Source organism: Mizuhopecten yessoensis, unplaced genomic scaffold (assembly GCF_002113885.1).
Source record: "Mizuhopecten yessoensis strain PY_sf001 unplaced genomic scaffold, ASM211388v2 scaffold716207, whole genome shotgun sequence".
NCBI classification, from domain to species: Eukaryota; Metazoa; Mollusca; class Bivalvia; order Pectinida; family Pectinidae; genus Mizuhopecten; species Mizuhopecten yessoensis.
The window spans coordinates 91,195-163,283 of NW_018480001.1; the positions used below are offsets into that span (position 1 = coordinate 91,195).

Below are 72,089 nucleotides of genomic sequence, written 5' to 3' on the forward strand. Positions count from 1 at the left end.
GAATTACACAGAGGCCCTAAATCATGATAGTTGTCAGGTGGCATACTAGGACACAGCACTATATCGATTTTAATAAAAAAAAATAAACGACTCTGACCTACTTTCATGTGTCAAATGTGTTGAGCCATTTTATCAACTTCTGAATAACAAGAGACCCAAGGTTACACTATTTGGGCTAAAGAATGTTGGGATCAACTGTTGTCAATGTTGTCAGTTTGAATGACCTTGGCCTACTCTCGGAGTCATAGGGATACAATCATGTCAAATATTTGAATCACATATGAGAAATAAACCATATGACTTGGAACTTGTTATTTTGTTTGCAAGGTTGAGAAGGGTCAACAATTTTGTTGAAACTTGTGACGTAAACTTTTATTTTATACGTAAGGAGTCAATAGTGCGTAGAACTTTATAAACGACGAACACACTAGAGGCATATGGTAATATTTGACCTGTAGCATGCTGGTGCAGAGTGCAAATTAACAAACTCGAAATGATACAACGTCGAGCCGCGAGATACGTCACAAACCGAAGGCGAAACACCTCAAGTGTAACAGACATGCTCCAAAAGCTAGGTTGGTAATCATTACAAAAGAGAAGGAAGGAAGCCAGGCTGGTAACGATGTACAAGATTGATCGAGAACTGGTAGCCATCAGGAAAGATATGTTATTACTACCAAGGAGGATAGGTCGAACAACACACAGCCGATCGTTCCAACTGATCGCCAGTCGCATTGACACAAGAAAGGCATCCGAGTGAATTAGTTTGAGTTACTTTGAAGGTTGCACGAATGAAATTATTCTTCAAACAGAGATCTTTAAGGTTGATTGATTGATTGATTGATAGGTTTTAAGTCCGCTTCACTACCGAGTAGTTCGGTTATCCAGCAGACGAATGTGTAAAGTAATGGTATTTATCCGGTTGAAATAAATGTGACCTTGACTCAGTTTCAAGGTCAGGGATTTGAAATGAGTTGGTCAAAAGCGTTGAAGAACATACGAACAATACAGGGCCATTTGGCAGAATGTTTCTTTAAATAACTTCTTAACTTAAATGAAGGTGTAGTGTTTTAAAATGAAGAATATTATTTACTTTGGGTCACTGTGAAGGTGAAAGGTGGCAGATGCTTAACACATTGTAAACGACGCCTGAAGGACCAAAGTGTCTAGGTCATGACACACGACAGTGCTGGAATACTCGGTGAGAAACACAATGTTGAAATGCTTAAGTGAAAATCAAAATGTTAAAGTTCTTTGGTAAGAAATAAATTTTAAACACTTCGGTGAGAACACGATGATGTTACGAACAGACAATTAATTACAATTAATGTTGGATACTTTTGTGAGAAATACATTACTATGAAAATTTGGTGAGACAAGCGATGTTGGAATAATTTGGTGGGACAAGCGATGTTGGAATTATTTGGTGAGATAAGAGACGTTGGAATAATTCGGTGAGACAAGCGACGTTGGAATAATTTGGCGAGATAAGCTACATTGGAATAATTCGGTAAGACAAGCAACATTGGAATATTTGGTGAGACAAGCGACGTTGTAATGTTTGGCGAAACAAGCGACGTTGGAATAATTTGGCGAGACAAGCGTCATTGGACTAATTTTGCGAGACAAGCAATATTGGAATTTATAGATGAGATAAGCGACATTGGAAAAATTTGGTGAGACAAGCGACGTTGGAATAATTTGGTGAGACAAGCGACGTTGGAATAATTTGGCGAGACAAGCGACGTTAGAATACTTTGGCGAGACAGGCAACATTTGAATTAGTTGGTGAGATAAATGACGTTGGAATATTTTGGCGAGACAAGCGACATTGGAATAATTCGGTGAGACAAGCGACGTTGGAATAATGCGATGAGACAAGCGACGTTGGAATAATTCGAGGAGACAAGCGACGTTGGTATAATTCGGTGAGACAAGCGACGTTGGGATGCTTTGGTGAGATAAGCGACGTTGGAATAATTCGATGAGACAAGCGACGTTGGAATAAGTCAATGAGACAAGCGACGTTGGAATAATTCGATGAGACAAGCGACGTTGGAATAATTCGATGAGACAAGCGACGTTGGTATAATTCGGTGAGACAAGCGACGTTGGAATAACTCGTTGAGACAAGCGACGTCTTACTACTGTAATGAAATCTGCCAGGTTTGAATACCTCTGTGAGACAAGCGTTGTTGGTATAATTCGATGAGACAAGCGTTGTTGGAATACTCTGGTGATAAAAGCGATGGTAGACCAGTTCTAGATACTTGAGCGTATGTTGCAACACTTGATGTAAGTGAGAAATGTTACACAGACTAAAGTCACATACAAACAGACACCTGTACTGGTGTAGTCACACCTGAAGGATATAGATTATTATAAATTCTAAACATGTTCTCACATCCTGATTCTGTGCCTACCTTTCTGAATTTGTTCAATTTGTGTGTGAAATGAAAGAAATAGAATAAAGCGTCCACTATTGACATGTATTGATCTATCGACTGGATATATCACCGTATGTTTGTATATATATATATGATCGATAACCGTCCCCGGCTCGGCCTGTAGGTATCAATACCCGCGTCTCTCCGTTGTTTACAGGCCAATAGACGTTAGTGACCAATGTCTTTATTGAAATAGATAAGCAAGATTTATATCTAATCTACGTGTAACGTATCCGTCACGTATAGGTATTAAATGTTGGTCCTGCGCGTGACCCGTTAGACAATTGAAAATGCACGTGCGAACGATTTGTTTAAATAGCCAGCATGTATGCTTCGATATGACATTTAAATGTATATGTGGATTTATTATTTTGGTGTATAATTTAAAACTGAGATGTAAATGAAGTGTTTAGTATTTAGTGTTCTGTTAAGAACCATTTAAGTTACATGTATAAATAACTCCCTAATTCTCGTCAATATTCCTATCACATACAATACATATCAAATTTCAAGTTTCATGTCTTTATTTCATTCAATCGGGAACACTTTCCGTAAACGAGAAAACACTTTTGTGTATCTGACCGTCTATGAGTTTGAACAGCAACATTGTTGTCACGCGTATAAAATCTCATAGAGTTTCGTGTAACATTAACAAGAAAACTTAAAATTTAAATGTAAAATGTAGGTGCGCATCGACGATTACAAAAACATGCGGATTTCTTCAGATCTGCTGGAATCTGGACGCACAGATTAAGTATAGCAACGTCATGTATGCATATTAGTATGTAAAATATGGACGCACAGAATAAATATATCAACGTCATGTATACATATCAGTATGTAAAATCTGGACGCACAGACAGAGTAATTCTGTAGCAGGTTATCAGCTCCGTGTATATCAATATGTTAATCCCCCGATATAAGCACTAGATACATACTGATACACCACTCTTGGTCAATAACACCAATATTCATTTTCCGGTCGAATGCCTGAATCAAATTAAGCGAAGATTGGCAGTCGTTTTGTGCACGAGCCATACGTATATAGCTGTTTGGTTCGGTGGATGTGTTTTCAGGTCCTTCCATTGTGTCCGGTGCTGTTAAAGATACATGTGTCCTGTTGTTTTTTATTTTATATTTTTTTGTAGGATCGCAGCGATTCTAGAATTATACTTTAAGACGACAAACTAAGAGCGATATATGTTTATGATATAGTATTTACATTTCCACTTCAAGTTCCTCTATAAGCATTACAATAAAGAATTGCGTTCACAGGGCTATGAACGCAATTTGATCAGCGTCATTTTGAAGTTTCACCTCCCGCCTCGATTAACATGAAACAACCGTTAAAAACAAACATTTTGGTGATGTTAGGCTGTTCCTTCATGGAACATGTATGTTACCGATTCGCGTTCTTACCAGCATGGACATGCTAAAATGTCGTTCAATCCTTATTTTAATTCTAGTAATGTATACATGAAATGATATACAGGAAGGACAAACCAATGTATCACACAATTAAAACAAAAGTATGTGTGTCTCAGCCAAACACGTTCTAAAGTTTTCGATCTTATAACACCAAATAAAACACAATAAACAAAAAGTGAATTATGGAATCTAAAATGTTTGAAAAAGTGATTTTGACAAATATTTTTTTCACTTTTCAATTGTACATATAAGAACAAGATACTTCTGTAAGATTTGGAAATATGTTATCACGTGATCATGCAAGGTGTTTTTTTTTTTTTCTTTTTTAGCGATCATCCTGGCTATAGATCAGCAAGTCTGGACAATGATGAATATATATATAAAAATATTCACATTCCAAATTGCACTTTTCGGAACTGCTCCAGGTTAAGTTTATTCATCTTATTTTGTTCTTGGAATACGTTTTGTGGCCACTGACCATAAACCCCGAAATCACGTTCGGTGATCATCATATGATCAAAGGAATACGACAGCATCACAGCGCTGTCCGTTTGTAAAATAAGCAAGCATGTTCATCACTAGCTTATCACTGATAGATTTTACCGCTTCGAAGATTGAGCCGATATTTGAATGACTTTAATTGTATTTGAAATATGATAAAAGGTATTGTTTTTAATTATTTGTTTATGATTAATATTTCTATTTCAATTATTCCGTCTTTTCGTATTGCAGAGTGATCTGCTCTTGTGAGCAGGTATTGATTGTTACGTCATTGGTTTGTGTGAGAAAATTACGACGTTTTCTCAAAAAAATATGACGTTACTCTCACAAACAAATGACGTAACAAGCAATACCTGCTCACCCAGAGCAGATAACTCTGCAATACGAAAAGACGGAATAATGCTTTAATAAGAACGTCTAAGACATGCCCCGTAGACCAGGGCCCGTATGCATGAAACCGTTCTCATGCTCAAGCACTCGGGATTCTGTGCTGAAACCAGCTTTCTTGTTACTCACTTAAATGATGCTCAAACTATCAAAAAGTTTGTTGTAAAATTTGAAAATAGTATTCGGCTTTAAGTCATTGGTTGTTTTTTTAATCATTAAATATATATATATATATATATATTAAATAATTTGAGCACAAAAACCATGCTTGAGCATGATTACGGTTTCATGAATACGGGCCGAGATCTTATGTGTTAGCGCTCGCTGATGCAACATAGCGACATGTGTATGAAAAGGTGTAAGACAATTTTCCTTAGAAATGCCAACAGATTTGCCTCACCCGACTGTAAACGCTGAAGTACCCTTAAACCTGTTTTATAAGTATCACGCCGTTAGCACTAACGGGTGTGCACATATCAACACTCTCACACGACAGGTTCAATTTGTTTATACAAGACACCGACATTCAATTGATAATGATTTTTTTTACAACCGGAGTCTTTCATCAATGCATTCAGAGAGGCGAACTTATCTGTATTTGCTCGCGATGAAAGCATGCGGCTAAGACACCTAATTATACACAAGCCTATCAGAGGTTTCAAACCGAGGCGGTCGATTAAGTATTGAAAGTTATCATATACACAGACTGAACAAAGCATACCTTTGTCAACTTGTTACGTTAAATTCTTAAGCCATCACTACAAGATAAGAACCATCGCCATTTAAGGTTTCCTTACACGATCGTTATTTGCCAACATATATTAACTTAAATACAGTTTTATTCAGTAAATATTCAGCATACTACAATTATAAAAGTTATGATAATATTTTTAATGATGAAGCATTTCGTAAACAAGATTGCGTCATTTTTCTGATAAATTGTTTTAATTCGATATTTCCCCCATCTAGTGTTAAGATTGAACTATGTCAACGATAGCTATGTTCAATGTATTGCATGTTTACTATTTTTGTTCAAAGTATTTGAAATACGTACTAGCTTCGTTTTAATACCAAATATTATAGCAGGCCGAACAATAAAATGTATGGTGGTTCTTACATCTTACTAATTATCCCCATGGATTTTATATACTGCAATGAATGCTTTATTGGAATATCTATAATGTTGGTTTAAGTATCAAATATTACAGAAGTCGAAAAAACAATTTGATGGTGGTTCTTGACATTTATTTTAGATTAGGTCCACTGATTGGTCGATTACATTCCCACAACTGGGCACGTTCGATTCGATCGTTGTTCACTTTTCCTGGCTCAAATAACGTTATCTGAAACCAGAGTAAGCCGTTCTGCGGTCGCTGAGCAGGGCTGGCATTTTTCATCTTTAAAAGGCGTCGTGCTTTGTGAGGTCAACTGAACAGTAAAACAGGATTTTTCTTTAATCTTACTGGCTTATTAGACTAATTCCGCCTAACTGCTCTAGTTATGTTCTGATAAGTCAATAAATTTCGTCCTGATATCTGATAGGCCTAGTCATAGAAGAAACGTGTTCTGTTAAATCTCGTTTGGAGTAAACGTTTATGTGATGTGGTGTAGTGTTAGCACACAGATATTGAAGCAATTGAAACTGATCCAATCAGTCAGACATTCACGGTTAACTCCGATACAACCTTTCGGAATGGTCCGTGAACATGGAAATTGACGCTGTGTGGAAGTGTTATCAGAGTTGTCAGCAAACCGTTTCTGTCGCGTGAAAAGTAATGCATTGTTTACCTGTCAACATGATAACAGGTAATGTGTGTTGTGTGGAATATCGATACTGTGCGATCTAAAAGCTCGTCGGAGTAAAAGTGGCTTTAAAACAATTAAAAAAATAGACCGAGCGGAGCTTCCTGTAGCATTATTGAAATTGGCATTGTACGCGCACTGTGTCAGCAATTGCGTATTGGATTTTATGAAATTCGATAAAAAAAATTATCCTACATGTCATGGGTTTTAATAGAACACATTAGCGTGTACCGAGTTGGTACTGCGCGCAGGGTATTACGTGGCTGTGGAATTATACAACGTAACATCACCTCTCTTACTGAATTACACGTGTTAATGGGTAATTACTGCCTTAAGAAAACAGAAGTGTTGGAGATCGAAGCGGATATAAACGGGATATAGAGTAATCATTCTGTGATCACAATCCATCACCGGGTCAATCTAATTTACTATGCGTCGAGAAGTGGAGAAGCTGCTATGGAATTGAGCCTCATTACTGTTCCGGGCAGTGGATGACATGGTATGGATAATCTCTACGGAATACAATCGGGTACTGGATAATGTAGGATTCAAGAAAAAACGGTGAACGGTGGAAACTAATTACTTATTGACAGGTTGGAAGGGTCAATAGGTATATATATACCACACAAAAATACGAGTAGCCGAGAGAAAAGGAATCGTTATTTATTTAATTTGGGCTAATTACCCAATAGATACGAGTCTGCAGCGATGCGGGGAAACCTCCGGTCGAATTAAGTCAAAGAAAAAGATTAGATATTGAGATTTCATTAGTCTTTTATGTCGTGGAAATTTTCAATATTGAAACAACAAAATAAAGGAACTGTCCTACTGGGATACATATATATATTTTATCTGTGATATTATTTCGGGATACAGTACGACATGACTAACACGGACGTAGCGGGGCTTCCGCTTGGTGCGCCACCTATCAACAACGCATGTCTGCCGACACTCTTCAACAAACTTGACGCAAATGTTAGAGAACGGAATCGCGTCAGAAACTCGTTTCTCGACCACAGTCTTCGATTTCAGCAGAAAATAATCGACAAATATCATATGCAGGCGATGCGTTTTTATGTCCGAGAAAAAAACAATCTTGGAAAGGACATCAAAAGGATTATTAAGAAAACTCCTAACCTAGAAGATATCCCGTATTTGGAGGCAAATGCTCTAAAAGGAAATTTCCAAAGGAAGGAAGACATCAGTGTGCCATATAAGGGATACTGTACGGAGCCGAAAGAATTTAATACAATTCAAACTGCCACAGAATCAAAACCATTTTGTGTCCGATATTTTTGCCACCATTTCCCGAAGAAACCGAAATTTATGCGTAACCGGAAGTTGCCACCATTAAAATCGGTCGATGACAGCTTCCGACAAACGACTTCAAAAGGACTGTTATTATCACAACGATTTAGTGCGAGTGACCACTTCCTGGCTTCCGGTAACACGAGGCACAGTCAGCTGAACTCTGATTCATCGCTGGGGTCACAGAGGTCAATATTGAGTGTCGAGGACGATGCTATGACTATATAGATATTCAATGTATAGGATCCGGGAAATATTGCTTGAAAGCATGAAACGAAGGAACTTTATATATCACGTATAATTTATGTTATCAATTATTCGTGACGATTTTTATCGGTGAAAAGATTTAGTTTTTTTAGCTGAATTAGGAAGACGTTACCATTTTTTGTATTATTTTACAACAATACTTAAATACGTGTTTCCAACTTATATTGATCACTTTGGTTAACTTGTATGGTAGCGCGCAGATTGTCAATAATAGTTAACAGAGGGAGTAACTGATATACTACACTATAATTAAGTATTTTGACATGTACTCTCCGTGATAAAAAAAAAATACAACCGGAGCTGAACTCGACTGTATACTGTATATACTGATACTAAACCAGTTTCAAGTCCATGCTATGCATATAGTTAACAAATTGTATGGTTCGTGAAATGACATGCATTATATCGCAGGGACCAGACACAACCTTGTAAAAACACTTCTTGCAAATATAACATGACGTGTCTGGTCCCTGTGCTTTGTAAAGCTCCAGACATATAGTCAAGCGAATGTCCTGATTTTTTTAATTATGAAGCAATTCGAAGGTTGAAAAAGCACATATACTGTGAATGTATACCTCCAGTCCAATCATATCCCTAACTCATACTTAACCTTTCTCCTTAGCGCTGAGGATTTTTTTTATGAAAAAACTACAGTGTGTACACATTTATGATTCTCAGGTTTCAGTATTTTAAATCTGTTGTGCATGAGGTACGTTTGTTGTTAGCTTTCTTGTTCATGGAACGACAGAGAAGGAAATTTATTCATTCTCAATTACAAGGCAATCAGCATAGACTCTGATATCCAGGTATATTTTTCATGCGATCAGTTGCCATTTCAAGTTAATAGTCAGACATTCTTTTTTTCTTTCTCAAATGTCATCTCAAATCGACGCTCTTTGTGAATAATAACAACAAATTCACCTCAACACTACTACCTGAGTAATCGCATGTGCATTATTTATTTTCACTGTTTTGAATGTAAAATAGATCGTGTAATTTTTTTATCTAGAATCGGACATGAGCAAGGCAGCTCTTACAACAATAGTACGTATATTCAAGTCAATATATGTTTTGCTGTCCGGTATTTTTTCTAGAAGGACGGGACCGTAAATTGAAGCACTGTGATGCACGCAGACAAATATACTCCCGAATTTATGTTACGTTACTTTACCAAAGCCTCGTTGCCATTGACATGATTTTCAATTCTACTTTTACTGCATCCCGTTATTTTAACAATAAATCGGTGATAAAAACAGTCGATCTCAGGGAAATGACTTACGATTATAATTATGACGGCATAAAGGCAATGACGTCAAAACCAAAAGCACGCAATCCACTTACTATTATATTAATATCTTAAATGAGTCGCAGTCAACCGAAAATGTAACGATTTTCTTCAGAAAAAAGCACGTGATTTTATACGCCATTATGTATGAGACGCTCGGCTGTCCACTTTAAATATCACTGTGGATAGCTTTTGAATCAATCGCTCAAGTGACCATGTTTTTCAGATTGCTGTTCCGCCGATATCGATTATTAACGATTTACGAACAAAACACAAGGAACATGCTTAGGGATTGACGTGCTGAATGGTTCATCTGTATACGCGCCGCGGCAGTTTATATCGGTATATTTACATTTGCATGGCATTGTCACTATATAGCCTCTTTGAAAGCTGTGTCGTTGATGGGACTTTAATTACCATGCCGCACGAGACACAATTCTTAGCGTATTAATTACAACACTGACCGGAACTACAATATCCAATGTAAATAAACATGACGGCTGTTGAAATATCGCTGGGCATTGTGAGATTTGATAATGTCATTGTAAATTTATGTGCAAAATACAAAATAAAATAAAAAACACTTTTATGTCAACGAAAACAAGACCAAGGTCTGCAATATCGTACAAAATGCACATCGGTTGAAATCACCAATGCCGGCAATGGAAACACTTTTAACGCTCATGCAATTTGTCAGAAATATCGTCTGTTACACTGCATTGATCAACAGGGGTTCGTTATAAATGTCTGAAATACACATATTCTATAGATCTACTGACACATATGTTACAGACCTACTGATATGAGTCACAGCACACATAAACATTCGTCATTTCAGACATTTGTAACGAACCTGTGCTCCGTCGCAAGATCACTCACTTCAAACGCTATCAGTTTCACGCGTCTCGGATCCACGGTTCCTCAGTTTCAGACGACATGTCAAATAACGATGCTGTTATAGAATCTACCGACTGTTGTCGGGTTCCCATACAATCAACAAATACATTCACGCCTGGATTCTTCACAAAATGAGCAAAGAGAAAAGTTCGAATTAACTTCCAAAAATAACTCCCTCGTGGAGGTCAAGGTCCCATTCACGGTGTTCACTGTATTTATCCATGCGCGAAATTTGTTCCGGGGGAAAATCGAAACAATTTCAAATCTAACTTTCAGCTCAGATTTCTATTGAAAAACTGGAATCACCCTATAGACATATCATACGCAATTGTATTGATACTAAATTGTGGAATAAATTTGAAGTGTTTGTTAAAATGTCAAAGTACTACTTTGTTTGCCAATCAGCACGCGACAATACGCTGTTCAAACTATTGAACGAAATTGTGTGGACTGTCGATAAGGCGGGCATTTTTAATTTTAATTATAAATTATAAGTTAAAAAAGAACATAAGAGGCAGAGAAAACGTAAATATAAGTAAACGTAATCATAATGCGCTAGCGCGCATTATGTTGTTTGCTTGCAAAGCTGTGTCATTCAAATAGATCATAAATACCATACAAAAACAGTTCAATGCTTAAGAAAATACTTCTTAATTTCCACAGTAAGATGATGTATAATTATATCCATGAGGGATTTCAACTTTAGAACTTAGCGCATTTCATTGACATTTTGATGTTATTAATTTGTGTCTGTGTATTTCTTTTGAACCAATCTATAATTTTACAACTCTCGTTATAATTCCGCAATTTATCACGTGACATTTTGGCATAATAGATGGGTGTTGTAATGCTTAGAGACATATAAAGGATCATTTTACGAGAAAGGGGAAAGCGTTCGTGAAAAATGTGGGCAGTACGCGAGTTGGTCAATAAAACAAGGGACGTTATCTCGAGATTTTACATAGTAGTACATGCCCCTCTCGGGATCAATTGTATCGCAACGAAATAAATGCAAACAATAAATTTGAAATTGCAATATGCCTATTTCTTCATAAAATACATACATTCAATATCTTGAATTAATAATGTTTTAAGGTCAAAATTGAATTCTGCTAAAAACGGTTATTCAAAAGTTATGCACATCCAGTAATTCTTGTTCCGTGTTGTGCATTACTCTACTAAGAAAGTCTTTACATTTGGGAGTGCATAAATCGTCTTATCATAGATCCGCCATTTTACAGTGTCCTCGGCTTTGAATGTTACTACCGATTGATTTTTGTTTCTAGTCGATTCATTTATTACTACCGCACAATTTCATCATACTTGAAGTCGGTACGCTGTGTAAAATCTCCAATATAGTTAAAAGTAACCTTTATCGTGTCAACATTGTGACGTCACATGGAAAAAGGCGATGACGTCATAATTTACGACAAAGGAAACATAATGTGATATTTACCGCTTGCATTTGCTGATCAGCTATTGATGAAAGGTTTCTTTTCCTATAATTTTGTGACGTTAGTGATAAAAGAATGTCAATCTCGTTCTAATTTCAAATGTGACGATGAAACTCGGCGAAACTCTTTTCATAAAAGTAATATGTAAAGGGAAGGCACTGTGCATCCTTTTTGTGTGTAGTTACCTACTTTTATTTATCGTTGTTTCTCTGTAATTGTCTTCGTCAATAATAGCATAATATTTATTATGCATTATTTCTAAGCGTGAGTGTCCCATGCGATAATAGTATAGTCTTGTTATGTGATTCATCGACTATGCCATATTCACGCACTGTATAGTACTTTTCCATTTGTCATTTTTACGCTTTAATTGAAAGCTAATGCAGCCTGTGTTTAAAAACAAACACTGACATGACTCGGATTGTTTTCTTAGGGATCCACATACTCGGGAACCGTCGGCACATTCCGTTCTCGTTTGCGGAAAGTGCCGACTGTTCTCGATTGGGATCCACAACGTCGCGGTATGGCAGGGGAAGTGTTTATGAACAGACAGACAGGTCGAGATTCAATCAGGATGAAACATAACAGATGTAAAATACAACACTCGCATGCACGTGATACAGTTCTAAAGATTGTTTGTTACCGATAACTATTAGGTAGAACTTGTCAGACTAACCAAGGGTATACGGTATTTGTGACGATGTAAGTCCTCTATTTGTTTGTAAACTACACTGTTATTGATTATTCCATTAAAACAGCTTGTATATTTTGTCACACTGTTTGTTTGTTTCATTTGAAATTGTCAAACGTATTTGTGAGATGTTTAATTGTGAACCGTATTTGTGATATATATATATATATTTAAATATCTGTAACTTTAAATCAACATTTACTAGATAATATAATACTTCTGGAAAACTCAAAATAGATCGTACTGTCTGGGGTCACGGTCCGTTTAACATTACAACGGCTTTCCCATTCAACAAGTTACACGTGAATAACCAACGACACACGTGGGCTTGTGTATAAGCAATTGAAATATGAAAAGTATAAAAGAATATACCCAAATATTCTGTTTGTGGAATACCGGACATAAAGCCGTTGCTCAGAAATTTCAGGTAAATAGGAGTTAGAAAGACACTGTCCTCACCCTGCATGCATGAACGAAAATCGAGTAAACAATTATAATTTTTACAATTTAATTGTATACTTTTACGTATTTCAGTTGTCTTTCTTTTGGAACTCTTTTATTTGGAGGATAGATAAAATGTTCTGGAAAGAAGACAAGATGATTTTGTCAGATTATTCTTTTACTGCAAACAATTTTAAAAGGGACTACTGTTACCAGACGGAACCTGTATAACAGTTCCTAACCACTTGTATGTTTCAAACAAAATGTTAGTAGATTTATTGTTATTTTGTTCTACTACGGACAATGCATGATGACTAAACCTCCATTTTGGAATTTAACCATGACTGTATCCGTATGTGATCGTCAGTTTGACAGCGCTGGTGGATACACTTAAGGAATGAAATTCATTTTTCAACATTCATGAGTGGTCATAACAACATTGGCTTTCTGGACATATTCCATGAATCGCGTTAGAATCCTTATATTTACATTTTTAAGTGCTTTGGATTTTCTGATGCAAGCATAAATAAAAACAATGCTGGTATTTTTGTTCTATTCATACATGGAGGCAATGCAGAAGAGAGAACAGTGTGTTTCCGCGGGAAGATGTTAAACTGGGGGTCCCAGCAACAGCGAAACAACAAAACAAACAAAATATAGTTCCATTTTCAAAATTTAGTTTGTCGTAAAATATTATCATATATCAAACTTTACTTTAGCTGTAAAATCAAGCCAATAATGTTTAATATCAATTCATATTAGCATAACAAAATTACATTGAGGACTGTTTCACGGCGGACGTCTACCAAGTACGCCCTGCATACATAATGTAATATAGCGCTATAAAGCCCCCCCCNCGTTCCTCAGGACGTTGTTAACAAGTCGGTTTGTTCTTGTACAGCCATACGGTCAGGTCATACACCATCGATCTCACTAAAGTCCCTGTCACATGTTTTCATTTTTTGTTTGTTTGAAAGTCCAACTATTTAATATTTTAACTTTTACAACAATTGCGAAACAAGTTCTATCAACTTAAATTAATCACTCTTGTCAGCCCGGATGATATTTGGGGTAAATATAACGGCTTTTCTCATTAACTTCACATAACTTTCTACAGCTCATAACGACTGCACGTGCCGATTCAACGAAAATTGACACGACCTTGTACTGTCGTCGTAACATGTTACGTACATGAGGTACTGGTCATGGCCTGTCTGGTCATACTGGTCTTAGGGCAGATAACTCTTAAACCGGATAGTATGAAGATGGACAAATTGAGCGTCGAAAGTTCGTTTGATTATTTAATGCAAGCGAGTACCCGACACTCACACGACACCGGTACAGACTAGTTCGAGATTTAGTATGATAATGTACGAACAAACAAGCGTCCGTCACGACCTAAGACAACAGAACTATTGAAGCATTGAACTGTTTTCAGTTGGCATTCATAGGCAATATGAATGCCAACTGGACAAAGGCAAATTCAATGAAGCGCGCTAGTGTTTCATGTTGGATTTGCCTTTGTCCTGTTGGAATTCATATTGCCTATTAATGCCACCTGAAAGCTGTTCAATACTTATATTTACCATTTTTGGAATATATTAATCTCATAAAAAATCAATTACACTTACTATAATTCAGCTTTTAGTGTAAACAATGTATGTATCGTGTCAGCTTGTTCAATGAATAGAACAACCATCGCCCGGGGAGATCAGTGGTATCCAACATAACAATTATGACGTCATAATAAGGATGACGTCAACAATCGCTTTATGGCATTCATAGCCTATATGAATGCCAACTGAATTTGGCAGGGTTATATAGTGGCAATGCCATACGATGGTAAATATTGGATTATGCCAGCTCTTAAACGATATACGTCAAGAATCATCAAGATAAATCACGAAACAGTAAGGCTCTCCCAGCAGATATCTACAATTGTTCAAGACTTGCATTTTGTAGATCACGCCAAGTATATCATAGAGATCAGAGTCAACGGATATTACCAAATGGACATATCTACCGCACTGCGTCAGCTGAAACATCCATACTCCATACTTAGAAAAGTAACGTGTAGCAAACTGGGTGGTACCGGTATAATTTCTTTCATAAAATTGCTTTCCGTATACTGCATTACGATTTGGAATTCCATCTAAGGATACAAGGGGATATGGCGGTACTTTTTCCGGCTACACATTCAAGATGGTGGACCTGCAATTCAACTTTCAGTCTATTGGGTAACGCCCCTTTCAAGAGAGCGACACCAGTTCTTATGTTTAAACCCAACTCAGAGATGGCCACCATACCTTTGCTAAAAAGGACGGCCATGTTTGCGGCATCCTCTTGTTGGGGCTACACCTCAATGTTGGCCATCGGGTTACAAACCCCTCCAAAATGGCGGCACTTATTTATCCCTGTTATTCCGGCGTCCAGTTTTCGGATTGTGCCCCTTCAAAATGGCGGCGCTTAGTTATTTGGGTTGCAACTCCTCAAATATGGCGGCGTCCAATTTTGGCGTTATGGCGAAACTAGTGGCGGTCTACACTTTCTGTTCTTCTGTTTGTGACGATATTGGGTAATATATTTACCGTTTGATGGTGAGAAAGAAGTGACGTTCGCTAATTATTGCGTGTGAATTACTTCTTATTCAAATTAACTCTAATGTGTACCATCACAACTAATAAGATTCACTAATAGAAAAAAAACCTCTTTTTTTCCTTTTTCATGAATTGGGTTGCTCCTGCTAGAGTAAATCATATCAACCAAATATGTGAAAACATGAAAAAATGTATTTAATACTTACTATTCAAAACAACTCTAATGTGAACAGTTCCCACTAATTAGACAGAATATTAAGATATCATGCTCATCAGTGTGCCTTGCTGTTCCATTGTCACTACCCCGGTTCGTACTTTGATAACGTGACATTACTTAGAATCGAACTATAATTACCTGTCGATTGTCGTCGATGTAACAGAAGACACTTAACCTTCCTGAACACCTGGTCTTATTCGCTTTGTTTTTTGTCAACATTTCCATTGTTTACTCTTTCCGCGAGTTTATTGTTTTGAGTTCGAAATACAGTACAACTAGTACAAACGCTCTTTACATTTGAATGGCATATGTAAAGGTTGCTAGGCCTGCTGTCTCGTCTTTGAGTTTGTTGATACTTGTACTTGATTGAAATGATTAGTTGCTATTAGTTTCAGTTCAAAGATCAGAAGAGCTTTCATATAGAACAGTTGTTTTCCAAAATTCCGAGACAGGCTGTAATTTTATGGAATTGTACACCTCACTCTTCCCGATCTGTAGATACTGAGCTTTTACAACAGGCAACCAAATAATCCAAATCTTAGTTCATGTCAGAGTCAACTAAATAAACAAACGTTTCAAAATTCCGGTATAAAACTTAGATATGCCATAGGTAGGTGTTGATTATTTATGCATACGGTATAATATATTATACATGACTATCATTTACTTTCATTCGAGACGTACCACTCCTGACCTATATGGTATCATTCCAATAGCTTCACGGTATTTATCATTGGACAAAAACTTAGTTCTCCGTAAACCAAATAACAGAATTACGTCTCCTCACCTAGGAATTTCAAAAGGCTGTAAACCTCATTCCGGAACACCTAGGTATTTGTTAAATGTGTACAATGCTGTACTGAATAACTTCTCTTCAATCTATATAGCATAGTACACATTTAAAATTTCCATTTAATAGCTCGCACTTTTGTCAAACCACACACTTCACACCCACATGTAACAAAAACACAACCGGAGAATTCCGAGTTGTCAACATGACCGTAATCCGAACTCGCAGTTGTTAAACGTATGACGAAAGGTGAACAAATGACAGGTTGCCAGGGAAACCAATGAAAAAATTAAAGAAGAATAATAACAGGTGTTCTGGAATTAGTTTTATAGCCTATTGAAATAATCCACGTTATAATAATATAATGAAATACAACATTTACATAGCGCCCTATATAATTCGTAAAATTACTCCAAAGCACTTAACAACAAATTGATAATAGTAATAGTTATAATTGTAAAACAAGAACAAAGGCTTACAATCACGTTGATACATTTGAGCAAGCAATGTGTGCATAATTGAACGTTCTCACTCAACCGAAATGTTATGAATGTAACATTCTAAAACATACCATGTTATCGCCTACTCATCAAGGTTCAACAATCCCGCTAACAGATGGTATAGTCACCGGAAAGCTGGACCCCCTGATACGTCAACCATCCAAATTGAGATGTGATACTTGGCTAAATTGAACTTATACTTCAGTTATTAAAATGGTACAAAACCAGCGTTAACGCAGAAATTAATAAGTTAGTATTAATGCGCTAGACATATTATGAACATTGTAAATTAGAGTGTTATAACAATAAATAATAATAATAATATACAACATTTGGTATTGCGCCTTATCTAGCTAGAATAAGCCACTCTAAAGCGCATTACAGTACATATATATGCAAGTTATATACATAGCTGATTTTATGTCGCGACACATAAACCCTGCATTAGACTGTTTGACAAGTATTGTTAAAAGGTTGCTACAAACATAGCCCCCTTAGGGGGCCGCTCCCCCCTTCTTGGTGCCCCCATTGTTTTGAGGTTTCTAATTGGCTGACATCCCACGCTACAATCTGATTGGCTGTAAGCCTCTTTCTTCATATTTAAGAAAATTTTCAACGGCGCCATTTTGTGGCAGCATCTTTTTAGAAATTTATACCAAATTTGCCTTATTGAAAAACCCACCCTTACATGCCACCCCTTTTAATATTGTACCCTTTTTAATATTGTACCCTTTTTAATATTGTTTGTTTTATGATTTATGTATATGTGTGTTGGTGTGGCGTAATTCTGTCGAATCCCCACCTAAGGATGTAAATTGACAGTAAACATCATTTTCATAGTTTGTGTCATGATGTCATTATAATAAATTGTCATCTTATGATGGCCTTATTCAATTCTATACATGTGTTGAGTTTTATGTGGAGTAGGCATAAATACAATTTATACAATCAACACAATAAGCAGGAGCTGCCTTATCAGGCGCTAACTGCTGTGTGTAGCACGCCTAGCACATGTTATCACTTCACAATATGTTATGGAATGGGCCATTATTAACAAGAGATCCCAGAGGGATCTTGGCGCCAACCTTTGTACCATCTTCATTATTTCTTTGTCAGTTCGATCTTTTCTCTTCTTTCCTCTAATCTGTTTGATCGAGTCATGTTAACAGTAAATGCACCTTGAGGTAACTTTTGATCTAAACTTAATACTGATGTGTATGAAGAGCAAACTTCAAAGTGAGTTTGTCATTTCACATATTTACTAGTACAGTACTTAATGTGAAAGAAATAGAATCTATCATTGCAATATGAGAAAGATCTGTTTAGTTCTTTTTTAATCCATTTTGTTTTTCTGATCAGTCTCAAAATATAGCATGCACAACGAGGGATCAAGGGGAACCTACATTTACAATTTGAGAAAGATCCCTCCTCTACTTCCCGAGAAATAGCGATAACAAACTTTCAATATCAAAATCCAATATGGCTGCCTGTCGGCCATGTTGTTTATCCTATCAGTCTCAAAATTTGCCCTGCACAGTTTAGGACTAAGGGGAACCTACATATAAAATTTGAGGAAGATCCCTCTGGTACTGGTACATAGCTACAACCTTGTGTTGTTGCCGGTACGTCTCGCCAAAACTAGTAGATAGAAATTAAACTCCGCACGACCTCGGTATATAAAAGAACTTCAGATCATATCCCACTTCATAGTAATCGGTTGGGTGGCAAAAAAAGATTGACATGTTATTATTCGGTAAACTGTTTCATGAGGACACCACCTTGAGTGCCTTATTATTTAATACGTTAACGTCGTGATGCACCACTTTTATATCTAAATTACATTTCTGAATACCGATCTGAAGTCGGGGTATTACATGTGACTTGTGTGTGTATGAAATTTTGGATGGCTAGAAATGTAAACATGAAGGGATTTCTGCTGGGTTATCGGCCTATAAAAACCCACTTTGACTTTACCAATATTTCCATTAATTTACAATGTCTACAATGGTCAGTAATACATACAAAGTTACAACCGTTAATTATCCGGACAATCAGAGAGGAATGTCTGCATTTAAAGAACACTTACTTTGTATTGATGACGCAGTATGACTCTAAACGTATTTTGAGCCATAACATCTTTCAACATCATTCAAATCAATAACACAAACGAGAATTCTTTTTCCCTCTTGTCGCAAGTCATAATCACAAGGAAAATAGTTTGAATTAGATTATTGTTTTTACATAAGTCTGATATATCGAGGTGTTTTCCAGAAATAGTTTTGCAATACGTGTACTTTATCAAACGCCTGTTCTGATTTATTGAATTAGTTGAATGAAATAAGAAGAAGAAGAAGAAGAAGAAGAAGGAAAAGAAGGAAACAAGAATGAATAAATAAATAAAATAAGAAAAAACGTAACCCCAAAAACGGGATGATATGAAATGGTGACCAAAACCGTAATGAAAACTCAAAATCGGTAAAACTGGGGCGGGATATAAACAAAGGAAACGATAACACAAGGATTCTTTAAAAGGAAAACAGAACAAACATGTAATGCTGATAAATAATTCCTACGGAGTTTGATTTTACCGTCACGATCACTGCGGTCGGAGACAGAATCATTGTTGTGTGTCCCAAAATACCGTACTGTGACCTATGGACACCGGTGCTTTGGGAGGGTTTCGGCCACATTGTTGAAAAAGCTTACCATCTGCTTTCAGGGAATCACAACACCTGACTAATTTGAAGAAGGATATAAAACCCCACCTATGTACGTCAGCGTTTTAGGCTCTTTGCATAGACGTCATGCACGCACTGCCCTTTGAAGCATTTTATGCTTATTAAATGCTTATATGCTTATTTGTATGCCTTTTTATCTACTACCGCTATAAATTTAATATACTTTTATGTATTTGTTGTAAAAAGTCTTAGAGTATTTTAACAAATTAGATAGGGTGCTATATAAATGTTGTATATCATAAATTATTTGATGTAGAATTGGTCGGATTGATTTTGAGGTCTAACATTTGGGACCCAACAAAAGATTGCCAAGACAGCTAATCATTGTAATTGTTCTGTATTTATTGGGGTCATGGGGTGAAAAAGACATTGAGAGCCCGTACAAACAACTCGAGGAATACAATGACATAACATTTGCTTGTTTAAGGCAATAAACACAAACCGGAGAGCAACATAACGAGGCGCCATCATTCGTGTAACCGTTACACCATACGTACAGTATCGGAACGGTCAATCGAGGAAGGCCATAGCTGACGAAGCGAAGGTCATCATCGACAACAGTGCGGACAAACTACCAAGTATAGTAACAGTCAATAAAGATCGTGCAGAACCAGGACACGAACGGAGGTCAACCTTGCCACAGACCTGGACGTAAGGACACAATGATCATCTCCGTATAATCGTTACACAATACTGAGAATATCATAACACCACACAATACACATAGTAAACATCATGACAGGAAGCGGTGGTTTGTTAATGACACGGATCTGTTACACAGTTCTCGTAAGAGTTGCGCTATCGCTGTACGATAAAGTGTATTGCCATCTAAGTTGTCGTATTATGATGTGTTGATTTCGAGGTCGAGAGCGAGCTTGTACCGATAAAATTGTCGGCAATTGTACATATATACCGTCGCATGAACGAGTAGCAAAACCCATATATTGTTGCGCTCTTCAAGTGTAATAAAATCGCAAATAGCCACAGGGCTTCACTCGCCGAAAAGGTGTTTGTCCCAACACACCGAGATAAGTAGGTAATATACTGCTGCACTGGTCACTAGTGGTCACTTGCTGGTGTGAGCATCACTAGGTAGACACAGCGGATAACCTTGACCAGCTCGTCCCTCTGTTTTACAGTTTAGATGCACAATGAAGCTTCCGTTTATTTCGGACGTCTCGTTTGCTACGGTAATGTTTGTAGTGGTGGTTTATCTTTGTGAGGCCCAAAGTCATCACCTGCAGTCAGCCTCCTCATCCAGACTTTCTCCAAGCAGCCGGGTAAGTAATTAGTGATAAGTTTAAGTTTTGATCTCGACATAACACCCTTCGTTTGGTTTGACATTTCGTTTACCGCCGTCGTATTTCAACCTCCTGCATTTCTATATTAAAATAACAATACATTTTTTTGCCGTATTTTTTGAAAGAACAAATATTTCCACGATACACATTATATACATTTAATAAATAACCTGAAGCATGCAAAGTGCTTTTAGAACCTTCATCAGTGCTGTTAATTACCTAAAATGAAGACAATGCTATGTTATAGTTTTTTTTAGAATATAATACGTTTTTCCTATATATATTTATTTCATATAAAATGCTTAGTAAAAATAAATAAAAGTATCATCAATTGTATGAGGAGTCTCGACCAGCGTTGCAATTAAATATACATGATTTATGGTCATGCTGGTTTATATCTGTTTTTAGAATTAACCATTTTCACTGAAGTGTTCAGTATCAATAAAATAAAGCATACAATTTATATTTAAGATATAAGCAAGAGCTGCCATTAGTTAGCAATGACTGACTGTGATATTCCGTCTTTGCGTATTGCAGAGTTATCTTCTCTTGGGAGCAGGTATTGACTGTTACGTCATTGGTCTGTGTGAGAAAATAACGTCGTTTCCTCAAAAATTGATGACGTTATTCGCACAAACAAGTGACGTAACAATCAATACCTGCTCCCAAGAGAAGATAACTCTGCAATACGCAAAGACGGAATATGTCATTTAAGTTCAGTATTTATGACATACAGTATGCAAGTTTGCATCAGAAATCATAACAAGCATTATAATTAGTTAGGAATGGAGAAATACGAAACATACATATCGTTGTTGATGGGAGAACAGAATAAATCAGCTAAACGATATCTTTTCTCTGAAATTTTGATTCTGCGGTGATATCCATAATTATGAACGTGCGTATGTTTCGTTGGTTTTAAAATCACTGTTTCGTGGGGATATGAAATGGGGGGAAGATTTACGAAACCCTGAAGAAGAACCAAATAACTGCTTAAACGAAGTAAAAAGGTACCGTTTTAAAATAAACCTTGTTGATCAGAAGCCAAGGAGAGTAAAAATTGAACCATATTCTTTCTATGTTCTGAGATTTAACCGGTTCATGTATAACAATCAGACAGCTTTGATTTTCAAAATTGTGATGCTTCTCAAATTTCAAGCAAAATATCAAATCGATACCGGACTTTCAACTGACTTAACCCTCCTACATTTTCAGACCTGGTGGAGACCAATATGTATAGAATGGTTACTTTCCTGTTATCTAAATAATCCATCGCGAAATATATAGTAGTCTGTCTGTTCAAAACGGTCAGTTCTATCAATTGCAATACAGTCGAATATGCTCAAGAGATCATCCCTATTAAGTAACTTTCTGTCTGAAGAGAACATTGTCTTATCCCCATGTAACAGGTCAATTTATACCAATACCCTTTTTAGTGACCAGCTTCGCTAACTCCTACACTCCTAGTCTTAAGTGGACTCTACTATGCAATGTGTTCAGACACAATGATATCACCTTGTTATGTTCCTTATCACATGATGTCATCTACACCAATCAGCGACCGCCGTGCCTGGCCGATAGACATGAATAACCAACACCGACCTAGCTATACAGTGATACACCTCGCGATTTCCTGGTCTTAGTCACAGATGGATAGTAATACAATAGTTTTAATGTCACGTATTCATTATACACACATAAACATAATAAATGTCAGCGTTTTCAAAGTACGGTATTCACCTTGCATATTTCATAATCAATTTATTATACATGAGACACCACAGTTATTGAAACATTATTTACAGTCATCATGGTCACTCGTACATTGTTTAACGTACACTTGAAACATTATTTACATTTATCATGGTCACTCGTTCATTGTTTAGCGTACACTTGAAACATTATTTACATTCATCATGGTCACTCGTACATTGCTTAGCGTACACTTGAAACATTATTTACATTCATCATGGTCACTCGTACATTGTTTAGCGTACACCTGAAACATTATTTACATTCATCATGGTAACTCGTACATCGTTTAGCGTACACATGAAACATTATTTACATTTATCATGGTCACTCGTACATTTTTTAGCGTACACTTGAAACATTGTTTACAGTCATCATGGTAACTCGTACATTGGTTAGCGTACACTTGAAACATTATTTACATTCATCATTGTCACTCGTACATTGTTTAGCGTACACTTGAAACATTATTTACAGTCATCATGGTCACTCGTACATTGTTTAGCGTACACCTGAAACATTATTTACATTCATCATGGTAACTCGTACATTGGTAAACGTACACTTGAAACATTATTTACATTCATCATGGTCACTCGTACATTGGTTAGCGTACACCTGAAACATTATTTACATCCATCATGGTAACTCGTACATTGGTAAACGTACACTTGAAACATTATTTACATTCATCACGGTAACTCGTACATTGTTTAGCGTTCACTTGAAACATTATTTACATTCATCATGGTAACTCGTACATTGTTTAGCGTTCACTTGAAACATTATTTACATTCATCATGGTCATTCGTACATTGTTTAGCGTACACTTGAAACATTATTTACATTCATCATGATAACTCGTACATTGTTTAGCGTACACCTGAAACATTATTTACACTCATCATGGTAACTCGTACATCGTTTAGCGTACACTTGAAACATTATTTACAGTCATCATGGTCACTCCTACACTGCTTAGCGTACACTTGAAACATTATTTACATCTATCATGGTCACTCGTACACTGCTTAGCGTACATTTGAAACATTATTTACAGTCATCATGGTCACTCGTACATTGTTTAGCGTACACTTGAAACATTATTTACAGTCATCATGGTCATTCGTACATTGTTTAGCGTACACTTGAAACATTATTTACCGTCATCATTGTCACTCGTACATCGTTTAGCGTACACTTGAAACATTATTTACATTCATCATGGTCACTCGTACATTGGTTAGCGTACACCTGAAACATTATTTACATTCATCATGGTAACTCGTACATTGTTTAGAGTACACTTGAAACATTATTTACCGTCATCATTGTCACTCGTACATCGTTTAGCGTACACTTGAAACATTATTTACATTCATCATTGTCACTCGTACATTGTTTAGCGTACACCTGAAACATTATTTACATTCATCATGGTCGAACGTACATTGCTTAGCGTACACTTGAAACATTATTTACAGTCATCATTGTCACGCGTACATTGTTTAGCGTAGACTTGAAACATTATTTACCTTTATCATGATCAAACGTACATTGCTTAGCGCACATTTGAAACATTCATTACAGTCATCATTGTCACGCGTACATTGTTTAGCGTAGACTTGAAACATTATTTACATTTATCATGGTCACTCGTACACTGTTTAGCGTACACTTGAAACATTATTTACCTTTATCATGGTCACTCGTACATTGGTTAGCTTACACCTGAAACATTATTTTCATTCATCATGGTCAAACGTACTTTGCTTAGCGTACATTTGAAACATTATTTACATTTATCATGATAAAACGTACATTGCTTAGCGTACTTTTGAAACATTATTTACATTTATCATGATAAAACGTACATTGCTTAGCGGACACTTGAAACATTATTTACCTTTATCATGGTCACTCGTACATTGTTTAGCGTACACCTGAAACATTATTTACATTCATCATGGTCAAACGTACATTGCTTAGCGTACATTTGAAACATTATTTACATTCATCATGGTCACTCGTACATTGTTAAGCGTACACCTGAAACATTATTTACATTCATCATGGTCACTCGTACATTGTTTAGCGTACACTTGAAACATTATTTACATTCATCATGGTCACTCGTACATTGCTTAGCGTACTTTTGAAACATTATTTACAGTCATCATGGTCACTCGTACATTGCTTAGCGTACACTTGAAACATTATTTACAGTCATCATGGTCACTCGTACATTGTTAAGCGTACACTTGAAACATTATTTACATTCATCATGATCACTCGTACATTGTTTAGATATTATTTATCATGTACCATAGTTAGGTAAAAACAGTTTAGATTATTTTATAGTTAACGAAACATTGTTTACCGTGTACCATATCTATGAAACACCTTTTGCGAGTATTATATAGTTAATGTAACCTTGTTTACCACGTAATATATCTATGAAACACCTTTTGCGAGTATTATATAGCTAAAGTGACATTGTTTACCGTGTACCATATCTATGAAACACCTTTTGCGAGTATTATATAGTTAACGAAACATTGTTTACCGTGTACCATATCTATAAAACACCTTTTGCGAGTATTATATAGTTAATGAAACATTTTGTTTACAGGGTACCATATCTATGAAACACCTTTTGCGAGTATTATATAGTTAACGAAACACTGTTTACCGTGTACCATATCTATGAAACACCCTTTGCGAGTATTATATAGTTAACGAAACATTGTTAAGCGTGTAGCATAGTTAATGTAGCACTGTTTAGAGTATATTATTGTTAACGAAACATTTTTAACAGCCAGCATAGTTAATAGACACTGTTGGCCGTACATCAGAAAATGCATGTCTTTTAAAGGACGTATTTGCAATTTATTTTTGGACTATAGCGTCGCAATGGTATTTTAAAAAGCGAGGAAAACAGGTGACCGTGGATATTTTCCATATAGAACTAAAAAAAAAAAATCGAAAAAAAATTAAAAAATCGAAAGTATCATAAAGTTAAAGAAAAGACGAAAACACAAATGGAAATGCGTAAAAAGAACATTGCTTGGATTCCGTTAGGAAATAAGAAGAACATATTTACTGTGAAAACCAATTTTGACGACAAACAATTACAATCCTCTCAAATGCCATCGCTTAATTGTTTTCTATGCTATGCTGTAGCGTATCATACTATGGAGACATATGAAATGTCAGAAATAAATGAACCTGACATTAAACGGCTCGCAAATTATTTACGTACGTCGCGTGTGTTTTACCTGTAAGCTGGGTATTTGGGTCTATATCTCGTTGACATGCAGATAGTAACACCTGTTATAAATTGATCACGTGGTAAAGCAATTCCTCAAAATTCCGAGCTTGATTTCACATCCCTCCATTATGATATGTTGTTATAAATGGTTCGTCCTATTTAATAACAGCAGGTTTCACACACTGTGTTGGCTTAGTTTATAAGATACAGTGTATTGTTCAAATTATCAACAATTGGTGCCAATTAACTCTTACAATGGCTATCAAGACCAATTAAGTTCCAAGGTCATCTATCATTATTGTATAAATATATATATTATAAGGAAATATAATATAAAGATTTGAAAATATTTGTGTATTTCTCGCAGTTGATGATTTCATTAAAATATTAAACTCAGGGTCAATTCTGAATTATTTAAATTATTTATTATTTAAAAACAACAAGATAAAACAACAATTGAGTTTTATTTTCTTTAAGCTAACCATTCTTTGAACAACATGTTTCAAATATCTTTTGTAGCAGGCTTCAATGTTTTAAATGGCCATTATGACTTTTCGGATGAAATATTAATCTGTGATATCAAAACACCAAAAATAGTATTGCCATGGAATTGAAATCGCCGTTCTTGGATAATAAAGTAAAATATCCACATATAAAACACACAAATTCATTGCCCCCTTGTCCAGAGGAGTAGTACAAAAGTACCGCTTTTGGGCCAGGGTCATTGAGTGCAGCCTCCTATATAATCCTATAGTACCCCCGGCACCCCCTAGTGGCACTCCCTTTGGTAGGGGATACCGACCGATCGACGTCACATCGGTAGGGGGGTTACGATCGATGACGTCACAAGTGTAGGGGCTTTTGACTTTGGGTCATCCGGTGCACTCCTCTATATAATCCTTACCACCACCCTAGTGGCACCCCCTTCGGTAGGGGGGTACCGATTGATGACGTCACGTGTATACGGGGTTCTCATGTATTTGGGTTTTTCCTGACTGCATCTATAACCATAGCCGCCGCCGGCGGCAACACAACCACCACCACCACCACCGCCGCCGCCGCCGCCGCCACCAGGATGAGCTCCTTGACTGCTGCATCTGTTGATGCTGCTGCTCCTCCTCCTCCTCCTCCTCCTCCTCCTCCTCCTCAATCGTTGCCACTATTAATAGATGCAGTCAGGAAAAACCCCAAACACTTGAGAACTTCGTTTACACGTGACGTCATCGATCGGTACCCCCCTACCGATGTGACGTCGATTGGTACCCCCCTACCAAAGGGGGGTTCCACAAGGGTGGTGGGGTACTATAGGATTTTGCCACCGTTCTAATTTGTAACACTCTTTCTGATTGGGTATATTGCCGGGGAATACATTTCTATATACCCCACTCTGCCGGGGTCTATAATAGCGCGTGCGAGGGGAGATAACTCAAACTAAAATCTCCCTTAATAGCAACAAAGATGGCGTCCGACACACACAAGCGTTCGAGGTGTGCCAATCATTCATAGGATAAAATAGCCTACTTAATTGACAGCAAATTTAACGAAACATGCAATGAGGGGGCCGCTAGGGTGCTTATTACAAAATGTGTTGTGTATTGTCCAAAATGTTGCCGAAAAGATGTCCAGTAGGTAGTTATTAATAAGTAAGGTGACCCAAATCGGATGTCAAAACCATCATCACCAGGACCCAAATCGGATCAAGGCTTGAATTTTGCAGTATCTTACTCTTCAAATGAATATTTTTTTGTCAGCATATTAACATTTTATGATGACCTTTATAATTTATATGACACAAAGTATTTCTATACTGTGAATTTATTCCTATAGTCCAAAACAGAATGCAAAGTCGTCACACGTCGCGCCATTTTTTAAAAACGTTATCAAAACACTAACATTTGAGTTTGAATTACGTTTTCTGGTGCTATTCGAACTTAAAAACTAATCATCTGTAGACAAAGAAAGGGTACATGGCTATCTATTCTTAGACTACATCATTGTTATAACTGCCTTCGGCTCGTGGTCTATAAAAACCAGACGGGGTCTATGAGCCCGTAGACACCTCCTAACCCAAAGATAACTAATAATATAGGAGACTGCCCTCAATGACCCTGGCCCAAAATCGGTACTTTTGTACTACTCAGAGGCAACAAAACACAAGGTCCCTCTCTACTTTTGTTCTTTACTATTTTTTTCGCCTCCTTCATCTTACAAAACCTCCGTCATATCACGCTACTTTGCTTCAGTATTTAACAAGAGACCTTTTCTAGGTACGTATTTTGAGGCAAAATATTTTTTTCGCAGTGATAATTGAATTTCTTTTTAAATCCAGTACTTTCTTGTCAGTAAACGTTGATCTTTGTTCTGCTAGTTTGCTCTGTAAGTGATGATTTCTAATGGGCTCTTAGATATACAAACAGTTACGATGTAACATCAGTCTATAACATAGATCAGTGGACCACCTTATACAACCAACAACACCGTTTCATTGATCAATCGATAACAATTATGCTTCCTATAATGTAGTTACTTGGACAGCTCGTCTCTCCGACCTGTCCGTCTATTTGTGAGCGCTACCTGCTTTAATCATACAAAACTCACTACTACAGTGGCTCACCTGTCAACAGCGGCCATATATACGTCATCACTTATAGCCTTTATTACCATGGCAATGGTCAAGGGGTCACTAGATGTCAACACGACAAGAGGTGACATGGATACCTAATAAGACTTCCGTTAAGGCTATACTTGATACAAACCGCGTAAAGATACAATTGTTATTTGGTACCCATTAGACAATACTACAATTATTTGCTGAAGTTGGACACAGAAATTAAAATCTTAATCAATGGGTATCCCCGTCAACCTTTCATTCGTTCATATTTTGCCCTAGTTTTGTTATAGCTTTGCTGACACTTCGGTATACTCTTATTCTTTTGCAGTAGCTAACTACGTGATCATGTCAGGCAGATAGTTTCGCGATGATTGCCCATTTTTATTTTCTTCCGTGCTTTTTTATTGGTGCATGTCACCCATATATAACCTTCTTCGCAACAGGTTAAATCTAGGTTAAGTCCTGAAAGCACCTAAAAGGTGGCCCTTAAGTGAACCATTTATCAGCGAACACAATCGCGAAATGACCTTAGCTAATATGCTCATATGACTATCTGATATGAATATTGTATTTACTATAAAAGTTATATTCAGAGTGTATTATTATTCAAAGAATGTTATTTAAGGATTAACTTGAATATATTTTTCATGTTATGGAGCTATAATACAATAAAACGGAGTGTATTCTAAATAAACCGCGAAGCAGTTTATGATGAGATTACACTCTTTTTTTTGTGTGTTATAGCTCCATAACATGAAAAATATATTCAAGTTAATCCTTATAATTCAATCTACTGTACACAATCCCTGTGGAAATCCACTTTTATTGATGGACTCTTTTCTCTTAGAAATTATTGCGTTGCTGTATCAGCCAATCAAAAGGGACGTTACAAACGGTGATGTCATTTTTTTACGTTATGGGCTGATAACACAAATTTTTAATCCAATGAAAATGCTTGTTACAAGCACGATTAAATTATCAATGTTTAAATAAATATGATATAAAATGTTTTTGAACATTTGTGACCCAAAAAAGGATTATTTTCCCCCTAACCCCCACACTGACCTCGGCGTTCAGTGTTGAAGATTCCATTCCACCGTATCCATTTAACTTTGTTTTGATAACACCGTTTGAAATAGTTATTATATCCAGAATATGAAGTATTCCTTATAATGTTCATTTGTATTCTACGTAATATAATTTGATAATAAAGTAAATTGTTACTAATATTTTGTAATATGAAATCTGGTTTGAAGATGGCATTTAATCCAAAATTACAACGCATAAGTTGTTTTTCTAATAGCTATATGATAAAGGAGAGGTATTTAAGTTTAGCCTTGGCTCCTTATATGTGTCTTCAAATGCCTATATAAGAAATCAGATTCACATTTATCTTTCTGCATTAACACCAAACTTATTGCTGTTATAAGAGGTTCACGAGGGCATCCCTATTCATGCTGTTGGCAGTTTTGGTCACTTTTACTGTGGGAACAACGATTCCTAATATAAGAAGCCTGCGATTCGAAAACGGTCACATGACCTACACTAGACGGCATCCCAAGTAACTTCAAAGACGACGGGATGATCAAAGGCAAATGTTTTTATGAATCTGTTCTACTTGTCACAAATTATGTTTGCGATCTGGTTGGAGTTTTAGCGGGGTCAATATCCTTTCTACTCTGTTTAGAATTACATGTATTAGTTCAGGTATACAATCACAATCTCGTTCTGCTTTCCTCTATCTACCTGTATCAGGAAATACGCTTGCTCATATCCCAGTACCACAGCCCGGCCCTAGTTATCATAAAGTGCTGATCCCAATACCACAGCCAGGCCCTAGTTATCATAAAGTGCTGAGAGTACCACAGCCATGCCCTAGTTATCATAAAGTGCTGATCCCAATACCACAGCCAGGCCCTAGTTATCATAAAGTGCTGAGAGTACCACAGCCAGGCCCTAGTTATCGTAAAGCGCTGATCCCAATACCACAGCCCGGCCCTAGTTATCATAAAGTGCTGAGAGTACCACAGCCCGGCCCTAGTTATCGTAAAGTGCTGAGAGGACCACAGCCAGGCCCTAGTTATCGCAAAGTGCTGAGAGTACCACAGCCAGGCCCTAGTTATCGCAAAGTGCTAAGATAACCATAGCCCGGCCCTAGTTATCATAAAGTGCTGAGAGTACCACAGCCAGGCTCTAGTTATCGCAAAGTGCTAAGATAACCATAGACCGGCCCTAGTTATCATAAAGTGCTGAGAGTACCACAGCCAGGCCCTAGTTATCATAAAGTGCTGAGAGTACCACAGCCAGGCCCTAGTTATCGTAAAGTGCTGATCCCAGTACCACAGTCCGGCTCTAGTTATCGTAAAGTGCTGAGAGTACCACAGCCAGGCCCTAGTTATCGTAAAGTGCTTAGAGTACCACAGCCCGACCCTAGTTATCGTAAAGTGCTTAGAGTACCACAGCCCGACCCTAGTTATCGTAAAGTGCTGATCCCGTTACCATAAAGTGCTGAGAGTACCACTGCCCGGCACTAGTTATTGTAAAGTGCTGAGAGTACCACAGCCAGGCCCTAGTTATCGTAAAGTGCTCAGAGGAGCACAGCCCGGCCCTAGTTACCATAAAGTGCTGAGAGTACCACAGCCCGGCACTAGTTATTGTAAAGTGCTGAGAGTACCACAGCCAGGCCCTAGTTATCATAAAGTGCTGATCCCAGTACCACAGCCAGGCCATAGTTATCGTAAAGTGCTGAGAGTACCACAGACCGACCCTAGTTATCGCAAAGTGCTGAGAGTACCACAGCCAGGCCCTTGTTATCATAAAGTGCTCAGAGTACCACAGCCCGGCCCTAGTTACCATAAAGTGCTGAGAGTACCCCAGCCCGGCCCTAGTTATCATAAAGTGCTGAGAGTACCACAGCCAGGCCCTAGTTATCGTAAAGTGCTGAGAGTACCACAGCCCGACCCTAGTTATCGCAAAGTGCTGAGAGTACCACAGCCCGGCCTTAGTTATCATAAAGTGCTGATCCCAATACCACAGCCAGGCCATAGTTATCATAAAGTGCTGAGAGTACCACAGCCCAGCCCTAGTTATCATAAAGTGCTGAGAGTACCACAGCCCGGCCCTAGTTATGATAAAGTGCTGAGAGTACCACAGCCAGGCCCTAGTTATGATAAAGTGCTGATCCCAGTACCACAGCCCGGCCCTAGTTATCATAAAGTGCTGAGAGTACCACAGCCCGGCCCTAGTTATCGTAAAGTGCTGAGAGTACCACAGCCCGGCCCTAGTTATCGTAAAGTGCTGAGAGTACCACAGCCCGGCCCTAGTTATCGTAAAGTGCTGAGAGTACCACAGCCCGGCCCTAGTTATCGTAAAGTGCTGAGAGTACCACAGCCCGGCCCTAGTTATCGTAAAGTGCTGAGAGTACCACAGCCCGGCCCTAGTTATCGTAAAGTGCTGAGAGTACCACAGCCCGGCCCTAGTTATCGTAAAGTGCTGAGAGTACCACAGCCCGGCCCTAGTTATCGTAAAGTGCTGAGAGTACCACAGCCCGGCCCTAGTTATCGTAAAGTGCTGAGAGTACCACAGCCCGGCCCTAGTTATCGTAAAGTGCTGAGAGTACCACAGCCCGGCCCTAGTTATCGTAAAGTGCTGAGAGTACCACAGCCCGGCCCTAGTTATCGTAAAGTGCTGAGAGTACCACAGCCCGGCCCTAGTTATCGTAAAGTGCTGAGAGTACCACAGCCCGGCCCTAGTTATCGTAAAGTGCTGAGAGTACCACAGCCCGGCCCTAGTTATCGTAAAGTGCTGAGAGTACCACAGCCCGGCCCTAGTTATCGTAAAGTGCTGAGAGTACCACAGCCCGGCCCTAGTTATCGTAAAGTGCTGAGAGTACCACAGCCCGGCCCTAGTTATCGTAAAGTGCTGAGAGTACCACAGCCCGGCCCTAGTTATCGTAAAGTGCTGAGAGTACCACAGCCCGGCCCTAGTTATCGTAAAGTGCTGAGAGTACCACAGCCCGGCCCTAGTTATCGTAAAGTGCTGAGAGTACCACAGCCCGGCCCTAGTTATCGTAAAGTGCTGAGAGTACCACAGCCCGGCCCTAGTTATCGTAAAGTGCTGAGAGTACCACAGCCCGGCCCTAGTTATCGTAAAGTGCTGAGAGTACCACAGCCCGGCCCTAGTTATCGTAAAGTGCTGAGAGTACCACAGCCCGGCCCTAGTTATCGTAAAGTGCTGAGAGTACCACAGCCCGGCCCTAGTTATCGTAAAGTGCTGAGAGTACCACAGCCCGGCCCTAGTTATCGTAAAGTGCTGAGAGTACCACAGCCCGGCCCTAGTTATCGTAAAGTGCTGAGAGTACCACAGCCCGGCCCTAGTTATCGTAAAGTGCTGAGAGTACCACAGCCCGGCCCTAGTTATCGTAAAGTGCTGAGAGTACCACAGCCCGGCCCTAGTTATCGTAAAGTGCTGAGAGTACCACAGCCCGGCCCTAGTTATCGTAAAGTGCTGAGAGTACCACAGCCCGGCCCTAGTTATCGTAAAGTGCTGAGAGTACCACAGCCCGGCCCTAGTTATCGCAAAGTGCTGAGAGTACCACAGCCCGGCCCTAGTTATCGTAAAGTGCTGAGAGTACCACAGCCCGGCCCTAGTTATCGTAAAGTGCTGAGAGTACCACAGCCCGGCCCTAGTTATCGTAAAGTGCTGAGAGTACCACAGCCCGGCCCTAGTTATCGTAAAGTGCTGAGAGTACCACAGCCCGGCCCTAGTTATCGTAAAGTGCTGAGAGTACCACAGCCCGGCCCTAGTTATCGTAAAGTGCTGAGAGTACCACAGCCCGGCCCTAGTTATCGTAAAGTGCTGAGAGTACCACAGCCCGGCCCTAGTTATCGTAAAGTGCTGAGAGTACCACAGCCCGGCCCTAGTTATCGTAAAGTGCTGAGAGTACCACAGCCCGGCCCTAGTTATCGTAAAGTGCTGAGAGTACCACAGCCCGGCCCTAGTTATCGTAAAGTGCTGAGAGTACCACAGCCCGGCCCTAGTTATCGTAAAGTGCTGAGAGTACCACAGCCCGGCCCTAGTTATCGTAAAGTGCTGAGAGTACCACAGCCCGGCCCTAGTTATCGTAAAGTGCTGAGAGTACCACAGCCCGGCCCTAGTTATCGTAAAGTGCTGAGAGTACCACAGCCCGGCCCTAGTTATCGTAAAGTGCTGAGAGTACCACAGCCCGGCCCTAGTTATCGTAAAGTGCTGAGAGTACCACAGCCCGGCCCTAGTTATCGTAAAGTGCTGAGAGTACCACAGCCCGGCCCTAGTTATCGTAAAGTGCTGAGAGTACCACAGCCCGGCCCTAGTTATCGTAAAGTGCTGAGAGTACCACAGCCCGGCCCTAGTTATCGTAAAGTGCTGAGAGTACCACAGCCCGGCCCTAGTTATCGTAAAGTGCTGAGAGTACCACAGCCCGGCCCTAGTTATCGTAAAGTGCTGAGAGTACCACAGCCCGGCCCTAGTTATCGTAAAGTGCTGAGAGTACCACAGCCCGGCCCTAGTTATCGTAAAGTGCTGAGAGTACCACAGCCCGGCCCTAGTTATCGTAAAGTGCTGAGAGTACCACAGCCCGGCCCTAGTTATCGTAAAGTGCTGAGAGTACCACAGCCCGGCCCTAGTTATCGTAAAGTGCTGAGAGTACCACAGCCCGGCCCTAGTTATCGTAAAGTGCTGAGAGTACCACAGCCCGGCCCTAGTTATCGTAAAGTGCTGAGAGTACCACAGCCCGGCCCTAGTTATCGTAAAGTGCTGAGAGTACCACAGCCCGGCCCTAGTTATCGTAAAGTGCTGAGAGTACCACAGCCCGGCCCTAGTTATCGTAAAGTGCTGAGAGTACCACAGCCCGGCCCTAGTTATCGTAAAGTGCTGAGAGTACCACAGCCCGGCCCTAGTTATCGTAAAGTGCTGAGAGTACCACAGCCCGGCCCTAGTTATCGCAAAGTGCTGAGAGTACCACAGCCCGGCCCTAGTTATGATAAAGTGCTGATCCCAGTACCACAGCCCGGCCCTAGTTATCATAAAGTGCTGAGAGTACCACAGCCCGGCCCTAGTTATCGTAAAGCGCTGATCCCAGTACCACAGCCAGGCCCTAGTTATCATAAAGTGCTGAGAGTACCACAGCCCGGCCCTAGTTATCGTAAAGTGCTGAGAGTACCACAGCCCGGCCCTAGTTATCGTAAAGTGCTGAGAGTACCACAGCCCGGCCCTAGTTATCGTAAAGTGCTGAGAGTACCACAGCCCGGCCCTAGTTATCGTAAAGTGCTGAGAGTACCACAGCCCGGCCCTAGTTATCGTAAAGTGCTGAGAGTACCACAGCCCGGCCCTAGTTATCGTAAAGTGCTGAGAGTACCACAGCCCGGCCCTAGTTATCGTAAAGTGCTGAGAGTACCACAGCCCGGCCCTAGTTATCGTAAAGTGCTGAGAGTACCACAGCCCGGCCCTAGTTATCGTAAAGTGCTGAGAGTACCACAGCCCGGCCCTAGTTATCGTAAAGTGCTGAGAGTACCACAGCCCGGCCCTAGTTATCGTAAAGTGCTGAGAGTACCACAGCCCGGCCCTAGTTATCGTAAAGTGCTGAGAGTACCACAGCCCGGCCCTAGTTATCGTAAAGTGCTGAGAGTACCACAGCCCGGCCCTAGTTATCGTAAAGTGCTGAGAGTACCACAGCCCGGCCCTAGTTATCGTAAAGTGCTGAGAGTACCACAGCCCGGCCCTAGTTATCGTAAAGTGCTGAGAGTACCACAGCCCGGCCCTAGTTATCGTAAAGTGCTGAGAGTACCACAGCCCGGCCCTAGTTATCGTAAAGTGCTGAGAGTACCACAGCCCGGCCCTAGTTATCGTAAAGTGCTGAGAGTACCACAGCCCGGCCCTAGTTATCGTAAAGTGCTGAGAGTACCACAGCCCGGCCCTAGTTATCGTAAAGTGCTGAGAGTACCACAGCCCGGCCCTAGTTATCGCAAAGTGCTGAGAGTACCACAGCCCGGCCCTAGTTATGATAAAGTGCTGATCCCAGTACCACAGCCCGGCCCTAGTTATCATAAAGTGCTGAGAGTACCACAGCCCGGCCCTAGTTATCGTAAAGTGCTGAGAGTACCACAGCCCGGCCCTAGTTATCATAAAGTGCTGATCCCAATACCACAGCCAGGCCCTAGTTATCGTAAAGTGCTGAGAGTACCACAGCCCGGCCCTAGTTATCGTAAAGTGCTGAGATTACCACAGCCCGGCCCTAGTTGTCATAAAGTGCTGATCCCAGTACCACAGCCAGGCCCTAGTTATCATAAAGTGCTGATTCCAGTACCACAGCCAGGCCCTAGTTATCATAAAATGCTGAGAGTACCACAGCCAGGCCCTAGTTATCGTAAAGTGCTGATCCCAGTACCACAGCCAGGCCCTAGTTATCATAAAGTGCTGAGAGTACCACAGCCCGGCCCTAGTTATCGTAAAGTGCTGATCCCAGTACCACAACCCGGCCCTAGTTATCATAAAGTGCTGATCCCACAAAAAAACCCAAAAAACAACAACAAGTAGTATGTATTTTCTGTCGGATGATATAATTTTGATGGAATGTCGATAAAAGTTAGTTTTAACTCAACTGGGATCTTGGAAGCATTATCTTTGACAGGGGCTCTACCTATCTTGGCATCTTCCTCTAAAATGTTAATAAGGATTATATGAAGACACTGAGTTAATTTTATACCGAGACGTAGAGATGAAAACCATTTTTGCCGTTTAATCGACAATGTATATCATTGTTATGTTTTCCCAGCAATAGGTAAGTTTATCCCGTTTAACTGCAGTATTAAAACGCTGTTCTGGTTAACATATATCTAAGCTTTATATAGAAAGCAAGAATAGGTCCAAGAATATGCGCGAGAATAGGTCCTCTACATCAGCGTTCCTTGTCCGAGACGCTCTCAGCTTAATTGCTGCCTTCGGCTGTCTTTAGCCGAGGGGACTATTGGTTTTATATAATAGCTATATTTTCAATTATAGTATATTTCATTTCATCAAATTTTATTGACAAGATGTCGTAATCAATTGGATTGAATATAGTATATTAGTTCTATCTTCTTGTAATATGATGTATATGTACATGTAACTGTTCTGTTTCACTGTGTCTTGAAAAAGGAGCGGATTGCTCCGCAATTTGACAACCTAAACTTGTCCACACTGTTGGAATTACCTCTTTGCCCCATAAGCTTTATATATATATATATATATATATATATATATATATATATTTACATATCGTACTTGTCCATCAACGTCGCGATGTGGGCCATCTCGACATAAAACATGTCAAGGTTCTCCTCAAGTAATAAAAAGGGTGTCGTTCTAACAGATAAATATATATAGCAGGAGGCTGAACTAGGGGAAATTCCCAGATTGTTTGCCTGTATTACGCTAATATACAGTACAACCTCGTTAAAATGTCACTATCTGTCCAGAGAAAATGTCGCGTTATAAAGGGGTTTTGCGTTAGATTAAGGGAAATGTATAAAGGAATTATTAAGAAAACAAAAACAGGGACAATAAAATATAATGATAGTAAAGGAGGGGGCAATGAAACGAAGGGTATTATATAGTGTTGTCACAGTTTGTTTTTACAGCTATTTATTTTTTGTCCAAATTATTGTAATTTTGTTCAGCATATGATCAATAAATAGACGAAACATACGTCTTACGATAGCACTGTTTGTATTTTGTAGATAATGTGAACGCAAGACAAATGTAAATAATGTACAGTTATTTAAGGCCTTCAGATGATATATTCAAAACTATGTTTTACCTCAGGCTATATTGCAAAATGCCAATTTTATAATGATTTTGACTTCATTGACTTCGTGACTTGTACAATTCAAAATTCCTTAAGGAATATTTGGTTTTAATGAAATACTCCGCTGAACAATGTTCCAATATTCCACAGAAAATTTATGCTTGGACTCATCATCTTCCCGGAAAATGGTAACTAGACTATCACATGACTGAGAATATTCGACATATGACAATGCCATAAATATTTATATATAAAACGGCCACATGATTTTTTGTCGTGCTATGTAACGATTCATGTATTGGGATATTGGCAATTAGCAGCGAAAATAATTCATCTGAATTATATAACAAGAAGCATGCATTACGTTATAGATAAAATAAAGGATAATGCAACACTTCCCCAGAAACAACGGAGGTAATTATCCGTGTTATATAACTCTAACTGCGGGTTTGACCTGTTATGAGTCGCCTCGCTTTCCGTAAATGTAGAAGAGGTATTATTTTCTTAATAATTTTGCCCATCTATAGAATATGTGTTATCACGTGCAGTGACGGCGCGCAGTTACAGGTTATTTTTTTTGTACAAGTTGTTCAATCAAAAACCGTTTCTAAAATAAATTTTCTAATGCAGACTTTCAAGCAACATAAACACCAATTGAATTAAAGCAAATAACATTCCAAAAATCACGCGGATAATCACATACCTTTAATTGTTAAAAAGTTAAATAGTGACGCACTTTAGATAAAACGTTGTTCTAAAAAGGTTGATGTGTAAAAACGATAATAAAAAGGCTGATGACGATGTGTTGTACTCACCCATCTACGTCACCACGATAACCACAATGTGACACGACAACAGTATTTGACGCTGCAATACGTCACGTAGAGCATATGCTTCCTAACTGATTTTGGAAGACTGTATCGTGATGGACGCGAGAAGGCGTCAATATAAATTGCTTGTACATCATGAATTTTAAATATCACCACAATATTCCACTTCAAACTACACATATTATTCACAGACAATTCTAACTGTGATGTGGTCATACAGTTCCCTTTGTTATCGATAAATGAAGTCTGAAATATGAAATAAAACTTTTGTATAAAATTGCGTTTAAGTAATTAATGTTATACAATATCATATTGCACGTGTCGCTGACATTAAGTAAATACATAGTTGTCATATTTCTTTATGAAATACGACCGTGAGCTATAACCAAATATTGATAAACATCATCTTAATTGACAGAATAAAAAATAAAAATGCACTTATACAAGGTATATGACTTATTGGACAACTGGCTTAATCACGTGACCTCGTACGTTTACGTACGTACACTGTTCTATATATTTATATATACACATAGATGTAGTGATTGATCGGTGATGCTACACAATATATTGACAATTATTGATACACTGTTCCTTCGTGTATTAACACACAACCGCAACAGTGCCATTCTATTTCAGCTGACACGTCATGAGCTATTGTACTACTTACACACACACACACACACACACGCGCCCCCCCCCCCAAACACATACCCAGACAAACAAACTTTCCCCGAGACCCACATTTATAATTATACAGAAAGATAATATACCATTTCATTGCTTAGAGTATCAAATATTTCTGCTTAATATATTTTTTCGCATCGTCAGATATTATAATGAAATAACTGAAAACGTTTCTTTATTGAATTGAAATTGCAAATGTGTTTAAAATTCAAATAATGGGTTCATACCGAAACCTAGCACGTCCGTGAATGACCATAGTTAGTTATTGGATGTAAAACCTAATATTGATTCGTTAATTTACTCATGCATATTTTCAGATTGACATATGTACATACACCGTTTGTATATTGCTTTGCTGGCCTAATTTCTATCATTCATTTGATATTTTTAGTTCTCAAGAACGTTCAATGACCGGCGTCAGTCTGTACGCTCCATACCAGTCAGGAGCAGGAGTAGGTCGCGGTCATCCCCCACTCGGCAAATATCAGGACAGAGCTCCTCCCGTCAAAGTAACATGCCCCAAAACAATCAGGGCAGCTCCTCAGGTCAAGGACAACAGATCAGCAGCATTAATAACCTTAGCAACGCTATACTCCTGTCGGCCTTACTGGGGATGGATATGCCTCGTGAACAGAGGATGTCAAATCAAAGACTGATTATGTCACATCTTCTAGGAATAAATGCACCACAATCGCAGAATCAGTCACCATTTTCAGGTGTTAGATCTTCCTCAAGCTCCGTAATGGCTCCTTCTAGTTCTAACGAAAGAGGATCGTTCAGTCCCGCGTTTGGAAATCCGTCGTCCAGCAATTTTGCAAACTCGCTTCCAGGTCATAACCTTATTCTACAGACACCTGGTCAGCAACATGGCCAGCCTCTTGTCATAGAAGCTGGCGGTCAGATACAGGTACAGGAAATAAAGAAACCAGGAGGACAGACACAGGTGGTGATAAACACTAGTCAGAACAGTTCACCGAGCCTTCGCGCCACCACCAGCAAAGCGAGTACCGTGCCATCACTGCCAACAGTAAACCCGTACCTGTTGTCAGGGGAGGACCCACCAGAGAAGGAGAAATCACCGCTGCATGATATTCAGGAGTTAACAAAATTACTGAAGGATTTGGGAATTAACCTGCCAAAGACAGGGACCGTCGGTAGATGATCCGGGAGATTTCCAATTTATAGAATAAACTTTTTAAAAATCGACCAATAGATTCTTCTATCGACTTCCTCTGTTCATAAAAGAAAACGGAATACTGTATACCAGGGAATATTCGCCGTTGTTTGATTTTCGCCTTTTTCGCCCTCTCCAACAAGGGCTAATGTATCATGACAGCAAAGTGTAGTACGCATCATATAATATATAGTTGTTACATGCTACGGGCAAAATTAACACTAGGGGAACATGAGTTTATCGGAAAAATGTGACAATTTGACTGGGCGACAGTTCCCCGGTATACAGTAGTCAACTGTCATTGTTTACTGTGTCTACGTGGATATTCGGAAGGTCCTTTCCATTAAATCGCTGAAAAAAATTCAAATTAACAGTATGTAAATGTAGCTATTATTTTCCCAATGCATTGCTGCTCGCGTACTAGTAAGAAGTTAACTGTCTTTGATAATATGTGGAGGGGCTCGAGGCCCCACTTCCAATTAAATACATAATTTCAATTGGATATGTGTTCAGACATTTTTGATAATATGTGGAGGGGCTCGAGGCCCAAGTTCCAATTAAATACGTAATTTCAATTGGATATGTGTCAAGACATTTTTGATCATGTGTGTAGGGGCTCCCCACGTTCCCATTAAAGATAAAACGTAATTTCTGTAGGACATGTGCCTTGTTTGTCAGTAGAGTAAGAATTATAAATATTTCGAAAAATTGGAAATTATGGTTGTTTATAATTTCACTCTCAAATGTAAGTGTGGGGTTATTTTAATTCAAAAATATTGGAAGTCCTTGTTTGGCTGTTATTTGTAATCAGTTGCGCTCTATCCTTTGAAGCAGCTGTATGATGCCGCGTAATTAGTATTTAGCATATTGTATATATTGCCAAATTGTTAAAAGGTACACTCATCAGTGAGGGCGTGTCCATCATTCTCCGATAAAATATCGCTTATTTATCACCTGCATCCATAAATCGGTTATTGTCTATTTTGCGAATACAAATCATCGCGACAACTGCGCTGGAGATTTTATTTTCGAAAGGATGCTTTTATAAAATATATTTATTGATTTACACTACTGCCTTGTAGTGTAACGCGTACAATCCTAAATCGGTAATGTTGATGTGTGTCAGTAACATTATAACGGTATATTCATAAATCATAACTGTCCTTATTCTTCATTGCTTATCTTAACTAAATGTTGACACATGTGTAAGAAGAGTAGAATCGTTCACCCCATTGGAGTGAGATGGTAGGATATCAACCCGAGGGAATCCTTAAGTTGCCAAACACGAGGCTTAAAATAATTTCCCCCCGAAAGATGGGATGTCCCATCTCATTCCAAGGCGGTGAATGACACTTTTTTTCTCTTTCCCTTTTGATTCGCTCACAGCTATAATGCAATGATGATGTTATAGTGTTAGTGTATTGCTGACGTGCGGTTGAAAAAGTGACGTCAGTGCATTGTGGGTATGGCGTCACGCTAAATATGTGACTGGGGAGTTCCCTTGTCTAAGCCCCAGAGCAGAACAATATGTTACACCGGAGAAAAGTGCATCAACTGTTTTGTAAAATGAAATAGAACTGTTTTTTCCTATCATCGGCAGATCGCCGTTGTCATGGGAACTTATTTCTTATCTATTATGTTACTTTGTTTGTTCTGTTAACAGTAGAAATGGAGGTTTGTAAATATTATTTATTGCATTGTCATTGTTGTTGAATATTCCATTGTTTACAATGTGGCTCCATAAGAAATTGTTATATCGCAACAAAAGTAAGCTTAGAGGAATAAAATATTTCAATATGTACAATGTGACCATATTAAAAAGTAAGTGTTTGCAATAAAGTGAAACAGAATATATAATTCGCCATATAAAAAACGTCGTTGTTTACAATGAACTTCAATAGAATATTATATTGTTAACATGGTGTTTGCATCAAATGATTAATTGTTAACAATATTATTGTATCGAATGCTGTCCAATTTCTATAAAGAGGCCACCTTGGGGCGCGCTCAAAAGTGGAGTATCAATGTAAAGTTGAGAGAAAGAAAAAAATCGATATCGTTTGAAGAGAGCTTAAAGATGTGACCACTTATATCGATTTTTTTATACTTGTGTTACATGTTTAATACTTGTATTGAATGCTTTTTTATACTTGTATTGAATGTTTTTTTTTTACTTGTATCGAATGTTTAATACTTGTATTGAATGCTGTTTTTATACTTGTATTGAATGTTTTATACCTGTATCGAATGTTTTATACTTGTATTGAATGCTTTTTTATACATGTATTGAATGTTTTATACCTGTATCGAATGTTTTATACTTGTATTGAATGTTTTATGCTTGTATCGGATGTTTCTTTGTTTATATTGTACTTGTATCGAATGTTTTATACTTGTATTGAATGCTTTTTTATGCTTGTATCGAATGTTTAATACTTGTATCGGATGTTTCTTGTTTATTTTGTACTTTTATTGAATGTTTTATACTTGTATTGACTGTTTTATACTTGTATCGAATGTTTAATACTTGTATCGGATGTTTCTTTTTTTATATTGTACTTGTATCAAATGTTTAATACTTGTATCGAATGTTTCTTTGTTTATATTGTACTTGTATCGAATGTTTTATACTTGTTTTGAATGTTTAATACTTGTATCGGCTGTTTCTTTGTTTATATTGTACTGGTATCGAATGTTTTATACTTGTATTGAATGTTTTATACTTGTATCGAATGTTTAATACTTGTATCGAATGTTTCTTTGTATATATTGTGATTGTATTGAATGTTTCATTAAAAAAATAATATATATATTGATTATTAGTTTGTTTTGTTACTGTAGAAACCGAGATTATTGTTATAATACCCGATATCGTGCAGAATTTAAAGTTTCTTAATTAATTAAATTTCTCTTTGTAAAACTGACGTCTTAAAAAGATGTATAACATCGAAGTATCGTAGAAGCATCGTCGAATTGTAATAACAATTTACCACTGAACAAAGGACATAAAATTCATATAAAACCACATTTTCAGCGTTCACTTCACATGGCTGAAAGCTACACAGTGGGATTAACATCAACGTTGCCCACGTTGACACACACATATTAATAACATCCCGTTCCTGTTAATAAAACTTATATCTCAGGTCCAGTAATGGAGACGTCTTCCCATTTGTTAGCCATGTTAGGCTGACAGGAGTAAAACTGTGTAAAGGCCATGATAAAAGCCCACTGTGGTCAGTGATGGTCAGTTATGTCCGGTTCCCTGATGTCAAGTACAGACAGAGACGCACGGCATTATAAATCACGCTATTTATAAAGGTCGGAAATGTCTCACATGACGTGTACATATCGTTAACACTGACGATGTCCACGGCCGTGTGAACTTACATCACTCATTACACATCACAGCTGTGAAATCAAGCTGTACTAGAGGATGCTGGGTAATAAAGACGTTACTATAGCATGCCGGGTAACCAAGGCGGTACTAGAGAATGCTTGGTAATAGAGACTTACTAGAGAATGCTTGGTAGCCGAGACGTTACTAGAGGATGCTTGGTAATAACGACGTTACTATAGCATGTCTCACATGACTTGTCTGTCATTGTAATTCAGCTGTTCCAGAGTTTTTGTATAGGCTTCCTATTGACAACAGCACTAAGGCTTCAGTAGAACAACAAAATAACACAGATGTGTCAATAAAACAATAACTAGACCTACAAAGTGATAAAAATATGGCAACACATGAATAAGGAAGAGATGTTACGGTGAACATCGGAACAAAGTTCCTACTATAAACTTCAGTCTTCAAAGTTCCTCTTTATATTGGGAATTAACCAGTTTTTATGGGGTTTTATGTACATTCCCTTCTGTTTCTTCAGTGATTTTGACCCTAACCGCTTCCTCCGTGGACGGGAGGATAAGCAACATGTTACCAGGGTTTAATGTCGATGGTGACCGATTTACCGGAACTGACAGGACATACCCTAATCGCTGCCTTCGTGGACGGGGGGATAATCGACATGTTCCCATGGTTTATTGTCAATGGTGACCGATTTACCGGACCTGACAGGACATACCCTAATCGCTGCGTCTGTGGACGGGAGGATTGTTGTTGTGTATATGTTATCGCCCCTTGAACGCTGACAGAAAACCCCGAAAATAAACGATTGGGAAGTAAGAAATACTCGACACATAAGGGATGATAATTACTTGTGTGGAGAAAAGGTAAAAGGACTAATATAGGTGTAATAGTGTATACTGTTTGGACTACTTCAGTTATGCGTTGTTAATATATAGTAATATATAGTGTTGTCACAGTGTTTTTACAGCTATTTATTTTTTGTCCAAATTATTGTAATTTTGTTCAGCATATGATCAATAAATAGACGAAACATACGCGTTACGATAGCACTGTTTGTATTTTGTAGATAATGTGAACGCAAGACAAATGTAAATAATGTACAGTTATTTAAGGCCTTCAGATGATATATTCAAAACTATGTTTTACCTCAGGCTATATTGCAAAATGCCAATTTTATAATGATTTTGACTTCATTGACTTCGTGACTTGTACAATTCAAAATTCCTCAAGGAATATTAGGTTTTATTGAAATACTCCGCTAAACAATGTTCCAATATTCCACAGAAAATTTATGCTTGGACTCATCATCTTCCCGGAAAATGGTAACTAGACTATCACATGACTGAGAATATTCGACATATGACAATGCCATAAATATTTATATATAAAACGGCCACATGATTTTTTGTCGTGCTATGTAACGATTCATGTATTGGGATATTGGCAATTAGCAGCGAAAATAATTCATCTGAATTATATAACAAGAAGCATGCATTACGTTATAGATAAAATAAAGGATAATACAACACTTCCCCAGAAACAACGGAGGTAATTATCCGTGTTATATAACTCTAACTGCGGGTTTGACCTGTTATGAGTCGCCTCGCTTTCCGTAAATGTAGAAGAGGTATTATTTTCTTAATAATTTTGCCCATCTATAGAATATGTGTTATCACGTGCAGTGACGGCGCGCAGTTACAGGTTATTTTTTTGTACAAGTTGTTCAATCAAAAACCGTTTCTAAAATAAATTTTCTAATGCAGACTTTCAAGCAACATAAACACCAATTGAATTAAAGCAAATAACATTCCAAAAATCACGCGGATAATCACATACCTTTAATTGTTAAAAAGTTAAATAGTGACGCACTTTAGATAAAACGTTGTTCTAAAGAGGTTGATGTGTAAAAACGACAATAAAAAGGCTGATGACGATGTGTTGTACTCACCCATCTACGTCACCACGATAACCACAATGTGACACGACAACAGTATTTGACGCTGCAATTACGTCACGTAGAGCATATGCTTCCTAACTGATTTTGGAAGGCTGTATCGTGATGGACGCGAGAAGGCGTCAATATAAATTGCTTGTACATCATGAATTTTAAATATCACCACAATATTCCACTTCAAACTACACATATTATTCACAGACAATTCTAACTGTGATGTGGTCATACAGTTCCCTTTGTTATCGATAAATGAAGTCTGAAATATGAAATAAAACTTTTGTATAAAATTGCGTTTAAGTAATTAATGTTATACAATATCATATTGCGCGTGTCGCTGACATTAAGTAAATACATAGTTGTCATATTTCTTTATGAAATACGACCGTGAGCTATAACCAAATATTGATAAACATCATCTTAATTGGCAGACTAAAAAATAAAAATGCACTTATACAAGGTATATGACTTATTGGACAACTGGCGTAATCACGTGACCTCGTACGTTTACGTACGTACACTGTTCTATATATTTATATATACACATAGATGCAGTGATTGATCGGTGATGCTACACAATACATTGACATTGTATTGATACACTGTTCCTTTGTGTATTAACACACTAACCGCGACAGTGCCATTCTATTTCAGCTGACACGTCATGAGCTATTGTACTACTTACACACACGCACACACACACACGCCCCCCCCCCACACACACAAACACATACCCAGACAAACAAACTTTCCCCGAGACCCACATTTATAATTATACAGAAAGATAATATACCATTTCATTGCTTAGAGTATCAAATATTTCTGCTTAATATATTTTTTCGCATCGTCAGATATTATAATGAAATAACTGAAAACGTTTCTTTATTGAATTGAAATTGCAAATGTGTTTAAAATTCAAATAATGGGTTCATACCGAAACCTAGCACGTCCGTGAATGACCATAGTTAGTTATTGGATGTAAAACCTAATATTGATTCGTTAATTTACTCATGCATATTTTCAGATTGACATATGTACATACACCGTTTGTATATTGCTTTGCTGGCCTAATTTCTATCATTCATTTGATATTTTTAGTTCTCAAGAACGTTCAATGACCGGCGTCAGTCTGTACGCTCCATACCAGTCAGGAGCAGGAGTAGGTCGCGGTCATCCCCCACTCGGCAAATATCAGGACAGAGCTCCTCCCGTCAAAGTAACATGCCCCAAAACAATCAGGGCAGCTCCTCAGGTCAAGGACAACAGATCAGCAGCATTAATAACCTTAGCAACGCTATACTCCTGTCGGCCTTACTGGGGATGGATATGCCTCGTGAACAGAGGATGTCAAATCAAAGACTGATTATGTCACATCTTCTAGGAATAAATGCACCACAATCGCAGAATCAGTCACCATTTTCAGGTGTTAGATCTTCCTCAAGCTCCGTAATGGCTCCTTCTAGTTCTAACGAAAGAGGATCGTTCAGTCCCGCGTTTGGAAATCCGTCGTCCAGCAATTTTGCAAACTCGCTTCCAGGTCATAACCTTATTCTACAGACACCTGGTCAGCAACATGGCCAGCCTCTTGTCATAGAAGCTGGCGGTCAGATACAGGTACAGGAAATAAAGAAACCAGGAGGACAGACACAGGTGGTGATAAACACTAGTCAGAACAGTTCACCGAGCCTTCGCGCCACCACCAGCAAAGCGAGTACCGTGCCATCACTGCCAACAGTAAACCCGTACCTGTTGTCAGGGGAGGACCCACCAGAGAAGGAGAAATCACCGCTGCATGATATTCAGGAGTTAACAAAATTACTGAAGGATTTGGGAATTAACCTGCCAAAGACAGGGACCGTCGGTAGATGATCCGGGAGATTTCCAATTTATAGAATAAACTTTTTAAAAATCGACCAATAGATTCTTCTATCGACTTCCTCTGTTCATAAAAGAAAACGGAATACTGTATACCAGGGAATATTCGCCGTTGTTTGATTTTCGCCTTTTTCGCCCTCTCCAACAAGGGCTAATGTATCATGACAGCAAAGTGTAGTACGCATCATATAATATATAGTTGTTACATGCTACGGGCAAAATTAACACTAGGGGAACATGAGTTTATCGGAAAAAGGTGACAATTTGACTGGGCGACAGTTCCCCGGTATACAGTAGTCAACTGTCATTGTTTACTGTGTCTACGTGGATATTCGGAAGGTCCTTTCCATTAAATCGCTGAAAAAAATTCAAATTAACAGTATGTAAATGTAGCTATTATTTTCCCAATGCATTGCTGCTCGCGTACTAGTAAGAAGTTAACTGTCTTTGATAATATGTGGAGGGGCTCGAGGCCCCACTTCCAATTAAATACATAATTTCAATTGGATATGTGTTCAGACATTTTTGATAATATGTGGAGGGGCTCGAGGCCCAAGTTCCAATTAAATACGTAATTTCAATTGGATATGTGTCAAGACATTTTTGATCATGTGTGTAGGGGCTCCCCACGTTCCCATTAAAGATAAAACGTAATTTCTGTAGGACATGTGCCTTGTTTGTCAGTAGAGTAAGAATTATAAATATTTCGAAAAATTGGAAATTATGGTTGTTTATAATTTCACTCTCAAATGTAAGTGTGGGGTTATTTTAATTCAAAAATATTGGAAGTCCTTGTTTGGCTGTTATTTGTAATCAGTTGCGCTCTATCCTTTGAAGCAGCTGTATGATGCCGCGTAATTAGTATTTAGCATATTGTATATATTGCCAAATTGTTAAAAGGTACACTCATCAGTGAGGGCGTGTCCATCATTCTCCGATAAAATATCGCTTATTTATCACCTGCATCCATAAATCGGTTATTGTCTATTTTGCGAATACAAATCATCGCGACAACTGCGCTGGAGATTTTATTTTCGAAAGGATGCTTTTATAAAATATATTTATTGATTTACACTACTGCCTTGTAGTGTAACGCGTACAATCCTAAATCGGTAATGTTGATGTGTGTCAGTAACATTATAACGGTATATTCATAAATCATAACTGTCCTTATTCTTCATTGCTTATCTTAACTAAATGTTGACACATGTGTAAGAAGAGTAGAATCGTTCACCCCATTGGAGTGAGATGGTAGGATATCAACCCGAGGGAATCCTTAAGTTGCCAAACACGAGGCTTAAAATAATTTCCCCCCGAAAGATGGGATGTCCCATCTCATTCCAAGGCGGTGAATGACACTTTTTTTCTCTTTCCCTTTTGATTCGCTCACAGCTATAATGCAATGATGATGTTATAGTGTTAGTGTATTGCTGACGTGCGGTTGAAAAAGTGACGTCAGTGCATTGTGGGTATGGCGTCACGCTAAATATGTGACTGGGGAGTTCCCTTGTCTAAGCCCCAGAGCAGAACAATATGTTACACCGGAGAAAAGTGCATCAACTGTTTTGTAAAATGAAATAGAACTGTTTTTTCCTATCATCGGCAGATCGCCGTTGTCATGGGAACTTATTTCTTATCTATTATGTTACTTTGTTTGTTCTGTTAACAGTAGAAATGGAGGTTTGTAAATATTATTTATTGCATTGTCATTGTTGTTGAATATTCCATTGTTTACAATGTGGCTCCATAAGAAATTGTTATATCGCAACAAAAGTAAGCTTAGAGGAATAAAATATTTCAATATGTACAATGTGACCATATTAAAAAGTAAGTGTTTGCAATAAAGTGAAACAGAATATATAATTCGCCATATAAAAAACGACGTTGTTTACAATGAACTTCAATAGAATATTATATTGTTAACATGGTGTTTGCATCAAATGATTAATTGTTAACAATATTATTGTATCGAATGCTGTCCAATTTCTATAAAGAGGCCACCTTGGGGCGCGCTCAAAAGTGGAGTATCAATGTAAAGTTGAGAGAAAGAAAAAAATCGATATCGTTTGAAGAGAGCTTAAAGATGTGACCACTTATATCGATTTTTTTTTATACTTGTGTTACATGTTTAATACTTGTATTAAATGTTTAAACATTGTATTGAATGCTTTTTTATACTTATATTGAATGTGGTTTTTTTACTTGTATCGAATGTTTAATACTTGTATTGAATGCTTTTTTATACTTGTATTGAATGTTTTATACCTGTATCGAATGTTTTATACTTGTATTGAATGTTTTATACTTGTATTGAATGTTTTATACTTGTATCGGATGTTTCTTTGTTCATATTGTACTTGTATCGAATGTTTTATACTTGTATTGAATGCTTTTTTATACTTGTATCGAATGTTTAATACTTGTATTGAATGCTTTATACATGTATTGAATGTTTTATACTTGTATCGGATGTTTCTTTGTTTATATTGTACTTGTATCGAATGTTTTATACTTGTATTGAATGCTTTTTATATACTTGTATCGAATGTTTAATACTTGTATCGGATGTTTCTTGTTTATTTTGTACTTTTATTGAATGTTTTATACTTGTATTGAATGTTTTATACTTGTATCGAATGTTTAATACTTGTATCGGATGTTTCTTTTTTTATATTGTACTTGTATCAAATGTTTAATACTTGTATCGAATGTTTCTTTGTTTATATTGTACTGGTATCGGATGTTTTATACTTGTATTGAATGTTTTATACTTGTATCGAATGTTTAATACTTGTATCGAATGTTTCTTTGTATATATTGTGATTGTATTGAATGTTTCATTAAAAAAATAATATATATATTGATTATTAGTTTGTTTTGTTACTGTAGAAACCGAGGCTATTGTTATAATACCCGATATCGTGCAGAATTTAAAGTTTCTTAATTAATTAAATTTCTCTTTGTAAAACTGACGTCTTAAACAGATGTATAACATCGAAGTATCGTAGAAGCATCGTCGAATTGTAATAACAATTTATCACTGAACAAAGGACATAAAATTCATATAAAACCACATTTTCAGCGTTCACTTCACATGGCTGAAAGCTACACAGTGGGATTAACATCAACGTTGCCCACGTTGACACACACATATTAATAACATCCCGTTCCTGTTAATAAAACTTATATCTCAGGTCCAGTAATGGAGACGTCTTCCCATTTGTTAGCCGTGTTAGGCTGACAGGAGTAAAACTGTGTAAAGGCCATGATAAAAGCCCACTGTGGTCAGTGATGGTCAGTTATGTCCGGTCCCCTGTTGTCAAGTACAGACAGAGACGCACGGCATTATAAATCACGCTATTTATAAAGGTCGGAAATGTCTCACATGACGTGTACATATCGTTAACACTGACGATGTCCACGGCCGTGTGAACTTACATCACTCATTACACATCACAGCTGTGAAATCAAGCTGTACTAGAGGATGCTGGGTAATAAAGACGTTACTATAGCATGCCGGGTAACCAAGGCGGTACTAGCGGATGCTTGGTAATAGAGACGTTACTAGAGAATGCTTGGTAGCCGAGACGTTACTAGAGGATGCTTGGTAGTAGAGACGTTACTATAGCATGCTAGGTAACCAATGCGTTACCAGAGGATGCTGGGCAATCAAGACGTTACTAGAAAATACTGGTTATTTAAAACGTTACTTTACGATGCTTGGTAACCAAGACGTTACTATACGATGCTGGGTAACCAAGACGTTATTATAAGATACGGGGTTATCAATTCGTTACTATATGACGCAGGGTAACCAAGGCGTTACTAGAGGATGTTTATTAATTACGACGTTACTAGAGGATTCTGGGAGATCAATACGTTACTACAGAACGCCGGGTAATCGAAACGTAACTAAGAGGAAAATCGGTAATCAAGACGTTGCTACAGCATACTGGGTAATCAATACGTTACTTCAGGATGCTGGTGATTTCCTCACTACAAATTATATATCATACATGGCCTTTTAAAATAAAATATATAACATATACTATTTCAACAATTGTCACCTCACTACCAAATGATATTTCAATCATTTCGGTTTTACATATCTCCTGATGAATTTCAATAATTGTCTGTACCAACTAATTTGGCAACCATTTCGTTTTTTAATATTTCTTATAATATTCAAATAATGGTCACCTCTCTACAAAATGAAATGAAAATCATCGCTATTTTATTCTCTATATTATCCAATTATTGTTCATCTCATTAACAAATTATCTAACAAACATGGCGACCATAATTTCATTGTCAATACTATTCTATTTCAAGTGAGAAACCCACCAACCTCCCCTGCGTTTTTACGTTTGTCTGTCATTGTGGATCAGCTGTTCCAGAGTTTTTGTATAGGCTTTCTATTGACAACAGCACTAAGGCTTCAGTAGAACAACAAAATAACACAGATGTGTCAATAAAACAATAACTAGACCTACAAAGTGATAAAAATATGGCAACATAGGTATAAGGAAGAGATGTTACGGTGAACATCGGAACAAAGTTCCTACTATAAACTTCAGTCTTCAAAGTTCATCTTTATATTGGGAATTAACCAGTTCTTATGGGGTTTTATGTACATTCCCTTCTGTTTCTTCAGTGATTTTGACCCTAACCGCTTCCTCCGTGGACGGGAGGATAATCGACATGTTCCCATGGTTTATTGTCAATGGTGACCGTTTTACCAGACCTGACAGGACATACCCTAACCGCTACCTCTGTGGACGGGAGGATAAGTAACATGTTACGAGGGTTTAATGTCAATGGTGACCGATTTACCAGACCTGACAGGACATACCCTAACCGCTACCCCGTGAACGGGAGGATAATCGACATGTTCCCATGGTTTATTGTCAATGGTGACCGTTTTACCAGACCTGACAGGACATACCCTAACCACTACCTCTGTGGACGGGAGGATAAGTAACATGTTACGAGGGTTTAATGTCAATGGTGACCGATTTACCAGACCCGACAGCACATACCCTAACCGCTACCCCGTGAACGGGAGGATAATCGACATGTTCCCATGGTTTATTGTCAATGGTGACCGTTTTTACCAGACCTAACAGGACGTACCCTAACCGCTACCTTCGTGGACGGGAGGATAATCGACATGTTCCCATGGTTTATTGTCAATGGTGACCGATTTACCGGACCTGACAGGACATACCCTAATCGCTGCGTCTGTGGACGGGAGGATTGTTGTTGTGTATATGTTATCGCCTCTTGAACGCTGACAGAAAAAACCGAAAATAAACGATTGGGAAGTAAGAAATACTCGACACATAAGGGATGATAATTACTTGTGTGAAGAAAAGGTAAAAGGACTAATATAGGTGTAATAGTGTATACTGTTTGGAATACTTCAGTTGTGCGTTGTTAATGGACTTAAATAGAATACAAAACAGCCTATTGATGGTGACGTCATATCACAACTCGACTCTGAAATATACGTCCCAATGATAAATTGCCAAAGTAAACGTAAATCTGAAAGAATTTCAATAACAAATATCTTCAAATGTAAATACCGAGACACGGATTGTTCCACGTCAATTAACCATTGCTTCCTCAATGTTTCATTGTTCGTTTGCTAAGGCCAAGGAAATGTGTAAGTCATGCGTTAATTTTTTCAATGCAAAGTGTAATTTAAATTTAAAAAAAAGTAAGACGGGTGCCACGTTTGTACTAGTTATAATCTTATGGGAATCGGGATATCGTTGATCCCCATTCGCTGATTTAAATGGTTTGTAAAAAAATTCAATCTTTCATTGAATGAGAAGTTATATATCTTTTTCTTAATTCAGCTTATAACAGAGTACATACCGTACTAATCATCGAAACGTCACACAAATAACTTATACGTTGTGTAACAAGAAACTGTTCATAATCCATACTTACCAGCCTGAAAATATTGTTTAGAGATACACTAGGGAGCGTATCTTGAACAGCCATTTGACAACAAATATATGCTACAACTAGATGATCAACTCAATCCATATTGTTCAGAGGCTGACTCCAGGGCTCCCCAACCCTGGCATCCCCTATCAAAATATTTATATATGGATATATATATATCTGCTTCGAAGTAGGATATGTATATACATATTTATGAAAAAAAGGCTGGGGGAATAAAATATTTGTAATGAAAAAAACCCCAAAAAAACCCAAATCAATCAATTCAAGAGGGACCTCAAAACTCACCTCTTCACGTCTGTATTTAAGGGTCTCTGCAAAGACGTCATGTACATACCACCCTTGATTTGTTCAATTATGTGCACAACGCTTGCTTAAATGTATAAAAGTGATTGTAAGCCTTTGTTTTTGTTTCACAATTATAACTATTACTATTATCCATATGTTGTAAAGCGCTTTAGAGTAATTTTAAATGTTGTATATTATCATTATTAATCTTGAGGTGATTTAAGTTTTGAGGAGGACTGACTGTCTTTTATATTACATGGCAATACAAATTCGCAATATTTCAAGACGGCTGTCTGGCTTCTTTATACACGTTTGCTTACCACACTTGAATGTGGCATGGATATCAAGATCAGTTTATTTAACATCACTCATACATGGTTGTTCTGGGAATGCCAAATCTACCTTCTTTGATTGTTCAGGGAATGCCAAATCTACCTTCCTTTGTGATGGCCAAACCAAATGTATGGCCATAGACACGGGTAACGTGAGGATACCCAAAAAAGGGAACACTTTTGAACAAAAACTGTTGTAAAAATAAAAATATATTCAGTTGCTTTTCATTTGATGTACATGTCCTTCTCGGGATTCATCAACACGTGTGTCTATTTAGTTGTGTTTATCTAGACATTTAAGGAACCCAAAATGGCACACCTCATCATATAAGTCAGTTTATAATAATATCTGACTAAATATTCAAAATAGTGTCCTTCATTTTAAGAATGTTTTGTCACTTCCTGATAAATGTAAGTCATTAATTCATTAAACCTTTCATTTCAACAAACATTTTTCCGTGTTAAGAAATGTGACAGGAAATTGATTTTGTCACACCGTACGTTTCTCGGGAATTTTCCTTCATTTTTCATTTCATCCTTTGGGTTTCTTCATGAGCAACACACAAAAAGTAGGCAAATAAATGTGGTTCAAATTGATTAGAATATATATATTTATTGATATAAAATAGATACCATTTATTTGAATTCCAAAATAAAAATGCTGCAACATATAGAGGGAACGTGTTCCATTTTGGGAACCGTATCATTCTGGGTTCCCTAAGGTAACCTTCTGACATATACTGTTTCTGACCCCGCGAATCGAGTAGCCCCGAAAACTGACAAGTATGACCAAATTTAAGATCCCGTAATGGACGTTTAGGTCAGTGTTGATAATAGTTTCCTGTGGCACGGCGACTCGATTGTCTAATTAGTAAGACCACTCGCTAAACATTACAATAAGTTCTTGTTATTATTTTATTACGATAAGAAATGAAAAAAATGGTACATTCTTGCACACTGATATTTTAATCTATACCTTCGGATACAAGAGAACACCAGAGAAATACGACCATGTATACTGCATAACAATACCGGGGGAGTGAGCGGTGTTGGCCTCGATCCAGACAGTATCCTGAGTTTCCAGCGCCACTAGTGCTGTGGTTGAACTGCTCCCGGCGTAGTCTTTCTCGCCCACGTACAGAAGTCCAAAGGCCAAAGGTATGTCCATTCTTCTTCATGGTAAATTCAGCAAACTTGCCAGGGTAGAGAACCATAGTCAAATGGAACATGTAAAGACCGTGTTCCTTACACGTAAATACACCAGGTAGGTGGTTGTAGCCATTTCCTATGTTAAAATCGATAATGTGAAATTTGATAGTCTGTCCGTTTCCAACACTGAGTTGAGAGTTGTCAAGTTTAGCTTGGAAGGCAACCTGCGGTTTATGTTCATCTGGAAGAAGAGAAACAAAATCATAAGAGAGTTTGATTTGTGAAACAATATTTCATCTCATTAACATACTATGAACACAAATACACGCTGGTTATCTATCATTTTCAGGTTTTTTGTTATAGTTCAAATAATTTTTCACTAAAACCTCACACTGTGACGTGACAAGCAACAATACGATGACGTTAACAATCAACGCCATAACTTGTTATGTTTTTCTACCATTATGTTTGTTCAGCGTTTGCATAACACAAATTTTAGATATAGTTGTGAAATTGATAAAAAGAATATCAAATTCGTTCTCATAATATTCTGTTCATGAAACTCGCTGAATCCACAGTTGTTTTATATAATGTAATAGGAAATGAAACTCTATGTAACCTGATTGTGAGAATATAAAGGTACTAATGCATAAAAAAACAGACGGATGAAATTAACACATTTTCAGGTGAAAAGATTACAACAGAAACAGATTATAAGTGCAACACAGAAAAAAACCCTGCTCTTAGCGTAATATAAGATGATAAAAGGATCTAACAGTAAAAAAAATGGTGGTAGGAAGACAGGCGCCTAAGGAGAAAGAAAAAGGTAGGCAGGAGAGAACAGAAAAATGCAGTTTAAAGTGTTGCAACTGGGACAGCAGATCAGTTTTGGTTTCTTTAATATCCTACCAGTAGAAGACACTAAAGAACCCCCTCCCCCCNGGCTGTAATCGAACTTTTTTTAGCGGTAGTCTTATTTTGGCGCTTTGGCATTTTCGCTTACAAAAGTAGGCACAATTGAAATTTCTGTGTATTGTTCCCTATTGATCATTTTGTGGTCGCGTTAAAACTTTAATATGCTAAAATTTATAATTTTAATGCGTTGAAATAAGTACATGTATGTTTATAGGACATCAGTTATGTTCTGTTCCAACACACGGTATAAAAGCTGTATGTATAAGCCTTTACACATCGTAGACTCTGAGCTATACTATTGGAATTGTGTCACAAGGTCGACTTTTATGAATCGTCTGAGATGATTGATGCCTCTTACAACCAATATTTGATAACCCCCACCTAAATAAAACAGTATTCTTATATTATCGGTATGAAATAGAACACTTACACCGTAAAACATTAATGTTTAAGCATTGCAACTATATTAATTTGTAACAACTTCACAAATCTTCATCAATATATTGAATCGTTTTAAATGTACATTTTTTTTTAAATTATTAAAACTTACACATGTATGACCAGCGCAGTCGTATAATTAGTGTGACAATAGTTAATCTATGATAAACATTAATAGTGTTGATGTTATTATGTGTACATGACTTTGGATAGGTGTTATTATGTTTAACGTCATATTACCAGCTAAGGGCATTTAAGGGCGTATGTCTATGTGTGCAATGTTTTTGTGTGCTGGAGGCGGTTTTTGATGTATTTGCTTCCCCGTGATAAAACTGGTCTGATGCCGACTTTAGAGCGCTACTGTGTAATGTATGAGTGGATGTGTGTAGGGTTTGTTAGTGCAATTGTCTCCTTGTGATAGAACGAGTGACGCCGTCTTTAAAGTGATACCTCACTGAAATACTCAATGAAGAAGGCACAGAGCACAACATCCACCCGGTCACATCATACTGACAACGGGTTAATTAGTTACTATGCTTACCCAAAATGATGAACGTTAAACAGGGAATAACAACAACCATAGTTAAGGATTTAGGGACACATCTCATTGCTTTCCTCATTTGGGCGAACGTTCAACATTAATGCAAATAACGTTATATTGCCAAGCAAGTTGCTAAAAAGTAAAATGTTAGCAAAAATAAAAGAAACTATCCCCAAATGCAGCTGATTTCTTTTGGTCACTTAAGTGTTCCCAGGTAGACGCCACAAAATCAAGTCTCCAATTGTGCAGGGGGTCCCACATTATTTGCCCCTTAAAACATGTCGTTGGTAGTAAAAGGCATATTTTTGTCTCAGTCCCCAACCTGCAGGGAAGAGTATATCCCATCATAATAGATACAATGTGAAAAAGTTAATTGCTTACGAACGGACGCCACTCTTGCAATCCGCCTGATCTCTGACACAGCATCAGTTATAGTCAGCGAGGTGTTGTCCGGCATGACATCATTACCTGGTTGCTTGGGAACGGTTTGGTCCCTTGAACTACATTCAGATTTTAAAACAAAAATTTCTGACTTCAACGATGCTAGTTCTGACCTTAAAACAATATTATCGTTTTCCAACTTTTAAAATTGAATACGAATCTCATCACGGATGTGTGCGACATGTTTGCGCACAGTTTCCTCCAGCTTTAAGACAGAGTCACCACTTTGCTTCAGTGAAACCCCGTTAGACGCAGTAAAGCCTATGCACAATAGTAGGTGAACGAGTGCGACCATTGCCCTGAGAGTTTCGTACTTCTTATCATGGCGTGCCTACGTGACCTTGACTTTGCGTGGTATCTCAACTATCGACAATACGTTACCGGTTAAATAATCAGCTGTTCAAACTATGACACGCGTTGTAAGAATGAAGATACAGATACAAATATATTGCACTAATCAACTTACTAAGTATCGCACAAACCAAGACAAAATCTTCAAAATAATGCGAACCCATCATCAGTTTAAAGAGCAGACTGTGTTCAGTTCTAACAACATTTGTGCACCACATACAATCTACCACGTACATGATGTACACATCATTGAATACGACATCGATAAAACACCTAAACATGCGTTAGGTCTAGTTTTCTTTTGTATTTATACATAAGACAAATATTTATTCCGAAAACTTTTGTATTCAATTCTGTTAAATTTTCTGGTTGTAAATGGAAAACGTGGAATGCAAGTTTTGAAATGTCTATAAAATGATGTTTTCCCGCAATTTACACATCTACCGTATATACGGAAAGCGAATTCTAGTTGTCAAATGTTCTTCGAAAAAAAAAAAGATTTTGTAATGGCAGTTTTTGAAAACTATATAAGAATGATAAAACAGTGTGTTCGGATTGATCAGCCATCTCTGGATCAGATAATTTTAGTCATGCCCGTGACGTATTTCCGGGAAAGACTCAAATAGAGGGCTCTTTTACGTACTTTCTCCTGTTCATTACGAGAAATACAGTGAAGACATGCATTAGTATTTGAAGGACAATTGACTCATTCACCCCTGAAATTTATAATGAATTATTCCAACCTTTGAAATGAAAGAGTTCAAATGTGTCCTCAGAGGTGAATGAGTTAAATGTTAAATGTCGCTATTCACCCTTCAATCATGCAACAATGAAAATAATTTTGCTACTTGTTGAGTTATGAATGGGTTTTCGGATAAAGTTGTCTTTCCTTTTTAATTTGAAGACTGAATAAAGAGATATTATTAAGTATTTGTCAGGAAACAACACATTATGAGCAATTTCAATACGTTCTGTTGAACGCTTGGTTGTTTGTTTATGGTTTACGTCCTCTTTACAGCTATGGCCATTTATTCTGGTTCATCTGGAGTAATACCACTGACCAGCGGACAGTACCTGGCGACTGCTCCACACAGGCTTCGGACCCAGAGGTCAAGTCCCTTAAAACACCTCGGCCACCGCGGCCCTAGTGAAAGCGGTGCTGAGAGTCACACATAAATAAAAGAAACATCGGATCGTTTTAACAATTGTTATCTAGATTTGGCAGATGACATATCATTTATTTGAATTCAAGGTTTAAACAGTGATATACATTTAATCGAGGATTTAGAAACCTTCATGGGTGACCGTAGATTCTTATCTTATAGGGCATACGCAGGAGAGGCCTAGTGTTTTGGTGAAAATCGACAAGACGTATGATGTTAAGGTAAAGGTCTATATCCGCACCACACAAACTCCCAGCCGTTACTACCATTAAGAGTTGATTCGTTTATCAAAATATTTAAATGCCTTTGTGGTGAGTTCATTAAAAGCTATGTGGGTGATGGAGCTACGCAAGATAACCGTCTTCTACAGAACTTTAACATTTGACAGGACAAACTCAACGACATTTTAATCCTTTGATCCTTTCATCCCTATCAAAGATATGTTTTTCAGACTGCGTACATTTGGTATTTTTTATTCTGAGCAAATAGTAGGTCAACCAAGAGTGGACATTAAACGTTACCGTATAGGTTCGGCAGACAAATGGAACAGCAGCGACGCTATCGTGGTACCCCGCGGATTTATACAAAACAGTTAAGGAAATAGTTCCGATAAATGACGCATTTTTATAACGCTGTTATAAATAAATATATTTGGTTTTGACGGACGATGCAAATTAAATGAATCATTTGATTATATCAGTTTTATTTCCAACACATGTACCTCTACTTTCATGAAAAACAATGCACAGAAAAGTATTCTTACTATCGATTAGTGTATTAATGCGCGCCAGCTTAAGTCCTGCGTGCTGCACTGGCTTATAAGTGGGTATCAGAAGTATTCACAGGTAATATCCCAGTCCGCTACAGACAACCAGACGACCATGTCTCTGCAGTTACTTTTTGTGACCTTATGTTTCTTATCTGTGTCTGGTAACTCCCTATCTGCCGATGTAGGACAAACAATCACAGCACAATACATAAATGAATTAGTCGAGGAATACATGGCAAACCACTTATCAGCTCTCGAGGCAAAGTATCAATCGAAATTTGAATCATTGGACAAAGAAAATGCCTTACTGAAATCTGGACTGATCTCATTGAAATCGGCTATTGAAGTGCTTAACCATGGAGACCCTAGCGATGAGGGCGACAGAAACGATACCAAAATGATTACCAACCGACCTAGTCTTTTATCAGACGATACGAGAAGTTACCGAGTATCTACGTCAAGTAAGTCAGTGTATTGACTATAATGTGAATCTGAATATTTGCTCATATGTTTATCTTTATTTCGGCCTTTTATTGAATAGTAGATTATAATCAATTTCTATTTCCAGAGAAAATCTATCTACACAGCCTTCTGTTCTTATTTCGGACTTCGCTCATAACATAGATTTTACACAGATTTAATCCTGACTATAGGAATGTTTACATTTCCTCTGCTGTCACCACTTCTATATAAATAAAAGTTGGTTGATAATATTATTATTATATCATTACTTTTGCAAGATTTTGCTGATTATGTCACAGTTTTGTAATTGAAATTCGTAAATTAACAAATAATACTACTATCATAAAATTATCAAGAAATATACACATTGGGTTTATGAAAATTCAATTTTCTGTTGATAGATGTTCAACCACAAGTGGCGTTCCAAGCCGTTTTGGATCACACAATAGGGATACTTGGAGATTATAAAACCATCAAATTCAACAGAATTGACCTTAGCCTGGGAAATGATTACAACGCTAACACCGGGGTGTTTACATGCTCTGTACCCGGTCTGTATGTTTTCCATACAAATATTGTTAACATTAAAGGTAAATCGTTAGAATTGGATTTTTTGAAAAATGGAAACTTGTTTGGACGTGCCTACATAGGAGATGAGGACACAGGCCGCAGTGAGAGCGCCTCCTCCACAGCTATCGTACAGTTGGCCGTGTCTGATACCGTCTGGCTATCAACTAACACTAACCACGACAGCGGAGATCTACTTTACCCTCCATACTGTTACTTCTCCGGTTATTTACTTTACCCTTACATTGTTTAAATTTCTAAAACATCAGATTTGCATATTACAAAAATCGTTAATCTGAAAGTTTAAAATTATATACAGTAACAAAAAAGTATTGTAATGTTGCCCTTTTGTTCAAAATTAATTAAATAAATGAAGGTTGAATACAAAATGTTTTGCTTGGGTTTTAAATGAAATTAAAAACTAAAAAAAGAGAAAAATGTTCGAACAACACTATTGGGTATTGCATAGACGGATGGTGACATCATTGAGACGATCCCCCAGTTATAAGTATCAATTTATAAAAACAAAGTTGATTCATCATCGTTTTAATTTAAAGTTTGGGCGCACGGTTTGCTTTAATCCGCACAAGTTGTGTACAGCGTAACGTAGTCTGCCATTTCCCATGTCAATCTACTGACACAACAGTTTCCAGAGTTTACCTGTTATTACTAACATTGGGCGTACTAGTTATATGATTTTTGTCTTTAGGTTATACATTTCTAGGATTAACATCATAGGCAAATTTTTCGATTTGATCTACAGTAGCATGTTTCCATTAATTTTAACAAAGTATGAACCATATTTACTTCAAATATAGACATTTACTTATTCAATGTATACAAATTGTCCCTACACGTTTTATTAAATCATCCGATACGATTGACATTTTGAATTTTACAAACATGTGTATTTATTGCACCTTTCGCACTCTCAACGATCGGTCAATCACCTATCGTGTTATCGGATTGCCATATTTGATAGTTGCTACATGTAGTTGATTTATGCTGAGCTTGTATTATCTGTTAGAAAAGATGGTTTAAACAAGTCGGACAGTTTTGGATTTTCTTTATTTCTTATAGAGTATCACTCGATTTTTAGATTTTTTTCCCCCGAAGAATATGATAATAAAGAATAAAATGATAATAATATATAATCTGAGGTTCTTTTATACCGTTTTATCTTAACCTAATTCGTAGGTCGCCTCAAAGAGGTTCACAAATTATTATCCTAGGTTACAGGACCTTTGCATTTGTATGCTCCCCAGGGAGTTGAGAAAAGTTTTGTCTGATTGCAAAGGCTCTATAACCACGGATAATAATTTGTGAACCGCTTTGAGACGAACTAGGTTGTGCTAAAGCGGTATATAAGAACCTCGAATTATTATTATCATTAATACTTGGCGTTAGGTAATTGCTTTAAGTTTAATGTGATGACAAAGAGGCTGACCACCTCTGAAAGGCTATCAAAGTATAGTGTGGAAGTGTGACCTGATTGTCATTGGTCCTATGTATGAACTTTGAAATTTAATAATAATGATAATAAAATCTTTCATTTAGACAGGATTACATATTTAGATTGACATATTCACTTTTGCAATTAACAATTTGGCCCTGTAATACACAAGTTCCAATGGACATGATACAAACAATGAAATGTACAGTATAACTATATAATAACAATATCACATATGCAGATCCTGACAAGTTAACTATAAAGCTATTCGTCACATCTAAAACAGTTTCTGCAGGTATTCCTTCTTAAAAGACTTAAGACTTGGTAAAATAGTGGTTGAGTTTTCTGAAAAAATCCATAAAATGCTCTCATCTATAAAAGCTTCTGTATTTTACTATTTCCCTTATCATCTCATTAATATGCTAGAGTGTAAACAGGAGGTATATTTAAACATTGAGGTCAAACAGTCTGTCGTACATCCGTACTTGTGTGATAAAAACAATAATTGTTTGTTTATATATCGGCTTGGTAAGGATGTCTTCATCTTAACATTAACATTCACATGGTCAGAAATGTTCACCTTGATTTCATCAGTAACGTATTATCTCCAGATCGGAGATATTAATGGACCGCCGTAGGCGTTTACAGGTGATGAATTGACAGATTGACACGGGGCGTTGTACAGTTCAATTCTAATTAATGCTCACCTGGTGGCTGGAAATATATTCGTGAATAAAAGTCTGTTCTGATAAGTGTAAATTTTAAAATGAGGACCATTAGAGATAACGTCAGCAAACAAACGTCTGTTATAAAGATATTGTTTTTGTTCTACAAAACTGATAAGGATATTATATTATCATGCTGTCTCTTGCATATTTAAGTTTGATGTTAGTTCATCAAATTACTATTTTTAAGAACCCATTTTTTTTTTAATTCTATAGTATTCGTTAATGAAATTTTGTACACCTTATGATATTGAGAGGGATGTCAACAACGTTCTATTCAGATTATAGTTTACATCGATAAGATTAATATTGATCTATGTTTTGTTAGCCTTTTGTCTTTTTTCTTATAAATTTGTTCTTTAGAATTGACACTAACACAATCTGATGAGCACAAACGTTCATATAGTCCAATATTTTAAAGAATGAGTTATAAGTCATTGTATTGAGGAAATGAACATCTTCACAATCCGAACCGAGATGTTCTACATAAATGAATATTCAAGAGGCCGTCTGCAAGTTCAGGAGAGAATGGACGTTCTTACTACGCCCTACTTTGAAAACCCAAAATCTGATCTGATGTCCCCATATGACTAAATCTGTTGCGAGGACGAAATAAACGAAAAGGTATTCCGGAAAAAATCAAACCGACCGTATCGTTGTGAATTGAAATTTTGTGGTCGGGTTATACATTGGATTAAGCATTCGCCTTTCTACAAGTCGACCGGTGTTACATTCCCAGATCGGGCGTGGTATGGGGTCACCTTCACGAACCTCGGGTTTTCTTCGGGTGCTCCGGTTTCCTTTCATATTAAGACCATAGCACGCTATCATCCGTGCCAACATGAGTAATTAGTATAGGGTGAAATTAACTGTTTCATAATTGCTGTCAAATCGAAACAATTTATAAATTGAAAATCGTAACAAGCAAATTGAATTTAGGAAACAGTTAGCATTCGAAGCGATAGGTTTTTATATTATTAAGGTACATTGAATATACATAAATAATCTTCATTGCTGTCTATCTTGATTGTTATCAAATACTGTGAAACTGGAAAACGAACAATGCTTACAGAACGTTTAGAATATTAGCTGTTTGAAAGTAAATTTCATAAAAGCTATATCTCTATTGATTGATTTGAAAGATAGGTATACCTCAATTATTTATCGAACAAAACATCAACTGCGTAAATACATATGTAAGTGTGAATTTATCATTCTTAACATGTATCTATATACAGACCAAATATAATCCAGGTTAAGACATGTAATTGAAATGTATTTTATAGTGTAAATCAGCACTTGGCTGTTTTTAATTGACATCTTCGTTATACACGTGGTAGTGTAGTTATCAGGTAGGGCCTGACAATGGTAATCGAGATATAAATCTCACGATGGGCGTTCCTGTCAGTTAAATTATAGAAAACATTCCTTCCTGTCATGTTGCATGGTGTTTACCTACATACCGTCCCCAGCTTCACAATAAACAATAGAAGAAATATGTCGTTCTGAACTTTACCGCAGAACAGCTTATATGTCTAAGGTCACCTGAAAGGATACCACATCATCAATACACAGCGACAGACAATGTTTCCTTAACATACCGTCTATATTATACCATATATCTAAGGTAAATTAGAAACATAATCCATATGTTATCTACATATAAAACATAAAGAGATCAATATCTAATAAAAATCGATTTTCATTTTCACTGAAGTAGTAATACATTTGATAAAAATATTGTATATTTTTTAATTCACTGAAATATAATGCACAGTGCGCTAGACTCGTTTGGAGTAATTCATCAAAGCGTTAAAAAGCAAATAATACCACATCAAAACACGACGTAAATACAAAATACCGAAACTAACAACTGAAGAGATACCATAACAAAAAGAAAAAAGAAAACTAAATAACAAAACTAGGACCGACCATTGTTCTCTATATACAAATACGAGGCAGCAACATCAATAGGAACCGCATACTTGTTTAAATACACAGATCTTTAATGAAAATCAGGTCATATTTTGTAAAGACAATGGCAATAAATCTGAAAATGTTTGTGATAATGTTGAATGAATATAATTTTTATTTTCTTCAGGAGTTAAAGGCAAAATAGTCTAATCCGTATCTTAAACAGATTTCGCATTTTTGGTAAATTGCTACTTTAACCAATCAAACACACATTCAACATTTAATATGTACTGTCTGAATCAAAAGACGCCAGGGCACGCACAAGCTGTATTAAAACACCCCTGAGATTCATTAAATAAATACATAAAACAACGTTATTTATCGTTATTTATTTGTCAGTTTATTATACAACGTTGTCATTAACAAATAATATGATAAAACACTTTAAACGGATATTATAAATATACCCAATGGGACGTTATGCATATATTACAATGTGAACTCTATACATATATAATATGTTTATCACAAAGTGAAACTATATTTACAACGCATTATGTAAACAAGGAGGTTTACCGGCAAGGATACGCTATTTAAATCACGCACTGGTGGTGTTAAGGCGAAATAGTCCCTACAATTGACGATTCATATTAGGAATGAATCTATTTTTGAACTTGTTGAAATTAAATCATCGCGAAAAGTTGACGACATTGAAATCACAAAAAAATCCGAAATGGAAACACAATCAAAATCCTGTTTTTCAATTTACCAGCACAGTTTCCGGTTAATTGCGAAATATGTTTTCAATGGTCATCGTTAATTTTCAAAACGCATTATATTAATTCATGTATATATTATTTTGATTAAATGCGTCATGCCTTTTTGGTAGCTCTGTTATGACCAAAGACGTGATAACATGACGTAATAAGCCAATAAAAGCATGTATAACACTGATTATAAGTAACACAATAGTCACGTGATGCGACTCATTGTAGTAATGTGATAGTTACTTAGCACCATTCATATGGTCGTTCAATTGCCATTCATTTCCAACTGACCCTTTCATTGTTTAAATACAACAGTGTGGTCAGAAACAGATCTACGATGAACATGTGAAAATCAAAGTTTGGGACAAGGCTATATTGGGAATTTTTGTATCTGTTTACCTCAGCATTTTTGTTTACCGTGGATCATTAACTCGCTTAAATTGATAATATATACAGGTAAAAGCCATTAACATTTAAAAATTCTATGTTAGCCTCGCGTTTGATAAATATCAAATAACATGTTTTGTATTCAATAACAAATGTACACTGCATCAGGATATCCAGACACATTTCGTGAAGACGCTGGATTGAAATACAAAATATTTCAAAAACAAAATATTATTATACCCTTCAACTAGCCTAATTCCACTCTATATATTTCTAGAATTTCCTCAGGCTCATAACCGGCATTTAACAACCTTTTTATGTTTGCCTGCATTTTTGCCTTAGCAACCGGATCTATCGGTCCTTTTAGACCAACCTGTTTAGAGTTTCTAATACCGGTATTTCTCTGTGTTCTTGTAAATTGATTATTCGCTACCTGGCTCGGCTGGACTTCAGTCGCTGTGTGTATTAAGCCTGGCTGTAACGATTGGCTTTGAGCAGATGTTACCTCGGAGCCTGTGGTTGTACCGACCGCTGATACATGTCGTCCTGACGGACTATTTACCATTGGCTGATTGTTCACGTCTTGATTACTTATGATCTGCTGGTTGTTCATGGTCTGTTGACCATTTATTTGTTCATTATTGTTCAGTTGTTGACTGTTTACGGTCCACTGATTATTTTGTTGCTGATTATTCATGATTTGGTCGCTGTTTAATTGGTTGTTCACTGCCTGCTGGGTGTTCATTTGATTGTTTTCTAATGGGTTGTTCACGACCTGCTGTGCGCTCATTTGATTGTTGTTTAATTGGTTGTTCACTGCCTGCTGTGTGTTCATTTGATTGTTGTTTAATTGGATGTTCACGGCCTGCTGTGTGTTCATTTGATTGTTGTTTAATTGGTTGTTCATGGTCTGCTGTGTGTTCATTTGATTGTTGTCTAATTGGTTGTTCACGGCCTGTTGGATGTTCATTTGTTGATTGTTTAATTGGTTGTTCATGGCCTGCTGTGTGTTCATTTGATTGCTGTTTAATTGGTTGTTCATGGCCTGCTGTGTGTTCATTTGATTGTTGTTTAATTGGGTGTTCACAGCCTGTTGGGTGTTCATTTGATTGTTGTCTAATTGGTTGTTCACGGCCTGCTGGGTGTTCATTTGATTGTTGTTTAATTGGTTGTTCACTGCCTGCTGGGTGTTCATTTGATTGTTGTCTAATTGGTTGTTCACGGCCTGTTGGATGTTCATTTGATTGCTGTTTAATTGGTTGTTCACGGCCTGTTGGGTGTTCAGCTGTTGACCATTGATGTGTTGATTGGTTTGTAAATGACTGTTCATTGTCTGTGCGTTATTCAGTTGGAGACTGCCCATTTGTTGATTATTTGCTTGTTGAGCAATTATTTCATTTAAAATAGCCTGTTGGGCAGGCTGTCCGTTATTGCTGTTTGTCATTTGGCTTTGTATTTGCGGACCTTGGATAGACATTATATGCTGGCCATTACTATTGAATGTCTGCAGATCTTGGTTATTTATTGTTTGCTTGCCCTGATGCTTATTACTTGATTGTTGAACCTGATGATTGGTTGTCTGTAGACCTTGGTTACTGATTTCATTTTGACTTATAATTTGTTGACCTTCCTGACCATTCGTCATCGTATGACCACCTCCTGACATATGTACGGGACCAAATGTCTGGCTGTGTTGGTTTAAATTCGCATTCTGAATATTCCGAACCTGGGTTGTATCTGTTCCCTGAACAATAGGGTTACTAGATTGGGTTTGTTTGTTGAATGCCATACGGCCGTTGGTTTGAGAATTGGATGCCGTTGATTGACCTATTGTACTCTGTGGTTTAATGATGATACTAACTGTAGACGAAGATAAAGAGCGATGTTCCTGGTTGTTAGGACCTCCTAGATACGCTTCCGATCCCACACCCAATGCTTGTCCGAAATTATTATTGGATGGCTCTCCTGCTGCTGGGAAAATAGACCCAACCGTGTTTGATTGGCCAGTGTTACTGCTCTGTCTGTTTACTGTAACTGCGCGGACCATGGCCTGTGGTTGTCCTCCAGAGTTAGCATGCTGTCGGGTTGAGGTAGGCGCGTGGCTGGCAGCTGGTAGCATGTGGGACTGATGCTGACCATTTTGTGAGGACGAAGAGGTAGATAACTGCACCGTGGTAGAAGCAATGTTGTTTGAGTTTAAAGTATCTTTAGTTTTTGGAGATATTGCTCTCACAGGCTCGTTTAAATGTTGCAGAGTTAATACTGGATTAGGTCCATTAGGTATCTTTCCTCCCGTTGACGTAGACTGGAATTCGATTTTGTTTCTCTGGTTTTGTGTACTAAACATGGTGTCATATAAGGCTTGCGCTGGATCGGGTTTACTAGGGGACACTCCACTGCTAGACACTTGTGTTTGTACTTGTCCAGTTGTAGTTCCAGCTGCACCAGTGTTAAATCCATGCTGTCCCGTAGACGACAATTGCGATGTCAATTCCTGCCATTGGCTGGACACGGCTGTAGCAGTTGGACTGGAAAACAAAATAGGTTGCTGGTTTTGATTATTATTAGGGTTTTGTCGGTTAACAAAGACAGGCTGAAGCTCCCCACTTGCTTTTAAATTCGAAATAGAGTGTTGAGTACCAGTGCCTTGGTTATTGGTATTTGATATCCAAGCATTATTTTGTGAATTTGGCTGGCTCGCTAAAACCGGTTGCAGCTTCCCGATATCTTTGATGCTTTGCATAACGTTGTGCAGGCCATGATTGTTAGCTTTTGATTGGCTGGCATGTATTGGTTGAAGTGTACCAGTAGTTGCTGCTAGCCCGTTGTTCTGTTCGATAGGTGCTCCATGTGGCGCTTGATAGGCGATGTTTGCTGGGTCCAGAGTGTTAGCTGTAGGAAAGCTAGAAGCAACCATCTGTTGTAGAACGGACAAGTCCTGTGTGTTGGTATTGCCTGCGACGGTGGCTACAGGTGGAGATTTAACCTGTGGCTCCAGATACACCGGTTTAAGTAATGCCGGTAGTGTTGTCTGTCCAGCAAGTTGTTTTGGTGGGGATCCAGTCTGCGGTTGAAATGTATTACTTGGTTCGATAAATCCCGGCGCAGCTCGTCTCTCTGCCTGCAGGTGACTAGATGTAGACGTCATTGAACCTTTATTTGCAGTACTAGATTGAAATGTTTCAGACATTGTTAATTGTGCGCCTCCTTTACCAGTATGTGCTGTTGGGTCAGATGCTCCTTTTTGAACCATAGATAAATGGACATCCATGGCTGACTGACCTGGGCTCTGTGGCTGTTGATGAAAACCTTGTTCCATGTTGCTGCTCCTTCTTTCAAAGGACGTCTGGACGTGCGGCATTGAATTGACATGTTCATTCATTACAACACTGTGTGATCGTAATGTCTGTATATTAGATTGGGAGTTTACGCTATCTCCATTTTGAAAAGGTTGTGCAACAAGGGGTTGTTCCACAAACTCACGTAAAATCGGTGATGGCAAAGGACTCGGTGATTGTAGATTAACTGCTGGTTTGGTTGGATTCACGTGGCTTTGCTTTCCAGTATGATGGACTGGAGGTACTGTATTTACAAATGTACTTGAAGGAATTTGGTTTTGGGTTGGGAAGTTGTGCACACGTTGAAAATCGATCGGCTGTTGTGTGAAAGGACTAGACGATGCTGGGTTGGTAACTGTTGGTTGTGTAAACTGTTGAGTTTGAAACCGATCGCCTGAAGTAAACTGAAACTGCTGCTGTAGAAGGTTTGGCGTTCCATGATTTCGCATTGAGTGTGCCATAGCGTTGCCAATAAATTTACGATCTACTTGTGGATGCAGTCGTATTTTACCACGCTTCACTGCACCGGTACTGACGTGATTCTGAGGCACAATTCCTTCAGCGGTTTGCTGCTGATGAAGCTGGATGTGAATCTGTTGGTTCTTATATTCTTGCTGCTGTTGTTTTTGTTGTGGGTTAAAAGGTTGTTGATTATGATGTTTTACTTGTTCTGCTTGCTGTTGTTGCATCGCGTGGCTATGTTGCATCTGCTGCTGGCTCGCTGTCTGCGTTATCTGCTGGTTTGCTTGCTGGGATATCTGCTGGTTTGCTGCATGTGTTATATGCTGGTTTGCTTGCTGTGGTATCTGCTGGCCTGATTGCTGGGGTATCTGCTGGTTTGCTGCATGTGTTATATGCTGATTTGCTTGCTGTGGCATCTGCTGTTTATTTTTCTGCGGTTGATGCTGCTGGTGCTGGTTTTGTACCTGCAGAGATTGATGTTGCTGCAGTAGATTCACGTTCTGATTACTCTGTTGTTTTTTCTCTTCGTGCTGTTGATGCTCGTGGTGATGCTGCTGTGCATTGTTTGTTTGTTGCTGTTGTAACCATTGACCGTGTCGACTGTGATGATTTGAATGCTGACTAGGTTGAAGCGGCTTGCGTAACCGATGTTGCTGAAACTGCTGAACATTATGCTTTGGTCCTTGATTTTGGAAAACGTGTTGCTGTTGCCATAAACTAGGAAACTGTTGTTGCAGATTGATATGAGACGGATTTTCCGGTTGCTGATTATGTTGTTGCTGTTGTTGGTGACCGGGCTGATTATGTTGTTGCTGTTGTTGGTGACCGGACTGATTATGTTGTTGCTGATTGGCTTGCAGTTGTGGATTCACCTGTTTTGGGTCGGCCCTCTGAAATGACATTGCATGTTGAGCATGGTTACCTGACACAACTGTATCAAACCCAGACCTAGGGTCAGAAACATGGTTTTGTGCTTGTGAATTAGCATCACGGGTCAGTGACATTTGTTCACCACTAGGCGACGCTGCATCCGCCAACATAGGATGGTTAAATAGTCTATTTTCTAATTGCGTTGGGTCGAAGTTTGATATAGATGGTAAGGTTTTTGTCACAGACGTATCACGGACGAGGTTTTTTGCTTTCAACAACTCGATTACATCTAAGGCGTTTAGTTGCTGTCCCCCTCCTTGCTGATTAGTGCTGGTTACACGGGGTTGGGACTGGGTTTCTGCTGGTCGGCTATGCAACCTCTGCAATATATAAAAGAATACTACAGCGTCAAGAGACATAATTACAAATTAAAATACATATTATTCATTAACAGAAAGGTATATTTTGGAAACCGAGCCGGATTTAAATCAACATGCAATGCTACGTGCAACATGAAGAACTGATAGTCAAATAGCAGAGTCAAACAATTGTTACGCAAAACCATCACTTAAATACGACATACGGAATTTAAGCATTCAGTTTGTCGATGCAGAAAACCAAATATAACAAACATTTTTACAACACTATATGACGATTTCGTTCATTTAGGACTCGGCCGAGGTCTTATTTTAGAAATCGTGTCAGTATTTTTAAGAACAAAATTATTTTCATTTATTTTAGGTATGTTCTATGAAGAGGTTACATTTAACGTTGTGCAAACCCCATATCTATAGCTTAGTCGATATCATTATTCGGAATAGGACTATTCGTATGCTAATTTATGTCACCTGTAAATGGTAGTCAATAAATAATCGAAATTAAATTATGCGTAATCGAATTATGAAATACATAACTTCATACAACTTATTTGACTGACAGAGATTGATCCAGCTTGACGCATTGATAATTTAACTAAGCGGTACTCACGAGACGCCACATGTGCTCTATTAATGACTTCAGTAGTCACGTGTAACGCCACGTATTCTTAACGTTAGGTGTCCAATGCGTAACAGTCAGGTAAATAAAGCATTCAACTATTAAATATGAACGAAGTTTATGAATATTCTTGTTTGCTGTTTTCTTATGGACCATTTTTGATTCCAGAACTTTTTGAATGTCGTCTTCCTAAAATATTGATTCGCTTTTTATTAATGTGTTTTCCAAATCGAGTTTCTACATATAACTGACCAACAATTCGTTAAGGATATGTAACTGCTTGTTCCGTCATTTTGTGATTTTGTTTCTTTTATTACGTGTTCATATCAAAATATATTAAGATATTAATAATCAAACTCGCAATCGTAGTTGTGTTCACTAAGCATGTAACAACAGATCATCG

General features: G+C 37.8%; 5 protein-coding genes across 5 annotated transcripts in view; 3 read left to right on the forward strand and 2 right to left on the reverse strand.

Annotated features, from left to right (window-relative positions):
* The first annotated feature begins 7,376 nt into the window (after window positions 1-7,376).
* On the forward strand, window positions 7,377-8,208 carry LOC110442102. The gene has a single exon (XM_021485540.1). The coding sequence runs from the start codon at window positions 7,449-7,451 to the stop codon at window positions 8,100-8,102; it is 654 nt and encodes a 217-aa protein (XP_021341215.1). The 5' UTR covers window positions 7,377-7,448; the 3' UTR covers window positions 8,103-8,208.
* Window positions 8,209-20,833: 12,625 nt separating this feature from the next.
* LOC110442099 lies at window positions 20,834-40,407 on the forward strand. The gene is made up of 2 exons (XM_021485535.1): window positions 20,834-21,031; window positions 39,416-40,407. The coding sequence occupies exons 1-2, from the start codon at window positions 20,903-20,905 to the stop codon at window positions 40,184-40,186; spliced, it is 900 nt and encodes a 299-aa protein (XP_021341210.1). The 5' UTR covers window positions 20,834-20,902; the 3' UTR covers window positions 40,187-40,407.
* Window positions 40,408-54,941: 14,534 nt separating this feature from the next.
* LOC110442094 lies at window positions 54,942-57,693 on the reverse strand. The gene is made up of 2 exons (XM_021485531.1): window positions 57,403-57,693; window positions 54,942-55,368 (listed from the first exon to the last, which is right to left on the reverse strand). The coding sequence occupies exons 1-2, from the start codon at window positions 57,476-57,478 to the stop codon at window positions 54,944-54,946; spliced, it is 501 nt and encodes a 166-aa protein (XP_021341206.1). The 5' UTR covers window positions 57,479-57,693; the 3' UTR covers window positions 54,942-54,943.
* A 2,147-nt stretch (window positions 57,694-59,840) lies between these two features.
* Window positions 59,841-61,140, forward strand: LOC110442093 (C1q-related factor-like). Its single transcript, XM_021485530.1, has 2 exons — window positions 59,841-60,206; window positions 60,609-61,140. Exons 1-2 carry the CDS (start codon window positions 59,858-59,860, stop codon window positions 61,025-61,027), a joined length of 768 nt encoding a protein of 255 aa, XP_021341205.1. The 5' UTR covers window positions 59,841-59,857; the 3' UTR covers window positions 61,028-61,140.
* Window positions 61,141-65,051: 3,911 nt separating this feature from the next.
* LOC110442101 (putative mediator of RNA polymerase II transcription subunit 26) overlaps window positions 65,052-72,089 on the reverse strand; it is an 11,546-nt gene continuing 4,508 nt past the window's right edge. The window contains exon 2 of the mRNA XM_021485539.1: window positions 65,052-71,070. Coding sequence (XP_021341214.1) covers window positions 66,268-71,070 — 4,803 coding nt within the window. The 3' untranslated portion in view covers window positions 65,052-66,267. The remainder of the gene's footprint in view (window positions 71,071-72,089) is intronic.

What these genes read in the sequence shown, in the direction of transcription:
- LOC110442094 (XM_021485531.1), bottom strand. Translation starts at nt 57,478, where the DNA reads ATGCCGGACAACACCTCGCTGACTATAACTGATGCTGTGTCAGAGATC. An exon ending in TGCAAGAGTGGCGTCCGTTC is followed by an intron (nt 55,369 to 57,402) that starts GTAAGCAATTAA and finishes CTCTTCTTCCAG; the next exon opens with ATGAACATAAACCGCAGGTT.
- LOC110442102 (XM_021485540.1), top strand. Translation starts at nt 7,449, where the DNA reads ATGACTAACACGGACGTAGCGGGGCTTCCGCTTGGTGCGCCACCTATC.
- LOC110442099 (XM_021485535.1), top strand. Translation starts at nt 20,903, where the DNA reads ATGAAGCTTCCGTTTATTTCGGACGTCTCGTTTGCTACGGTAATGTTT. An exon ending in GACTTTCTCCAAGCAGCCGG is followed by an intron (nt 21,032 to 39,415) that starts GTAAGTAATTAG and finishes TGATATTTTTAG; the next exon opens with TTCTCAAGAACGTTCAATGA.
- LOC110442093 (XM_021485530.1), top strand. Translation starts at nt 59,858, where the DNA reads ATGTCTCTGCAGTTACTTTTTGTGACCTTATGTTTCTTATCTGTGTCT. An exon ending in TTACCGAGTATCTACGTCAA is followed by an intron (nt 60,207 to 60,608) that starts GTAAGTCAGTGT and finishes TTCTGTTGATAG; the next exon opens with ATGTTCAACCACAAGTGGCG.